Genomic DNA, 72089 nt, shown 5'->3' with positions numbered 1-72089 from the left:
GGTCGATGGTATCGAAAGCCGCTGAGAGGTCAAGGAGGACCAGGATGGAGGGATGTCCTTCATCTCTGGCTCTCCAGAGATCATCCATCAATGCGACCAAGGCGGTTTCAGTGCTGTAACCGGGTCTGAAGCCTGACTGGAAGGGGTCTAGATAGTCTGCTTCCTCCAAGGACCGTTGGAGCTGGAAGGCCACCACCTTCTCAACAACCTTCCCCAGAAAGGGGAGGTTGGAGACCGGGCGGTAGTTATTAAGGACAGCTGGATCAAGGGATGACTTCTTCAGGAGGGGTCAATTGCAAACCTGTACCGATGTTCAGGCTTCCCTTACTTTCTGCTAGAGTTAAGGTTCTTGAAAGCCACCCTTATAGCAAATCACATAAAACAATGCACTAAAGCAGAGGGGGGAAATGGAATTGCATGGTATGATGTTAGAGCCAGTTTGGTGTAGTGGTGAAGGCATCTGGCTAAACTATGAGAAAGTGAGTTCTAGTCCTGCCTTAGACACAATGTCAACTAGGTGTTCCTGAGCCAGTTGTTCTGTCTCAGCTCTAGGAATCAGATAAGGACAAACTTGCCAAGAAAACTGGCAAGGAGTCAAGTTTGACTCAAAGATACACACATACAAACTTGATAGCCTGAATGCATTGGCAAATATGCTCATAAATGTTGAGAGCATTATTCTTAAGCATGATGATATTCAAATATATGTTCTTCCTTGACCCATTTTTCATGTATGTAAAACCATTTTTTTCCTCACAGTTGGATTTTTAACACAGATTGTTACTGGTAGAACACAAACAGGCATAATACAACATGGCACTTTGAATCTTTGTTACATTGCACACAACAAACTCCTGGGTTAAAAGCTCATCCTAGAGCTGAGGAACCTTCAGCAGCCTTAGTGCAATAATGTATAATTGTTTCTAGTTTTAGAAAAGTTTTTTTCCTTTTTGGGTAAAAGGTTTGGACAAGATGTCAATGCTATTTTGATCCCATGGTAATATATTGTATGTATGAAATTAAAGTGGAGACATGATGCACAACTAAAGCAACTACACAACATAATGTGTAAATGTGTGAATGAGGGCAGAAAAAGGCTTTTGGCAGGAAAATAGTCAAGTGGTTCGGCAGGAAAAAAAATCTTGGTGTGTTTCCAAGTAACTGGTATATATTGACCTTGTTGGCACAAATTGCATAGGAGCTGTTTTCTTTTTCACATCAAATGAATTCTTGGTTGAAAATGCTCAACCACATAATATCACATTTCAGGGGTCTTTGGTGCTCTAAGTGCTAGCACTGATGATGTTACCTAGTTTGTGTAATAAAACGTCTGCAAGAAAACAAGCAAGCTCAGAGAGCACCAAAGAACCCTCATATGAAACCTGAGCTACAAATATTCTCCTTTAAATTAATAAAGCTGTACTTGGAACTATTTCCCACAAACTGTTCATAAACAATGACAGGACTGGATGAAATGGTTTGCCGTTGCCTTTTTCCAAGATTTTTTTCCTTCAAAAATCCCTGTCAAATCTTCCCCTGTGGAATTTCTTGATGGTCTTTAATCCACCACAATCCTATTTAGCTCACAATCCTAGACAATGTTTGACCTGAAGTCTCCCCAAAAGCCCAGTGCTACTTACTAATTATAATTAGGCTCTTAGGCAGAAGATATTAATATGTTATAATTCACTGTGATTAAGTTTTTGATTGGTCAATAGAAAATTAAAAGCTTGTTAATAAATGAAGATTAGAAGCCTGAATTGCAACCTGAACCTAAGGGTTTTTTAAGAACGGCCCAACTGCATAAATAAAGCAACACTTTTAAAGGGCTTTCTATCTGGAAAAAAACAAAACCCTTTCCAATTCTAAAATTATCTCCGGTTGTTTCTATCTCAGATAGGGACAAAGAACTTTAAAGATGGATTCTTCTTTTTTCTGTGACTGAGCTTAACATGCATTTTTCTGCTTTACTTTCTAAGCAAAAAGCTATTAAAACTATGCTGTCCACACATTAGCAAGCTGAATGGATTACAGATAATTCTCGATTTATAACCTCACTTAAGCCCAAAATTTATGTTGCTAAATTAAACATTTGTTAAGTGAATTTTGCTCCATTTTATGATCTTTCTTTCCACAATTGTTACGTGAATCATTACAATTGTTAAGCTAGTAATGTTGTTAAGTGAATCAGGCTTCTCCATTGACTTTGCTTGTCAGAATGTGGCAAAAGCTGATCACATGACTCTGGGACACTGCAACTATCATAAATATAAACCAGTTGCCAAGCATTCAAATTTAGTGAGGTAAAATTAACTACATTCTAAAAGTAATTTTTCTGCCCATTTAATTACAGATTCATTAGTTTTCTAAAAACTCATTTTTAAATTCACAGAAAATGACATCTTATTTAACTTCCTATTATAGGTCAATGAATGTCTATACTAGAAGTAACACATTGAAAAGCAGAACATTAAAGTGTTTTATTAGTCAGCATTTTTGTTCCCATTGCCCACAGCTGTGGAGAACAAGGAGGTGTGATATATTTCACTAACTTAGATTTAAGTCGTAGTTCAAGGAAGAAGCGCCCAGCAATCCTTAGACTGTGTCTAGTCTAAAAGAAAAATCCTATAAACACACATGTATCTTGCAATACAGCTGCTGCTGATAAATGGGCAGCTGGTGAATAAAATTCACCACAAAAGGGGCAACTTGAATATTATCCCAGTAATAGGTTGCATAGCAACAGTAGAACACAAAGAGCTATTAGGAGACACCACAAATGTGGTAAGAAGGTCAGGTTGGAGTTTGAGGTTTGATTTCTTTTTTCTGTAGATGCTATAACACAGAGGCTAACATACATCTAAACTACTATTAAATATATATTAACAGTATGGGAATACATATATATGTTTATCCTTCCGCAGCATCTCATTCAAATCCTCCCTCAGGCACGAGACATGGAATGTCTCCTGTTTACTTACTGTCTGGGATATTCAAATGGAAGTAAACTGCATTGAATCAACTCGTTTTTCCAAGTTGCCGTCTCTATACCAATTGTGAATGCATACGCTTTTGTAGCCATAGCAGCGCTATTGGTGTCTAAAAGGAAAACTTGGAGGTTCCCCAAGTACACAAAAAAAATCTTTGGAGGTGGTGAAACTTAAAGATGAAAGAAGGCAGAACAGAATAAAAATAGTCCAATGAAGGCTGATTATATTCAGCGGGCATGGAATATTGACATTTCGATGGTGGAAAGCAATAAAATAGGAAGCAGATGGAAATCAAGTATCTGGAACAAGAGCTAACCACAGTGCAACATTCTGTTGAAGGCTGCATTTGATATAAAGGCGAATTCTTCATCTTTGCAAGAACTGCTGTCATAATGTTAGTTGCAGAATAGATTTTACAAATGTCCATAATTATAGTAATGCAATCTACACAGGGGCTACCTTGAAAATAATTCAAAAAGTATTGTTTCAGCCTATGGTAGATAAATGCACACAGAAATAAAACATCCAAATCTTATACCAATTCTGTCTTAGTTCTCCTAGCTATCTGTTGGTTTCGGAATTTGATTTAAATAGTTTTTGTTATTCAACCTCTGCGTATGAATATCTTCTGACGTTGCTTACTGCTCCACCAGTAAGAGATATCAACTGGATATCAGAATAGTAATTTTTCTGCATTGACTCAATTAATCTGAGACTCCATTTCTAGGGAGATACATCCAGTTTCATTACTGTTAGTTTTTTGAAGCTACTTAACATGTGAAATAGTTTTTAGCTGCTGATAGTTCTAACTAATAGTTTTGATATTTATTTTTTGTTTTGTGTTTACAATGTCCCTGTGTTTCTTTTCCATCCTTTATAATCAACTATCTTATGGGAAAAATATCTTCTCATAGGATGAATTAGAAGTTCTTTTTAATAATAAATACAAACATAATTGCAATATTACAGCTATCATAGCTATGAGAAAACAAAATGCTATTTTGGATCTATCTTTCAAAAATTTTCTATATGATAGCATTTGTAGTATATTGTATCTGGAAGTACCAATCTGGGGAAAATTGAGCAATATATAATGAAGAAAATGTGCAAATGAAATATTTTTCATCCAAAATATTATACGTACACAGGAGGAAGGTGCTTATTTCTTTATCCTTTGAGAATTTAAATGCTACATTGACCAACTTTGGCTATAATGGATTAAACTATATATTCCTAGCGGAACTTAATGTCAGGCACAAGTAACCAGGAATAGGAGCTGAGTTCCAAGCAATAAGTTTGTTGCATGTTATCTATTCACAAGATACTGGCTTACTAATGGTCAAGGCAAATTGGTGCTAGATAAGGGTCAATGGAATTCACGTGGAGGGGGTACTGACTGTGCAATGATTACCACCTAAGGATGTGTTTAGGCTCAATCAATTCATCCCCTACATTTAAACCTCAAATGCTAAAAGTAAGCTTAATAATTGAGATAGTTTCAGCAAATATCTGCATCCAATGTCATTTTGCACTTTCTACAATATGGAAATAATATGCAAAGAATCTCACATCAGGCATCTGTGGAATCTGACAGTTGGGTCAAAGGAACAAAACCCCGTTGTGATGAGATGTCATACATTTTGTCCCTTCCAATCACATATGCAACCTCAAGGTGCAGTTCAAAACTTCATGAAATGCTTGTTTTCTAATGTCCCCCCCCCCCAATCATGGACACCACTGGCTCAGTCTTTATCAGCATAATAACTTCCCCAGAATGGAACTGGACAAATTTAGTGAGGTGAAAATTGCTGGCAAAAGAAAAATCAATTCAAAACCATGCTGGGTGAAATTAGTGGATTCTTTCAGAAAATAATTTCCCCGGTGAGAGAGAGAGAGAGATAGTTGGGTAGCTGTCCACAATACTGCCAACTGTTCTATTCTTCAAAAGTCCCCTTTTCTTCAGAGAGTATGCACACAGCCTCTCTATGCTTCCTAGTAGACACAAGGGGAGAGCAGAAACATGCAAACCGAAAGTGATGCAACAAATGCCTCCTAGGGCCATTGCTGACAAAGATGTAGGAAAAGCAATATAGAAGCCACACACGGTGTACTTTTCCTCCTTTGTTATTTTTTCTTTTTCAAACCAGAGTATATTGAAAAGAAACTGTGCGAAGGGGCAGGGAAGACTCTCCACCAGCAGGATAACTCTGAAAACTTAACAGATGAGACTACACTGGATGTCAAGGGAGAAGCTGATAAAGAATGATCAAACAATAAAGAATGATAACATTTGATCAATTGCCATGGGGGCTATGAAGAACATGAAAATCAGAAAAATTCTCTCGGTACAGAAAGACGAATTAGCAGTCTGAAATGCTGTGGGAACTCCTTTATTGTAAGCCATTTTCTCTCTTGACCATGGAATTCAGAACTCCTCAGTAAGTGGAGAGCAGAATCACAAGAGAATTCTGTTACTCCGCATTCCTCTGCTTGGTAAAGGCGTTGAAGCCATAATATGCCTTATTTCTTGCGTTTTAGGCTACATCAGAACAAAATATCTGAAGCTTAGTTTGTCTCATCCAGAGATAGGTCTGATGCCCATAAAATTAACAATACAATAATAAAACAACAGTAATGACAAGAGGTTAAAAGAATAAAGAAATTTTATCATGAGATAAGTACCATTTAAACATAATACTGTATCTCTTCTCTGAATTATTTTAGTTATGAAAGCAGCCATATAAAAAGAATTGCTAATAATTTTCAATACTGTAATTTGACAGAGGAATTTTCCTTTTTCTGGAAATAAAACAATAGATTTCTATCAGTTCTGGAGTATTAAACAAAGACGTGTGTAAAACAGAAGAGTTAACAGATAATGAACGTAGCAAGCATCAAAAATGTCCCAAATATGCTTTTTCAAGAGGCAACTGGACTTTCTGGGTTTTCTTTGAAGACATTTCACTTCTCATCCAAGAAGCTTCTCCAGTTCTTCAATGTCTTCAAAGAAAAACCAGAAAGTCCAGTTGCCTCTTGAAAAAGCACCGTTGAGACACCCATGACCTGGATGACTGAGAATCTCCATAGACAAGCATCAAAAAGTATCTCAGCTTTCTTTAAAAAATAATTATAGGAAATTCTTTGAAATTGAAGTTACATATGTAAAGATGATCCGTTTTTATTATCTGACTTTGTTTCATTCCATTTAGAAATCAGGTACATTAATGAATGAGAACTAACTGTCTAAAACCTTTATTGACTTCAAACCAACTTTACACATCATAAATTTTTATTATCCTCTCTGATCTTCTTATATTCCATCTCTCTTAGGAGGATGCCAGATTGTCAGAATCTGAGCATTCCAAAATGGTACAAGATAATTTGGAAGATTCAGCAATCTCAATAGGATTATAGGGGCTCTTTTCTTCTGTTAAAGATGCCAAAACACCCAAAGATTCAAGTGATGCTGTCAATGCAAATAAGTAATTGACAGTATAGGATCTTGTGAATTACAGAGGAAGAATGACTCACAGGAACAGTTTGCTTCCAAGCCTTATAAGGAGGGCAAATTACATAATCCTTTATTTCCCACTCTTAACTGGGTCATAAGGTATCCTTAGCTTGTGTTATGTTCTGAGTAATATTTTGTTTTAATGACTGCTAATATTCTGAACTTTTCGCTTTCTTGATTCCTCATCATTCTCCCACTTTCTTATTTTTTTTAGAAAAGACATATCAGCAATTGGTGTCTCAACATCACAATGTCAGTGTGAAATTAACAAGAGAAATATGCTGCAACTGCATTTATCCACAGAGGCATAGTAATATAATCTAATCAGCAATATAAATACAGCATTATTGTTCCAAATATCCTTCTGTATGTAATCCAGCCTTTCCAAGCAAACAGGCTTCAGATGCAGACATAAACTAGAATTCCCAACCAAGGTAGTCATTGTTGAGAATATTGGGAGTTGATATCCACATATATATGCAGCTTGCCCAAGGTTGTACAATCTGATATAGTCTTACCAATACTATAATTATCTACAAAGCTGGAGGACCATGTTACATTGCAAGAACTATAGTTCCTTTCTGGATCAGTGGGCTTATAAACATAAGCAGTCTAGATAATGAGAGTCTACTACCACACATATGGATTGTGTATGGATGCTGTAAATCTGGAATTTGAGAATGATATCTAGGTGATTGTTTCAAAGAACTAAAGGAACTTTGTTTGTTCTAGAGGTTGCAAAATATTTGAAACTTGAACAGCCCCGACTCCAAAATGGGCTGCTCTGGCCTCAGCAGAAATTTTTTAAACCCCACTGAGTGTTTTAAGTGCAAAGTAAGATATTTTAAGCTTGGAGGAGCTTTGGAACACTTCCAATGAGGTCAAAACGGCTCTTTTCAAATTCACAACTATTCCATTTTAAAAATATTTTGCACATATCTTGGGCCTTTCCACTATCAATCATCACCTCTAGCATCGCATACCACAAGATCCTATATTTTCCAGAGTTTTGGGGCTATTCAAAAAAACAATTTTCCAGGAGAAGCAATTAGCTGCAAAAGGCAATGATTGCTTATGCAAACATAACTGCTCTTTGTTCCGAATCATGCTGTGTCAAGCTGTATAGGCTTGTGGCGATATTTTGTTTCAGCACATAATTTTCTTTACAACCCCTGCAGTTGAAAAGACAACCAAGTATATATATATATAAAAACTAAACTGAATGAAAAGATCATCTGGCATCAGTATCAGCTACCCTTGGAGTGCTAAGGGCCCATTTTTGACATCAACTGTGAATTCAGTTGGCCTGAGACTTGGAATTGTGTATAGTCGCCATTTTGATTTCCACAAAAAACACTCCCACCTGTCCAATGTAATGAAATAACATGATAGGAGAAGGCAATTTACTCCTGGAGTTAGACTGAAGAAAAGCCAGCTTCCATTCAAACAAATTTAAAATACTGGGGATCAACCATGAAACAATAGCAATAGCACTTAGACTTATATACTGCTTCACAGTGCTTTACTGCCCCTCTCTAAGCATTTTACAGAGTCAGCATAGTGCCCCAATAATCTGGGCCCTCATTTTACTGACCTCGGAAGAATGGAAGGCTGAGTCAACCTTGAGCGAGTCAGGATCGAACTGCTGGCAGCAGTAGTCAGCAGAAGTAGCCTGCAGTACTGCATTCTACCCATTGCACCACCACGATACAAAACACAACTAATAACAACTAAACAATTTGTTAAACAAGTTTATTTGCACAAGCCTGTGCAAATAAGTTAGAGACAAGATATCCTAAAGTAATGGATTGCACAGTTAATACCAGAGGTTGCTTGAAAAATATTGTACAGAAATATTCAAAATGTAATTTGTTGCAGAAATGATTAAATCTGAGCTTGAACAAATAACCACAATAAGAGCATTTTTCTAGATTAAATCTTCAGAATGCATTTCACTGATCCCATCTTTCTGTAGTAGAATCCCTTTTTCTTCCACCACTTAAAATGCAATTTCAAAGTAAATTTAATTCAGTGTCATGAGGAGTTAAGCTTTCTACATAAGTTTATTACAAAAGCAAACAAAACCACTTCCTGATTATGTGTAACATTTTTGAGAAATTATGGGTTATATTCCAGCATTACATGATTAACAATACCTTTTATAAAAACACAACCTACTAAACATGGTGCTAGAGGCCACGCTTGGGATACTGTGTGCAGTTTTGGTTGCCACAATGCTCAAAAGATGCTGAGACCTTAAAGGTAAGAGGTTTGGAGGTTAAATCATATAAGGATGTCTAGTTCAATGAATAGGGGTGGCATGACAATTACCTTCTAGTATTTAAGGTCAGTCACAGATATTGCTTATTCTTCAAAGCAACTGAGGGCAAAACAAGAAGCAATAGATGGACACTCAATAAAGCGAGATCCAACCTGGAACTAAGGAGAAACTTCCTGACATTAAGATCAATTAATCAGAGGAGGAGCCAACGTCACGACGATACGGACGTGCGGTCTCGATGCTGCGAGACCGCAGCCGATACTTTTGCCACTGGGTGGTCCAATCGGACCTAAACCGTCCCGCAGAGATGATGAACAGGAAGAATACGTCTTGCTGATCTCAGGGACATCGCAAAGGCCCTGATCGATCCAAGAGAAGTTCTTCAAGCCGGCGACAAAAAATCCAGCCATTAGGCTGATGAAGTTGGGGCGGCTCCAAAACGGAAGGATACGGAAAGAGAAAGTGTTTCCAGCTGGTGAGGAATTTTTACCGTTTTAAAAGAGACTGCCTATAAAAAACTTAAAATTAATTTAAATTAGAGAACAGAAGAAATAAGTGGCGGAATTGTTTGGAATGGTTTTGGACAGTGGGTTATCTTACTTTTTAAATGCTATGTTCATGGATGGAATTTATGCAAGCCTTTTAAAACGAATTGATTAAGTTTTCTTCTTCTATTTTTTTTCTTTTATTACTCTTTGTAACCTATGGACCAAAATTCTCCTCTTTCATTACTGTGGGTGTTCTTCTAACTCATTCAAGAATCGGACTTTTTTTTAAAACTTGAAATACAAACAAGATACAAAAAGAAACAAATAAAATTGAAACAATAACACTGCTACTCGGAGGCTGGAAGTTTTTGTATTGGAAATTAAACACTCTTACTTTTCTCACTGATTATCCTGGCTTGGCACTTCAAGGTCTCACTGCTTGTTTATAGAGTGATAAGAAGAAAAGCATACAGATGTCCCTTTGAAGTATATCTTTAACCAGAGAAAAGTGAAAATAAAACTTTATTGTGGAATCTATGCTTAATCTTGTTTAAACCTTCCAAGCTAGAGCAGCAGTGTTTGTTAGCTGGAGATAATGGCATAATTTCAACAGCAGAAAGAAACTTTAAGTCTGCAAAAGATATTCTTAGAAATACAGAAATTATCAAACACATTTGAGAGGATAGAGGAGAAGTTGGAAGACTTAGAGCATCTAACAGTAAAATATGATGAAGTTGGAACTGTTTATCAAGTGGAAAAAGTGGCGGTTAGAATCCTAAAAATCGAAGAGGAAAATGACTATAAAGAAATTAAATTTGCTGATATTTATGGTGATTGGTTTATCTCTGAAGAGTGGAATATTGAAAGAGGAATTAAATGGAGGGGACCTCTACCCCAAATGGCAAGACACAGAAGAAAAAGCAAAAGAATTTATGGATTTAAAGAGAGAAATTTCATTAGCAACATCATTGATAACACTACCGACAATCAAAGATAAGCTGATTAAGGAAACAGAAGAAGGGCATCGAAATTACATAAGAGGCTTTATAAGCAAGGAGTTGCTAAGAGGAGTCCATACAAATTTGATTAAGGAGATGATTAGAGGACTGACACCACAAATGGCAGAAGATATGAGACTGTTTTGCTATTGGAAAGATACAGGTTGATAGATGGAAGAGTATAATTTAAAAATAGTTAAACTTAGTGAAATTTAGTGACAATAGGTATAGTTAAATAATTGATAATAATGTATACAATGTGTAGTGTTATGATAAGTAATAATTGGATGTGAATATTGAATGGTACCCATGAAAGGAAGATTAGAAATCCTTTTGGATTATATATTAAGGTTAATAAAAGAGAATTAAGTTAGATTCAGTTAAGTCTTGATTATGAGGGGGGAAATGTAATTATACAGGATATAGTCAAATAAAGGAGGGATAATGATAACAACGTATATTTATTTATATATATGTGTGTGTGTGTGTGTGTGTGTGTGTGTGTGTGTGTGTGTGTGTGTGTGTGTGTGTGTGTGTATGGGTACAACATGAGAAAACTGGATGTAAATTGTAAACAGTGATTTGGAACGGAGGATTAGAAAATTTTCTTATTAAATATTATGGATATTTAGCTAGAATAGGACATAAGGATTCAGTGTTATTGGAGGATTTTAGAAATAGTAAATGAAATGCCAGTATGTGGTTATGTATTAAATCTTGGTATATTTTATGATGGATGTTTAAACAATTATAATCAAATGAAAATGGAGGTATGATGATGGTAACATGTATAAATATTTTGAGTTAAAATACTTGAGTTAATATGAATTATGCTTGATGACGGTGGAAGAGATGCACAAAAGCAACTCTACCAACTGATACACTTTCTACAGTATGTAAAGAAGGAAGATTTTATGTGTTATGTTTGTTTTGAAAATTAAAAATACAAAAAATTATTAAAAAAAGATCAATTAATCAATGGAATAGTTTGCCTCCTGGATTTGGAGGTGCTCCATTGCTTCAAAAAATGATTGGATATCTACCGTATTTTTCAGAGTATAAGACGCACCCTTTTCCCTCAAAAAGAGGGTGAAAATCTGGTGCATCTTATACACTGAATACAGCAGTTTTGGCCTACCGAAATCCCACCTCCTTTGCAAAAATGGACGTGCAGAGGATTTGGGAGGCTTGCAAAGTGCTCCTGAGGGCTAGGGAGGGCAAAAAAGAACAAAAAACAGCCTGTTTTTGCACCACCCCCCCCCCAGCTTCCAGGAGCACTTTATAAGCCTCCCAAAGTCTCTGTATGCCCTCCCCCCCCCAAAACAGCCCGGTTTTTGCTCATCCCCCCCCAGCCCCCAGGAGCACTCTACAAACCTCCCAAAGCTCTGCATGCCCCTCCCCTTTTGTGCAAAAACTGAGGTGGGCAGAGGGTTAGGAGGGTTAGAATGCAAAAACTTTTTTAAAATTTACCTCTTCAAAATCATAGTGTGTCTTATACTCTGGTGCGTCTTATAGTCCGAAAAATATGGTACTCATCCTAGATGATATAAGATCTCCTGGCTTGGTGAGGGTTGGACTAGGAGACCTCCAAGGTCCCTTCCTGCCCTATGATTCTATGTATCCTTTTGCTTTCCTCTTTGTACCCATTCTGCATGTCTCCCCAATCTAATCAGCAATAGCTATGAAGGGCTTGTATAAAATTTGGGGGGAGGATAATTCCAACACTGGTTCCCATTAAATTGGTTAAGGGGCAGCACTGATTAAATCGGTTAAGGGGCAGCAAAGGAAGTATTACATTTCTAGGCACTTTTATTTTCTTGAAAACCATGTCAGCACAAAAGTAATAAGGCAGGGGGCCCCCAGCTTCCAGTCCTCGGTATGCCAGAAACTGGTCCACGAAGCTCCATCCATGGGATGCAAGCAGCATGCGAAACCATGCCCGCTCTGATCCGCAGAAAAACCTCTTTCCACCAAACCGGTCCCTGGTGCCCAAAAGGTTGGGAGTCGCTGTAATAAGGGATATTTAAAACTCTTGCAACTTTAATAAGGGGTGGGGCATGGCAAAAGGAAATATGAAAATATTTGGACTCCATAGCCTTTGAAATCACAAGGCTATTTAAGAATGAATCTCTGTAAAGAAAAAAACTGAGACATATGGTGATATAGTTTGGACAATTATCTTGGGCAACATTTCAAATACAAATTTAAGATAGCAAATTATTTCTAAACATAAAGTGAACCTTAATTGAACGCCCACAAAGCAAATTACCAAACAACACTCATTATGAACTGTAAAGAATTTCTATTTATTCAGTTAATGTATGTCAAGCAAAGCAAGTATTGTTTACTCTTAATATAAAAATAGGTATATGTCTGCAGTGTAGTTGAAATTCCATTCAAATCAATGGCTAAATACTCACTGATGCAAATGAAAGTCTGGGCCCTAACTATGGAAATATGTTGTTAATTCCTTTGGTAGCATCATTATAATCATGCCTTAACAATAAATATTTTAGTTTAGAAAAGGGAAGAAACATGATCCCTACTGACACCGAAACACTAAATACACCACTTGAACATCAGAATTTATACATATTTACAGCCTGCATAAATGCATTTTAAGATTACACCAATTAACAATAGAGCCAAACGCAGCTATCTATAAAACTTCAGTGATTGGAGAGAATTAGTATATATATATAGTTGTGTATAAAATCTCAGACCAGTGGATATATATACACACATTTATTTATACATTATATATAAAGGAGAAAATGCAGTGAAAAAAAGACTGTTTCAACTCAACATCACAGTCAGATATTGGGTACCGCTTAAAGTAGTATCAAAGATTGTGATCAATATAAATGGACCATCTAATAATGTATCAACGTGGAAGAGCAATGCACTATTCAAAATCCTCGTTTTGTTTATAAAACGTTGGAGCTGAATGAGAAAACCCGGATTTGGTTCTAAATAAAATTTTAAAAAGCAGCCTTTAAAATTAAACATTGTTGAGATTAAAACAAACCCAATACCAAAAAGGAAAAGCCAAGTGTTCTTGTTGATAGAAAGAGATGAACAACAGCTATGTTTTTCTGAAACCGCCCTCTCAAAGACATCATTGTCCGGATCACTATATTACCAGAAATCTAAATAGCTTACTTAGCACCAATATTGGAAGTGAAAAATGGGTCTCATTTGATGATAGATACAACGGGCACCAGATACTGCAGAATAATTCTTCAGAGCATAGTATAAAATGCCAATGGTTTCTTTGCACTGACTTTCTACTTTTCTGCTTATTTTAATAATGTGTCCATTCCCATTTTCAACTATAGTGTATGCAAGATCTATTTTTCCTCCCTCAGAATAATCCTGTTATTAATAGGATAACATCCATGAGCAGCAAGAAATGAACAAGTATCCAGAACAGAAAATGTTTCTTTTTAAAAACCTGGTCAGGAATTCTTTTTGACCTCTCAACAATAGAAAAATACATTGCCATATCCTTTTCCGCTCTCCCTTAATCTTAACTGGTATTTTACCAGTTAAGATTAAAACAAAAGCAGCCCATAAATCCTACAGTACAGCATAATTATCAGCTTCTCCTTCATGTTCAGTAATGCCAGGGAATGAGAACAGAGAGAAAAGACTGATCTAGATGTGATCAGGTCCATTTGCGTTAGGAATTTATGAAGTTAAAAATGTACTCTTTAAACTCTCCGTCTTCGGATAGAGAATATTACTCCACTACTTTTTGAGAAAAGCAAGTAAGAAATCCATTCTGGCAGAAACCATAAAATCCATTAACTTCTCTGACATTCAAAGTGTGTGTGTGTGTGTGTGTAAGTTTTCCTCTCAGGTTGGTAAAGACTTTATTGTATAATCTCAAAAGACAATCTTGTTAAGATTATGATCTCAAAAGGGTGTAAATCAAAATCCAAACTAACCAATTAAACTGAGTTTCAAAGAAAGCACTTCAAATGTTAAGGCTTCCATTAAAAAACAATTACTATGTTCCCAAAGTCTGGAAAGAACAAACAGGAGTTGCATATATCAGCTTCGTTTTCAAGCTTGTCTTATGAGGGGAAAAGTGAAGTGGCATTTTTATAAATAGCGAGGAGACATAGAATATTACAGAAGTCAGGATTGGAAAGCTTTTTTAAAAAAACACAACCGCAGCTCACCTAGTTTAAACAGCTATGCAGAAAAACAGTTAAGCCTGAATTAACATTTACTTTGAAATTGCTTAGTTGTCTGTTCCCTTCAGCAGAAGTATCCTTTTAAATCAATGGAAGGACAATTTAAAAGATTACGGGTCAGCAACATCTAAAACGCTTCCCAGGCTCCGACTCTGCATTTTCACAGGAGAGGCTGCTGGTGATAATTTGTTTGCTGCTGTGGAAGTGAATGAGTGGGAACTGCTGGATAGCACGGACCTTGAGGCAAACTGGATGCAGTGTTCTGGTAGGCTAGCATATCCATGGTCATCGGCTGGGCATAAGAAACGGGACCAGCAGGCGGGAGGCAAGAATTCTGGTTCATGTAAGTAGAACTGGGCACAGAATCTAGACCAGGGCTGAAATACAATGAAGACATTAGCCTAAGCAAACCCCACAAGCATAATGGAGAGATGGGGATAAAGCTGATTCGCTAAAACTTGCTCATGGGTTACCTCATGTAGGTTGGAGCAGGCTGAGATGTTACTGATGAATTCATGGTTGGAGGTAAAGACCTCAGTGGACCAATCTGATCACTTCCTGGATTGTAGCTTTGAGGCATACCATGGACCACATAATTCCCACTGTGAGGATGGATGGGATATGACTGCAAAAGAAACAGAACAGAACTGATCTTCTGAAGCACAAGGGATATTTCTAAAAAGGAAGGAGCAGTAACTCTTCTATTTGTCATTAATACAAGAACCAAATAGCGCACCAATATCATGCGGACGGAACCAATTTTTTTTATTACCAAAATAATCTTTCAAATCTGCTAGGTACAGACAGATGAGGACTCTCTGAAACTGCTCTGAACATGGAAGAGATGGGAAGAGGAGGGAAAGAGCTTTCCCTACATGAGAAGTGAAATAGTGTTATCACTGAATGAATCCATGAATCTTCAAAGTTTGCAAGAATCATTTGTAGGAGTTTAAGAAAGCGGTTTTTCAGAACGGATGCTGGGGGGGGGGCACCAAGGGTCATACTTGTGGCACAGTTGGTGCACTGTAAAGGACCCATATGCTGTAAAGGATCCATTGACCTATGTGATATGAAGCAATTTGCAGATCACTGCATCCTGCTTTCACTATTTTAAGGTCACTACAGTTTTTGTATTCTTATTTAATAGAACTGAAGCTTTGTTGCAGTTCTTCTGTGGCTACTATCTTTATCAAGGGCTTATCTGATTTATCTAGTTATAGCATGTATATACCCACACCCACTTTGGAAATTAGTAATGAAGAAGGTAGCTCAGTTGAGAAAATTAAGTGATGTTAGTTTCTTCTTGCTCCAACTCTGCATTTTTAATGCAACCTTCAATATGCCAGACTGAATGATTTTAGCTCAAGAAGAAATGCCATTGTCCATTATGACAGATTTCATGCAGCCTGCTTTATATTTCTGCTACACTGAAGTAATAAGTTACATCAGGACATTATTAAAGCTACCAAGCTTATAAAATAAGCATAGGGCAATTTTAGTCTCTCAGACTAATGTCATAGGATTATCAGAATAATGTAGATGGCAATAAAACTATTTTTTTCTAAAATCTGTTAGAATGAGATAAATATGTTATAGAGTACTTAAATATCTTTTTATCAGTTCAGAATTTATAACAGAGTTAAATAAATGCTTGATTTATTAGCAATAAATGTATTTTAATAAAATGTTATTTATATCACAGCTGTGACTTTAAATGCTATGTTCTGCTTTAAGAGATTTTTTTCTAAACATAGTTTTAAAACCATTTAAATGAACAAATAAATATAGACAGAAGAAAATATTGAAGAAATATAGCAAGCATTTTTACAGAAAATGATTGCTTCAGGATTCAACAGTGTGTTAGAGATTAAATAATATTATAAAAATATTTGCTCTTTTAAATATAGATGTTCCCTTATTGTTCTGTACTCTTCAACTGAATACAATATTACCTTGAAATGAGAGGAATATTAGTTCATCTAATGCTCACTATTTTCCCTCACATCCCCAAATACTGTCAATCATTTCAAAGAGCTCATGGAAAATATAACAGATGAATGTACTGTGGCAGTTACCATAGTAACTATTCTTTTCATACTGTATTATGTAAAATCGATCTAAAATACGCAACATTTTTTTCATTTAATTGCGCTTCTAACTTTTCCTCAAACTCCATCCCCCAGCAATTCCTTTAGGAAAAACACAAACTAAATAAACCAAAGGGGATGTAGATTCAGTGTAGAGGTGTATGTCAAAAGCTACACAAGATGCACTGATATATACGTAAAAATGTCATCTATGAAGCAGCTTACGTGTTTGGGAGGAGAGTCATGCATAATGCCCAAGATTTTGCCTACTATCCCAGCAAGTCTTACATGCGCCATCTGAGTCATATTGGAGAAAGCAACTCTGTTTACTCACTTATTAAGTTTTGATGGAGACATGTTTAATTTAATCCTGAGACTCGTAACATTCCCACTGCATACAAAGTTTTGCAATATCTTATGAGAGCTGTTTTGAAGGGTTCTGAAGACAGAACTGACAAATACCATGAAACTAAAAGAATTATTTGGATTGAGGGTTAATGGAAAACCTGCAATTAAGAGGCAAGATCTACATCTGCTTAAGCATATGCCAACATGTTCTACAGCAGAACTTTAAAGTCTTTGTGGACATTCAAGTCCTTCATATTGCAGTGATCTGTTCTTGTGTGCATGGCAGCAGCCATTATATGTGAAGGGAATCCTTCTAGAAAGTAGAAGTAAAAATAAGGCACTGACCTGCACTGGAACACTGGCTGACGTGGGTGCATACTGTGCCGTTGAGTGCATCTTTGAATATGCAGAATACATAGGGGTTTCATTCATTAGTTTATTGTAGAGTTCCAAAGCTTCCATCACTTTCACATTTAGTTCAGACAATTCTGAATGTTTCCTAATTCGAGCAAATGAAGTAGTTTCAGTTATCACTGATCAATTTGGTTTTGTTTAATTTGAGTATAGTAAATTTTCGTAAGGAAGAATATTTGTGGCTCAGGGTTCAAATGAGGAATTCTTAGTACACTCTGAGCTTGGCTGTTTTCTTGCTGACATTTCACTACCCAAGTGATGATGAAATGAATGAAACACCAGCAAGAAAATAAACAAACTCAAAGAGCATCAAACACCCTCAGTAAACTTCAGCCTAGAAATTAAAGCCTCAAAAATTAAAGCCTAGAAATCAAAGATTCTTGGAAATAAATTATTAATTTCTAAATATGTGTCATATGCCAGTTTGCATAATATGTCACGTACCATACTCAGTCCTTTGGGCTTAGTTTTCACAATTATTACACTATGTAGGTAATCTGAATTTTTGAAGCTGTTTGATGACCCATCTTATTTTTTGCTCATCTACTCTACTACATAAATATAAATTGCATTTTTTTTATTTATAAGCATTACACAATTGCCTTACCTATCAATTTCTTCTAGCTTTTCATCTATCATGGGACCCATCTGTTGACAGACATCTATGAACAGTAAAATACAAACATCCGATCAGTTAATTGCTCATAAATAAAAGCACTGAGGTGAATGCAATGCATAGATGCTTTGCCTAGCATGCAAAATGAAAGGAGAATTTCACCTGCCTTTCAGACTTGGTTTAACAAATGAAAAACATAAAAAGGACAATAAGTCTGGATTAGGATTTCTTTTTTAAATTATATGTAGCAGTAGTGATACCTTCTAAATCCAGAAGATCAGGAGAATCAGATTTAGGATCTTGTGGATCTATGCTCTGAAGTAACTGCAGTGTCTTATCCATCTTATTCTGGAAGACGGAGAAAATATATTTAGAAGGATATTCAAATTGAGAATTCAAATTCTCAAAACCCACTACAAAATTTATTTTATGATAAGGGGGCATAGTAGCTTCTTCAAAGAAAAAGCTGCCTAGAGTGTATTATGCCAGTGGAAAGCCAAGACATACCTCATCTATATACACTGGCTCTGGCTCAGGTTTTGTAATTTCAGTAGTGTCTTCAGAAGCATCCTTGTCCATAGGCACTGCGTAAAGACAATGACGACGTTAGCCTTCCTCCAAATCTAGTTTCTTGGCATACAATATTTTTTTGTTAATATAACCCATGTTTAGATTCGGAGACAGACCTAAGAATTCCGATTACTAAAAAGCAAACAGCAGAAGGGCAAACTTTGGAAGTTGAACTTTTTAGCTAAGACAGCTAATATGGAAGAGATAATGCTCAGGACTTGTTTAAATATTTGGGAATGTTTCAGTGGTGGGTTCCGGATCCCGGTGCAACTAGTACGGTTGCAACGGGGCCCAGAGTCCTCAACATGAATGCACAAGGTGTGCGCGCAAACATGCGGCGTGCACGCATGCGTCTTACCATCCAGCGACACCTCCGCAAGCCTCAGTGATGCTCTAGCTACTCGGCGGAGCATCACGCAGGCACTGTATGTGCCATGCCCGTGCGCGGAAGCGCTAAAGGGTTTAAAGACAAGTAAGGAGCGTGGGAGTGGGCCCTCTGCAACACCATACTGGAACAGTAGCTGGTGCTCCGGGCAGGCTCCGGTACGGGCGTACCGGGGCGTACCAACTGCAACCCACCACTGGTATGTTTATAAAGTAGTGTTTGGCAAGAAACCCTAATGGATGGAGAAGCAAAAAAACACTTTTGCATGGCAAACATTATACATTATATAACACAGGTTAAGTTACAGATAAAAATAAATATCAGGATAAAGGTAATATAAAAGACTGGAAGGCATTTAATAGTTTAGTAACATAGGTACTATTGTTGTAAACCCTGATGCTTGAGATGTTTGGCTTAATAACCTAATCAATCCATGGATATTCAATATATGTTTTGGTAGTTTGGGATATTTTTCATTAACCCCAATGGCTGGAAAGCCCTGGTGAAGAATATATAAACACAGATAAAATAAATTTTAAATTGCATTTGTGTGATTTCAAACTGTATCTTCTAAAATATAAAAGCACTTTGTACCTAAATGCATAATTCAGAGCAAATTACTCTTCCAATCATGATTATAGCAGTGTCTGACTCATGACATTATAATACTTTTGTCTGGCAACAGTAAAAACACTAGATCATGAACATGACATTTAACAATAAACTTTCTTCGTGAATACAATTCGTATCATCTCCATATGTACCTCCAGAACAATGCGCCATTAACAGGCACAAAACAAATTACTTCTCAGCAAGTGCAAGACCTTCTGATTATTGAACATTAAGTAACAGTGAGTTAACAATTAGAACAGGAGTGGGCATTACAAGGCAGAAGACTAACACCCTTCCAGCATACTTAGCAGTTTTGGACAAATCATTCAGTTTCTTAGTAGTTTCCTGAAGAATGGGATGATATTATATATATATATGACTCCTGAAATGTTCTGAAAATCAAATTTCTATTCAGTTTACCTGTTTCAGGCTCATCATTTAAGTTAGGGGTCACAAAGTTAGAAGGGAACAATCCCATTCCTCTGTGATTTTCTCCTTTCCACCAATTGGCATCACTGCACAATAAAAAAGAGGATATTTTAACACACATATGAAAATAGAACCATGTTCTATCTGATGTTAAGATTCTTGTTCTTCTTCCACCCTCAGCATAGAATCATCAGTTAATACTATTTAAACCTGCATTATGTTGCCTTCCTCTGTACTTAGTTCATTTAAGGAAAAGTCAAGCACGCAATCCTAAACTGTAGTCCAAGGTCACTCAGCTGCCTTTGTGCTTAAGGTGGAACTAGAACTCACAGTCTACTGGTTTCTAGCTTGGTGCCTTCATTACTTCACCAAAATGGCTGTCATTTTATTTTTACAAGATTAAATAAATGATGCATGTCACCTTCCCAATCTAATGTATTCAATATATGCTGGGACGGTAACTCCAAGGATTCTGAGAGCTATAATTTCAATTCATCTAGAAGACACAAGGGTGGGGAAAGCTATGGCTATAAAAACGTTCGTGAGATCCTATCCATTAGGAAATGCAAACTAATGAGAAACAGCTCTTAGCAACGCCTATGTTTTTCTCTTTGATCTAGCTCAGAAAGACCCAATTTATCCAAAACAATTAAAGGCAATAATTTTTCTAAATAGACTTTGTAAGTGGGGTAGAGTTATAGCAATTAGAATAGTTTTTAACACTGGGACTTTATCTTTATTACAAGGTGTACCGTATTTTTCGGAGTACAAGATGCACTGGAGTATAAGACCCACCAAGAGGCAAATTTAAAAAAAAAAGTTTTTGCACTCTGTAGACCTCCCAAAAATGGCCTGTTTTTTTGTGAAAATGGGTCCGTTTTTTGCCACAAAAAGGGCATGCATAGCCTTTAGGAGGCATATGGAGTGCTCCTGGGGGCTGGGAGGGAGCAATGGCTCATTTTTGCCATCCCCAGTCACCAGGAGCACTCCATAAGCCTCCTAAATGCTATGCATGGCCATTTTGGTAAAGGGGTCAGGGTTTTGGGAGGCCAAAAATGCTGTATTCATTGTATAAGACGCACCCAGATTTTCACCCTCGTTTTTGAGTGAAAAAGATGCGTCTTATACTCCAAAAAATATGGTAGGTCATGATTTGAATACACAAACAGTACCAGCTATACATGAACAATCCCTTTTTTTAAAAAAAATGACAACTTTTTACAGACAAGGCAGATAAAAAAATAATCATTTTTAAAGACTAAAATTTAACCTGGATTTTCATACTTTAAAAACGTTTCATAAAAATAATGCTCAAGCATACACTGATCAGCATACTTTCTATTCTATTTGCTAATAGTTAAAGTAAGTTAAAAATCAGGATACTAACCTCTCTCTAAAAGTTCAAAGGCAAAAAGTTCAATTAATAGGGAATGTGAGCTAAGGGAGTAATATAATTGCAAAAGCTGGTGAAGACTGTTCTTTCAGAACCTCCTGGCAAAAATATCCTCCAAGCAGCCATAAGCAATAATTAAATTGGAATTATCAGGATGGCTCTAAGATCATTATTCTATTTTTCAGTAAAAGTTATTCTGAAAAAAAGGCCTAACAAAATAAATTTATATGGTATAGATATCCTAAATAACAATGAAACCATATCTCTCTTGAGATGCTGAAGAATCTGCACTGAATTTATGCTCAAATAAGGACAGTTCATTTTTACTGAAAACGATGGCTATGGAAATTTTCTGAATAGTAAATAAATTGTAGTTTATTGAACTGAATCAACCTTGTCCATAGAAGAGTTTGGAAATAAGTCTGGAAGCAGTTGTTCAAAGTGCAAGTGGCATATTAAAAGACACATTTAAGTTCAATAATTCCCTATCTGAATACAAATAATAAAATACCGACATACCTGTCATCCAAAACAACAATAATATCGCCACTCTTAAAGGTAAGTTCATTATCCTCGACTGCCTCAAAGTCATACAAGGCTCGCACTTTTCTTGAGAGCTTTTGATGGCTATGCTGAGTGTCTACAGATGGGTATAAAGATTTTGTCTCGGTTTGCTGCTGCTGCTGCTTCTGTTCTTGCAAAGATAATTCAATAGCTACAATTTGAAGAACAGAAGCACATTTTATGCCAGTTAAAATTATGTGAATTACTTGCATGTCCTGATATGTAGCACAAAGCTCTCTAAAATGTTCCAAATGTGTCTTTTCATTTGATTTTAGCTTTGGGCATCAAAACTATACAAAGAACTATACATTCAGAACTCTTTACTGGTAGTCCTTGGCTTACAACAGTTGATTTAGTGACATTCAAAGTGACATGACTGTTTTTCACACTTACGACCATTGCAGAATCCCCATGGTCACGTGATCAAAATTCAGATGCTTGGCAGCTGACTCATATTTATGATGGTTGCAGTGTCTCAGGGTCATGTGATCGACCTTGTGACAAGCAAAGTCAATGGGGAAGCCAGATTCACTTAACCGGAGTACTAACTTAACAACAATAATGATTCACTTAACAACTGTGGCAAGGAAGGTTGTAAAATGGGGGGAAACTCACTTAACAAATGTTTCACTTAGCAACATAAATTTGGGGCTCAATTGTGGTCGCAACTCGAGGACTACCTGTACATATAGCTAATTCTGGATGAGATGATCTGTGAATGTAATTGAACATTCCAAAAACTGTACTTGTAAACCTGCTCCGGAAAACCTAAGAAAGCTGTCATGCAGAATTCAGCCATGTCTTACTCAATAAACCACAGTTAAGCTTATCAAGATGACTGAATCTAGCCACTCTATACATCCAAGCTCTGCTGATTGTGGGAAACAAGGTGCTAACTGCTCTAAATGTTATCACATTTAGATTGAAAATTGAGGTTGTCAAGGGAGGAAGTTAGTTGTTGTTACAGTATAACTAGGAGGAGGAAGACAAAATAGGTTGCAGCCTTCCATACAAGTAGTTATGATTATGTACAAATTCATCACCTTAAAGTACTGTAGTAAAATTAATATAGATGTTTATATTTATTAAATAAGGCATAAATTAACCATAGCCTAAACTGCTTAGAGATGGACTGAACCTGAACCCAAATATACGTATATGGAGTTTCTTCAGAAGGCAGGATTTGAACAGAATTACCACGGCAGTCTGAGTGATTATTGAGTGCCATCATTTTGGTGTGAATTCTCAGGGACCAGAAAATCACATACAGCTATTAAAAGCATTTTTAAGTCAGGCATTGTTCTTAGAGCATTAATGTCTCTAATATGGTCAATATGAGTAAAATTTTCTTTGACAAAAGTTTCTAGCGTATGAATTGAACAAAGCAAAAAGATGAAAATATTCAAAACCAGCAAGCAACAAGAAACTCAATACACAAAGCATAAGCCAAGAATTCTTTAAAAACTGTTTTGAGGAAATCCATACACAATTTATATTATGTAAATAAAATTAAATCCACCTCAAAGAATTATACTTATTATTTTATTTGTTAGCTAGAGTTATGAACATCTAATAACTCAAAACTAAATATGTGTAAAATATTTAAAAATAGCTGTGCCAGTTGTAATATAAAATGGTAATATTTTTGGAAAATTGTTTTAAGAGATGGCAAACATCCTTAGAATTCCAAGGAGATTAAAAGCATTTTTAAAAACGCATTTGCTGATATATACATCTGTTTCCTTTATAGCTTCCTTGCTTCCTTCACAAAGTTTTAAAAAATATAATTGTTCAAACTTTCCTTTGCTATTACTGGCTATATAGCAAGGATTTGAATTAGTGTTCAATGGAGAATGTCACATATTTTAACCATCAAGCATGTTCACAAGTACAAACTTAGAATCATGTAAAATATTGTATCACTCAAGAGTTGGTGACTAAAGTTTTACCTTTAGCTATATCTTCTTCTTCTTTGTTTTTGCCTGATGATGCACCATTCTTGGCAACAGCTGAGGGACTCTGTAAATATACTTGCAATATAAACATGCTACTTCAAGTGGGAAAAGTTCTATATTTGCCTGCACTTTGAAAACAATACTGGTGTTGTTTTAGCTTACCTTGTGGTAAGTATTTTTTAATTGTTTAAAGTCAGAAAACATGGGAATCATACCCAACAGGTGCTCAGAGCAGTTACCATTTTTTGGGAATGAACCAAAGTCACATATCGACTATTAATAATAATAGCAATGGCGCTTAAGACTTATATACCACTCCACAATACTTAACACAGCACTCTCTGACCAGTTTACAATGTCAGCTTATTGCCCACATATGCTGCCAATTAGATTTAAGTCATTTTTTCACAACAAATGGCTGTTGATACTTGCCAGGTCTATTCAAACAGCCCAATATGGCTAAACCATATGTCCTTGTTTTTAAAACTGCGGTATATCTGTTCTTATACATTTGGATTTGGTACAGAACAGTTCCTAATCTAAACAACATAAATATTATAAGATGATGCCATTTTCCTGCTTCATTTAATACAACTGCATTTTAGATCTGAAAACTATTTCTGCACATTTTCAAAAGCAGAATTAACAGTCTACAGTATAGCTGGGATGGTGGCACTTCTGGTGTTCTCATAGTGTTCTCATAGGGTCGTTTTTTGCCCTCTGGAGGCTTCAGGGAAGCCTCCTGAAGGTCCCTGAAGCCTCCGGAGGGCCTCCGAGGGGGCAAGAGAAGCTGTTTTCGCCCTCCCCAGGCTCCTACAAAGCCTCTGGAGCCTGGGGAGGGTGAAAAAAGCATGCAAAAAATGGGGGGGAGCGCCTGTCATGTGCCCATGCGCACTGGGGTGGTCACACATTGCATTATGGGTGTGGCACGCCCACACACGACCCCCTGCGCTCCCCCCACTTATGGCACGCGAGCCAAAAAAGGTTTGCCATCGCTGGTCTATAGTAATCATTTTCACTTCAACACACAGAGTAATCCAACTCTGCAAAGTCTCCAATCAATGTTAACAGTGTTTATGAGCAAATAATCTTACATACATATTGTGCATATTAGATAATAGGTTTAATAATATATTATGACCTTCTACTCATCCCAAGGCCCATTTGCCCTGTGCACCACAGAGCATCTCCCAGCTCTGTAGCCCCAGTGTGGAGAGTGCTTGTGGGGAAGAAATTATTGGTATATGCCATTAAAATGTGGATAGAGCTCACATTCAAAATTTAAATTCAGTCATTCTCCTGTTAGCACCAAATCCCCAAACTTTTATAGGCATAAATGAATTCTAACCTCTTACCTGTGTCCCAGCTGTAGGAAATACAGTCCCTTCTTCCTTAAGAGATTTAATGGTGGCTGATATTAAGCTGAACTGGGGATCTTTCTGAAATTCTTCTGACCATTCTACCATTAAAGCTTTTAATTTGTCACATACTTTAGGGTGTGCCTAAGCAAGAAAGCACAATAGGAGAAGCAAAATTAGCTTTAAATAGTTGACAAAACAAACTGCCAAAGAAGTTGGTTGTCCAAAGAAAACCTACAATCTGACATGTTTAACAGAAAATTTTAAAAAATGATATTAGAGATGGCTGACCATTGTATGATGACATGTATTTTAATACAGAGATTAAAAGACTTAGCTTCACAATTTAAAAACCAATGAGCGCTGATGTGATGTAGTGAATAAAGAGTTGAACTGGCATTAGAGAGGCCCATATTCAAGTCCATCCTCAGCCACGAAAAAATTGATTTAACCCTGTTGCTCCCTTTTCGCCCAGCTTGCCCCATAAAGTTAATGTGAGGATATATTGGAAGACGCTCCTATGTATGCTGCCCAGAGCTCCTGAAGAAAAGGCAGGACATAAATACGAACGCAGAAATAAATAAAGTTCTTGGTAGGCCTATATAAAGGAACTGCCCAACCAACTAGGCAGCCAGTTCCTAGGCTCCAAATATAGCCTATCTCAGGTTGGCTCCAGGAAGAGACCATTTCTACCAGTTCTCAGTTCAGATAAATGAACTGGGTAACCTAACACTTCAGCACAAAGTTGTTTTTTTTAATTCTCCTTCCTCTTTTCAGCAATCTGGACCCAAACAATTGGCATTTCTCTAGCAAAGTCTTTTTTACAGATAGATACAATTCAGCTGTCAATATAAGCTACATCCCTCACATAGCCATACTGACTTATAAGCAGTAAATCTCTAGAAAGAACTGGGGAGGAAGGAATTGAGAGGCTGATGGTTTCTGGGAAGCCCCTTAAGTGACAGAAACTCCACAATCTCCCAAGTTGTCCCACGAGGCACCTCATGAGATATTTGGGGACAAGGAATGATGTCAGTAGCTCTGGATCTAACCAATTGTATAGTTCCAATACCTGTGTAATATTCCAACAAACCTCAGTGGGTACAAATTGAGACCCTACATTACCCTGCTTATTCCTTATCTTTTTGGCTGACCTTCTGCAGTCTAAATGTTGTCAAAACAATACTGCCTCTATACAGTCCACAATCTCCCCCCCACTAAGTGACACTGGGTTCTGTTTTTATTTATAGGTAGTCCCTGACTTACAACAAAATTTCTATTGCTAAGCAAGGCAGTTAAATGAGCCATGCCCAATTTTACGACCTTTGTCACCATGGTGTGAAGCAAATCACTACAATTAAATGAACTTTGTGCCCATTAAGCAAATCTTGAGAGACCGCCTGCTGCCAATCACCTCCACTAGACCGATTAGATCCCACAGATTAGGCCTCCTCCTAATTCCATCCACCTGCCAGTGTCGACTGGCGACTACCCGGAGGAGAGCCTTCTCTGTGGCTGCTCCGACCCTTTGGAACGAACTCCCCGTGGAGATTCGAACCCTCACCACCCTCCAGGCCTTCCGCAAAGCCGTTAAAACCTGGCTGTTCCGACAGGCCTGGGGCTAAAGAGCTGTTGCCCCCGTCTCGAATGGTATGACTGTTGTGTGTTTTTAAATTATGTATTGTTATGTTTCGTTTTTTTATTTTTTGTCTGTACCCCCCCCTTCCCTGATTTGATTTGTTAGCCGCCCTGAGTCCCCTTCGGGGGAAAAGGGCGGCATATAAATATAATAAAAATGAAATGAAATGAAATGAAATCTGGCTTCCCCCATTGACAGTACTATTCTAAACACTGATGATGTATCTCCGCCAGTTTCATAATTCACTGTTCAAATGATTATGAAATGTTCCTGTATTTTTTAACTCTAACACAGCATAGGAGAATATTCAACCTTTCTTTACAATCTGTTGTTCCTCTGAGGAAGCTGTCAGTTCAGAAATTGCAAAAATTCAATGTTCTTTGTAATATTCATGATTAAAGCAAATCTCCCAAGTATAACACCATAATTTTGTAGTTTTACCTTCTCTATTTATATCACAGATCATATTGGGTTTTTTATTTCATTTATATATTCTAAGTTAATACTAGAAATGCAAAACATAAGCGTGGTGACACAATCAATGTACTTTTCTATTAATTTTCTCTAAACATGATACATCTAAAAACCTCACCTTGTTTATTATGACACGCACTTCACTGGCAAAATCACGCGAGCAGATTTCTAAGTGGAAAATCTTTCCACAGTTTGATACACAGGCTCCCAACAGCTAACAAAATGAAGACAGAATTGAATAAATGAGACCATTCACAATGAATAGCAAAAAGCTGCACATATGTTATAAAGATATTGATCCTAATCAATCCCTGCCCTCCCACTCCCTACCTAGCACTGGCTAGGAAGAAAACAGGCCAGTAATATTGAGAAATAAATAAATAAGATAAATATTATTTTAGTCATCAATATCAACAAGTTTAATTTATTTTAAAAAGTTTACAAGAATTGTTTTATGAACCTAAGAATTTTCACCCCTGAATAAAGTATGCGCATACTTACAGTTAGTGCCTGCAGTGCAACATGGGGTACTTTATGATTTACTCTCTTTAAAATGGCTTTGAGGCAGTCTTTTGCTCTAGATAAAATAATATCTGTGTCAGATATTTTAATAACTTAAAAGGGAACAAAAAGTCCTAGAAAGAAGACATTGAAGAAAGAGCTTTGGGGATCATTTTATTATTAGTGACACAAGAGGAAGATCCACTTCTAATACTTCAACCGTGAAACCCAATCATATTCTGCAAAGCAAGCCACAATCAGTTCAATAATTCTCTAAGAGCAAACATCCAGGATAAAATAGGTAGCTTTCAATCATTTAAGTATTTCAACACTTCAGTTTGAATCATGGTTTGTTATATCAATCCAATGCTATTTTCCAGTTTTCTGATTTTTTCAGGGTTTCCACATTAGTTCAATAAACAAACTAAATTGTAACTGAATTCGCATATAAACCAAGGCATAAAACATTAGTTTAAAAAACACAACAGCTGCTATAACATGGCAATTGGTGTGACTCCAATGTCTACTGTAGAGAGCCATGGAAATGGTTGTGGTGAAGGAGTGTAGCAGTTAGCAAAACATGAGCTCAGTCTGGGGAAATAAGACAGTGTGAAAAAGAAAATTAACGTTGCCACTCTAGAAGGGGCGGAGAAAGAGGGAGGAGTAACACTGCTACCAGTAGCTGTCAAGAAGGACAATAAATATGTGCCGTCCCTCTCCTTAACTAGCCTATCTGATTGAATGCATGTGTACAGAGTATACTAACTTAGGTTCTATATGCCTGGGGATTCATGAATGGCTAAGTTCCAATTTTTTACAGGGCCCATATGAGCACAGACATTGTAGCAGCAATCAACAAGAGGCAAACCTGTTACCTTTCTATATGTTGATACAAAAGATAATGTGAAAGGGTCAGTCTGGAAATGTTTAATGTGTCTAGTTTAGACAGCAGTAACCTATAGAACAACACACAAACACAATTACAAGCCAAACAGTCTGGCATGCTAATTACTACTTGAAATCCTTGTTTTATTATTCAAATAGAAGCAGACACTGATGCCTTTCAACTATCCACATTTTACTTTTTTAGTTCAGTCTAACCAAAAGCATTTCATGTGATTTTTTTTAAAAAAAAACCTTAACAATGGAAATTAGTAACAACCAGTTTCTGACCATAGAACTAATGATTAGCAGACTGTTTTTATTTATGTTCCCCTTAGGACTGACTGGTTGTCCTTCTTCATAACACTTACGAAATCTACTTTCTCTTCTGGACATAGTTTTAAAGTATACGTTTTGATTTGGTATAAAATGGATCTACTTCTCCCCACAACCTTTTAAACAAGATAATATAGCATAATCACTCTGTGTCTGGGAGTATGTGTGTTGGTGGGTATGCATATGTATGTTTATGAATAAGTGTGTGTACACACACACACACACACACACACACACACACACACACACACACACACACACTTTCCCTGAAAATAAGACCTCCCTGGATAATAAGCCCAATTGGGCTTTTGAACATGTGCATTAAAATAAGCTGCCCCCCAAAAATAAGCCCTCCCAAAAAATATTGCAAAGCAGCAGCAGCCATAAGGTGACCACACTCGCCACATCCTGCACCTCATAAATAATAAGATGTCCCCCCCCCAAAAAAGGCCAAATGCTTATTTTAGGGGGTCAAAAGAAAATAAAACCCTGTCTTATTTTTGGAGAAACACGGTATAAATATGCATATATGCTTAAAATGTCAGATCTGGGCAGAAGGCACAAATTAATCAGAGCATTTACAAAATAACATTCAAGGTATGTTGGTGGGTCTTACCCATTAGGAGTGCTTCCAACCTTGTCACAAATATCCATAATAACTGCCCAATCTTCAACAGTGTTGTACTCATTTGTAGCCTTTTCTGTGGACAAAATAACATACAAAAATCAACAGCCTTTCAGGCAGGACACAAGCATCTTCTGTCCGAAATGGTTGCTAGCTCCAAAAGTACTTTCGCTATCCTGTTAGAACCTTAAATTCACAAACAAGGTTGTTTTGCATTCTGACTATAATATATGTCTAAAATTGGACGGATTTACTTCAGTGCAGTGGGAAAATAATTCCAACGTTACAATTTCAAATGAATAGTAAGCTATAACAGATGGGAGTCTGAAAGAAAATATGAATGTTTTCTTCATATTGAAGAAATATGAATGTTCATATTTTATCTCTTAGAAGTCTACAAATGTTTAATAACTGTTTTATTTTCTTCTCAATCCAGACAGTTGATTTATGTGGCATTGACAGATCAAAGTATGAACATATACCAGCATTCATTCTCATATAGGAAATAAAAGATAAGCACAACTATTTCCACTTTATGAACCAAGTACACTATCAAGTGAAAAAGCAAGTTATTCATATTATCAACGTGAATTGTATGGGGGGGTGTATTACCATCAAACATTTGAATTCAACTTTTTAGAAGCAACACTACCTACAGAATACAAATGTACTTTTAACAGCTGTTAAGAAAATTGGAAGCTGCTTATTTAGAACTTTCTCTTCTTTCTCTTCTCTTATTTCTTTCTTTCCACTTTTTCCTTACTATTTTTCTTCATACTTTCATAAGTGTATTGTTTTTATTCTTTTAAAAATGTTTTAATAAAAACTATATATTAAAAGTCTCCCTTTTCACCCCTATGGGTGGTATGTCTTCCTCAATCTTGGGTCCTCTACCAGAGATATGGAAGTTTGAAGCTTCTGTGCAGTATCTTAGCTGTTTCCTCACACTGGGTTCTTCCTGGGATTTGTTGGAGCCACTCTCCAGGTTAGGAGTCACAGACCCAAGTGTTCCTACCACCACTGGGACCACTTTGGCCTTTACTTTCCATATCACCTCTAGTTTCCACCCCCATTATGCGCTGGTATATCTCCAGTTTCTTATACTCTTTCTTTCTGATATTGCTATCTCTTGGCACCACTACATTTATCATTACTGCTGTCTTCTGGTCCTTAGTCTACCACCATATGTCCCAGTTGATTGACCAGTACCTGCCTGTCCATCTGGATCTAGAAATTCCACAGAATCTTAGCCCTGTTGTTCTCCACAACCTTCTGTGGAATTTCCCATCTGGATTTAGGAGTATCTAGCCCTTATACTGTGAGGGTGTTCCTGTTTACAATGCCAGCTACTTGGTAGTGTCATTTCAATGTATGGTGTTCCTGCCTATATCTTTACCCTGCAACTATTTCTTGGAATTCTTTGAGGCCTCTTTGCATAGTCTGGGCCACAGGTCTTATTTGGTGTGGTAAACCTTTGCTTCTATGCCTCTGGTGTCTAGTGCCTGTTCTTGTGCAGCTATGATCAGTGGCGGCCCTTTCCAGCCACTGATGGGATGTCCCATTGTTTGCCAATCTATCCAAAGCTATCTTAGCAATAAATCCCAGCCTGAAACATGTCTAGATAATCAATTGCTTAGGTTCTTATCAGCTGTAGGCTGACCACCTTTTCAAAAACCTTCCCTCAAAAGGGAAATTTAAAGCCTGGTCAACTGTTACTGAGAAGGGTTGAGTCTATGGATACAGTAATATTATAGGTAATTTTTAATATATTTACATTTTATTGCGTTTAAAATAACAGAAAAGGAACAAACCATTAAAATAAAGTATATGCAAAAACATAACTCACAAAAAAGAGATAGCATTTTGTTTGAGAAATAATTAGAATAATGCTTCTTTAAAACACATGTTTTTACAATGTCCAATATTTACTATATTTTGGGAGAAAATTGTGGACTATATAAATATGATTGGGCAACAACAACTAAGATTTTTAAAGGATAATATTCTGTTGCATTACATATCTCTTACATGGAATTTGATAACTGGACAACACAAATAGATTTTCAATGCCCTTACTATTGCCAAAAAAAAAACCTGATATTGGAAAGATACTTTGTTCCATGTTTCCTTTTTTCTGTTGCATTTTTAAACTTTTTTTAAAAAAACATGCATTTTTTGGAGAATATTATAGGTAAAATGTTATATTTGGTTTGAGAGAGGGTAATTAACCAGCAGAGTAATAGTACAGGTACAGTATGTCAGATGAATAACCACCAGCATGTCAAAATTCAGTGTGAACACAAAATGAATACGTGAATCTATGCTAATCAGGATTCCCAGAAATAGAACCAAATGTGGGATAGTACTCAAGTGATAAACTGTTTAAACTGTTTATGAGTTATGCAAGTTCAACCCAAAATGGCTGAACTCCTATGTATAATAGCTAAGTTTTCTATTTCCTGTATATTTTCCATATGTTAACTCTCATTCCCCCCCTCCCCTCAAACTGGCTTTTAGATCATACTTCAGGAATTCCTGTCTATTATTAACAAATGTGTTATCTAAGTCTTCAAATGATTGTTTTCAATATATTCACAGAAAAATGAAAAAGCATGAGAAGATTAAATTTGTGGCACCTCAAAATCCATGTAGTAGAAGCTCCCAACATCATTATGTCAGTTTAACTAACTAAAGGTCTGAAGTCATTGCAATTTTAATCATTCAAAAGGACATCATGGTCAATGGAATCAAACTCTACAAAGAGAGCCAAGAGAACAATAGCCCTGCATTCCTTGGCAGAAGATACAACTTGAGCAATCATTTGAATGATTGGGTGTAGATTCAAAATAGCAGATGTATTATGCAAGATTACTTGCCCCTCTACCTCGCTGCTATTATATGTTTTTCAAGAAAAAAGCAACTATTTCAATATTAAAGTATTTGTTACATTAGAATTCAGATTAAGGATTTTTACAACAGAATATTCTGTATGAGATTTCTGAGAACAGAAAATACTCTTTTATTGAAAGATGTGTCAGTATTTACTAAGTGCTAAATATGCTTCTTCTTATATCTTCTAAATCTAGAGGATTAATAGCATACAATCCTTCAAACTGCTTGTTTATAACCTTGAGTTCCACACATTGAAAGAAACTCAAAATATATTTATCAGGCTCGGTATAACAACAAAGGAAGATTTATATCAACTCATTTTAAATAGCATTTGGGTAGATTGAGAGCAAGCAAGTCACTGAAACAAATAAGTTAACACATGAGCTTTTTATAATGTTGACTAAAAAAGAGTGGATTATGTAAAAAATCAAATTCCATTTACACTTAACTTCATATATATTAGCTTCACATATATCAGCTTCATCTTAGCAAGCTGAATTTCTAGCAGGACAATCCATTCTCACATTTTCTAAAATAACTTTCCCCAACTCAATGCCCTTCAACTGTGCTGAACCTCATTCGCTCCTTAGTAAAGATCAAGGGAAGATATCTGTTTTAGAAAGGGCGTTGGTACTTACCTGATACGCCTCTTCTCATAGTGGGGGGAGGAGTATCCAGGATGGGTTTGACCTTATCCTCTCGTGATTGGTTTGAGTCAGATAAGCTCTTTGGGCTCCGCCCCCTGGAGGTGAGCCTGCCCAGTTTTATGACGAAAAGCTCTCTCTGACTCATTGCATCATTCACTCCAGGCTCTTGATTCAGGTGTTGTTGTTGTTGTTGTTGTTTTTTTTTTTTTTTTTTTTTTTTTTTTTTGTCTTCAACATCAATAATTAAATAACAATATAACAATGAACATAACACTTAGTTGTACAAACCTAGTCAGGGAGGGACTGGATACTCCTCCCCCCACTATGAGAAGAGGCGTATCAGGTAAGTACCAACGCCCTTTCTCCATAGTGAGGGGGGAGGAGTATCCAGGATGGGACGTACCAAAGCCTGCACGTCCCTAGGGAGGGAGATCCCTGAGACCATATGTCCCCCACTCAGGCCTGTTGAGGCATGGGTCCAGCCCTGTGAACCGCCTGCAACACCCTGCGGCCGAACGAGGCCTCTGCCGAGGCAAAGGAGTCCAACTTATAGTTCCTAACAAAGGGAGAGGGGGAAGCCCACGTGGCTGCCCTGCAGATTTCGGCCAGGGATGCTTGTGTGGCCCAGGCCGTGGATGTGGCTGCACTCCGTGTGGAGTGGGCTGTGATATGATTTGGTGTCCGTAACCCCTGCGATTGGTAAGCAGTGGCAATGCAGGTTCGCAGCCACCTGCCGATGGTGGTGGAAGTTACCTTATTACCCAGGGATCCTGGTTGGAAGGAGACAAACAGGGCTTCGGATTTCCTGTTTGGCCTGGTTCTCCTGAGGAAAATCCTCAGAGCCCTCCTAACGTCCAGAGTGTGCCACTTCCTCTCCAATGGGTGAGAAGGATCTGGACCGAAGTTGGGCAAAATCAGTTCCCGGGCTCGATGGAAGCAGGAGCACACCTTGGGAATGAAGGATGGATCCAGCCGTAACACCGCCCTATCTTGGTGGAAGACACAGAGATCCTCCCTGGTGGACAGCGCCTGCAGTTCGGATATCCGCCTGGCGGAAGTGATGGCCACCAGGAAAGCCACCTTCAGGGTCAGGAACTTAAGGGAAACTGCTTGTAATGGCTCAAATGGGGCACCCGTTAGAGCGTCCAATACCCTGTGTAAATCCCAGGAAGGGTACCTGTGTACCGTAGGTGGTCTGAGGTTGGAGGCCCCCTTAAGGAATTGCCTGACCATGGGATGGTGTGTCAGGCACTGATTTCTGCCACACGGGAGAACTGATGAGATGGCTGAGACCTGTCTCCTAATTGTGTTAGGAGCTACCCCTCTATCCAGGCCCGCCTGGAGGAAGTCCAGAGCCTGAGGCACCGTAGCCTGGATGGGGTTGGACCCCCGGGAGTTGCACCAAGAGTCAAAGGCCCGTCACGTGGAGCCATAGAAGCGCTCTGTGGAGGGCCTGCGGGCGGCCTGGATAGTCCTTATCACCCTGGGGGGGAAGAGGTCTTTCCTCAGGATGCTCCGCTCCACCGCCAAGCGGTCAACTGGCTGCAGCTTCCGCTCCAAGTTGTCCCCTTGGTCCGGTTGAGCCAGCCGGCTCTGATGAACCCACCCCTGCTGTATGTTCTGCCCTCAGCGAATGTTGTCTAAATTCATAGGCTATCTGAGGTGCTTCTGCGATCTCTCATAGTCGGGCATCCCATTCTGAGTTTGTGGTGGGTTCTGGCATGGGGACCAGCCTGTCTGACCCTTTTTCTCCCCCCCCCCCCAGCCATAAGGGTGCTATGATTCTATGGCTAGGATTAGCGCAGAGATATTCAGAATGTAAACACAGACGGAGTTTAATGGGTGGCCACTAGAGTGTAAAGATGGAGTGAGGGGAGCTAAGGCTCACAATAAAGGCCTGCCACAAAGGTAAATTAATAATAATAACAACAAGAACCACAACCACAATAATAATAATGAAATAGAATAAAATACAAAAGGGGGCATCTTCCCGCCTGATAAAACCAAAAAAGATTAAGGAAACGATTGGTCCCTTGCTGGGAGAAGGGGCCCGAAGGTGACAAGCAGCAGGGGTAAGCCGAACTATTTAACTCGTGCTTGGCATCTGTCTTTACCCGAAGGGATAAACAATCCAACCTATCAAAAACAGCATCCCAAATTCAGATTAGGAACCCAAGATGAGATAGGGAAGAATGGCAGCCTGTCTATCTTAGGCAAGGTCCAATTCCCAGGACCGGGTGGGTTACACCCAGGGGTCTGAAGGAGCTGGCGGACAAATTCTCCAAACAACTGAAACTATATCTATCAGAGATCCTGGAGTGCTGGAGAACCACTATAGAATTGCTGATGTGATTTCCCCCCCCCCTTCAGAAAGGAAGAAAAAACCGTCTCGAGAGCCCAAGGCCCACATGGGTTTGTCAAAAACACATCATACCAGACTGGCCATATTAGATTACGGTGGCAACCCTAGTGGACCATAGGAATGCCATTGATATAGTTAACTTGGACTTCAGCAAGTCCTGATAAGGTAGACCATAACCTACTATTAGGTAAGTAGAAGAATGTGGGTTAGACCTAGTCACCCCAGGTGCCTTGGTAACTGGTGTACCCACCTGTACTCCTCAGTGGAACTGCCTCTTCATGGAGGGAAGAGTGCAGGGAGTCTCCCAAGGTCCAGTGTTGAGCCCAGTACTCTTCAACATCTTCATCAGTGATTTGAATGAGGGTGTTAGGTGTGTAAGCTAACATTTGGGATAGCAAAATATATGCCATGATAGTAGTACTGTTCCTTTAAGAACTGCTGTTATCTCAAGCGGTCATAAGAAGGAGCCGGAATGACTGTTAGCTCTTTGTTTGTTAACGGCTGATGAGGGGGGGGGGGGGTCATCAGGTTAGCAGATGAACCCCCGGCTGGCCGGAATAGCCAACACTTCAGAATACAGGCTAAAGCTACAGAAGGATCTTGGTACCCTTGAACATTGGGCACTACCTAGGAAAATGGGATTCAAGGAAGTAATGTTCTACCTTTAGGCAATGAAGGTGAAGTGCACAGGTACAGGATACCTTGCTCCACAGTAGTAACTGTGAAAGGGATCTTGGGAGTCCTAGTGGACAACCCCTTTAATGTGGGTCAGCAGTGTGCAACCGCTGCCAGGAGAGCAACACAGTTTTTGGCTTCATAAACAGAGGACTAGAATCAATCTCCCGTGAAGTGTTAATCCCACTTTTTAAGGTCTTGGGAGGCCACACTTGGAATTCTGCACTCAGTTTGGTCCCCATGATGTAGAAGAGATGTGGAGACTCTTAAGGAGAGTGCAGAGAAGGCAACAGGGGATCAGGGTACTGGAGACTAAAGCCTATGAAGAACGGTTGCAGGAACTGGGTAGGTCTAGTCTACTGGAAGGAAGGACTAGGGGAGACGTGATAGCAGTGTTCCAATATCTCTGGGGTTGCCACAGAGAGGAGGCTGCCTGACTATCCTCTAAGGCACTTGAGTGCAGAACAAGAAGCAATGGGTGGAAACTAAACAAGGAGAGAAGCAACCTAGAGCTGAGGAGAAATTTCATGACAGTTAGAACAATTAATCAGTGGAACAGCCTGCCTCCAGACATTGTGAGAGCCCCAACAGTTTTTAAGAGGCTGTTGGGTGGCAATGACAATAGCAATAGCAGTTAGATTTATATACCGCTTCATAGGGCTTTCAGCCCTCTCTAGGTGGTTTACAGAGTCAGCCTAATCAACCATAGGAAGCCATTTGTCTGAGATGGTATAGGATATCCTGCCTGGGCAGGGGATTGAGCTAGAAAGCCTGCAGGTTCCTTCCCATTCTGCTATTGTATTGCATAGTATTGTATTGTATTGCATTAGCCGTTTGCCTAGTCACCCCCACCCTTGGAAGGTCTTCAGTAACCTGATTGGGGGCTCCATTGGGAGCTGCACTTTAGCAGCTGGGCTGAATATTCTCCCCCCCCCCCTGCGTTTTTCCAGGCTGCAGCGGGCTGCCGGCTTGGGATTAACAAAACAAAACACAGTTTTTGCTACTGGGGCCAGTAAGCCTCTCGCCTCTCCCGTTCTGTCTCCTAATTAAGGGAGAGTTTTCTTAAGGGGGAATCAAGAAATAGCCATGACAAACAGAGCTTGCTGGATGCCGGTCAGCCTCTCGCCCCCCCCCTCTGTCTCCTAATTAAAGGAGAGTTTCCTTAAGGGGGAATCAAGAAATAGCCATGACAAACAGAGCTTGCTGGATGCCGGTCAGCCTCTCGCCCCCCCCCCTCTGTCTCCTAATTAAAGGAGAGTTTTCTTAAGGGGGAATCAAGAAATAGCCATGACAAACAGAGCTTGCTGGATGCCGGTCAGCCTCTCGCCCCCCCCCCCTCTGTCTCCTAATTAAAGGGGAGTTTTCTTAAGGGGGAATCAAGAAATAGCCGTGACAAACCCAGCTTGCTAGGGATGTCGATCAGCCTCCTAATTAAAGGAGAATGTTCTTATGGAGGAAGCCTTCTCCTGTTACTTGGCAGCCAGAAAGGTAGGGGGGGGGGTGGTTCTTCCGGCTTGGGGGGGGTGTTGATCCACCACCTGCCTCTTTAACTCCTTTTTGCCCTTTGCTGCCTCCCTCGCTCTTGGCTAATGCCTCTGCGATCGGCTCTCACCTTTGTAGGTCTCCTCAAGTGGTGGTTGTTGTCCTGCCGGCCTCCTGAGCTGCTGGGGGCCGCCATCTTGGCCACGTGGCTTCAAGATGGCCCCCGGCTCCAAATTCAAAAGGCTCCTCTTTGCTGGAGCACATGGGAATGGCTTTTGCCTTTTCAAGCTTGCCATGCGGTTGCCGCTCATCTCCCGCAGCTGTTTTAGAGCCTTTCCGGCTCTCACCTTGTCCACTGGTGATAGCTGCCAGCACAGGTTTTCCTTTTTTAAAAAAAAAAAAAACCTCGTGGCTGAGGGGAGCGGAGGAGCGCTTCTGCTCCTGAGAAGCCTCTCATCAAGGGCTGCCTCTAGGAGGCATGTGTGCCCGGTTCTCCTGCTTGCCCGGCAACGGTCCTCACAGAGTGACTCCACCTCACTCAATGGCCAGGGCAGCGTGCCGCCCCAGAGGGCTTGTGGCAATCCGGTCGTTGCAGGAGGAGGCTGCGATGAAGGGAGGCAGGGTTCGCCGGGTCCAAGTTTATTTTCTTTAATCCTTTGAAAATTACTGGAGGTCTGGAGAGGTGCAACCTTTCCCTTGATTGGGGTGAGTCAAATCTCCAGCTCTTACAAGCCTCAGCTGTTGGGGCTGCCTGCTAGAGGCTTTTGCCCGTCCTCCTGGTTAGGGCTACCTGCTAGAGGCTTTTGCCCTTCCTTCTGCTGCCTGGCCAAGCTCCTCACTGAGAGTCTTCGGATGTCCTCAGTGTCCAGGGCAGCCTGCCGCCCCAGGGGGCTAGTGGCAGACCCAATCCTGCAGGAGGAGTGAAGCAGGGAGGCAAAACTCGACGGGTCCAAATGAATTTTCCTTTAGATCCTAGTAAATTCCTGGAGCTCTCGAATGAGCAACATCTCACGATCGTTTTGAGTCAGAAAACTGGGCAGGCTCACCTCCAGGGGGCGGAGCCCAAAGAGCTTATCTGACTCAAACCAATCACGAGAGGATAAGGTCAAACCCATCCTGGATACTCCTCCCCCCTCACTATGGAGAAATAACAAAATTACTGAGTGAGCAAATAGGGAAAACAAACAAAAATTTGGTGACAAAGTTCACTGACGGTTCCTCTCAAAAGCCAATGACAGGGAGAATTCATTGGGTGTTTTGTATGGCTGTTTTGTAGAATATAACTGAGGATCTTAACCAGATTTGTTTTCCTTCCCTCCCTTCTGTTTATCTGAGGCATAGACAAAGAGAACTGGTCTCATGACTTGTTGGGGACATGTGTTCTTTCTTCTCTGGAGAAGACAAGAACTACACATGTAGCAGGTATAGGTTGACTGCTTTCCTGGAAGTAAAGAAGTGAGACGTGAACCTGTCCATCCCCCAATTTATCGGGGAAGATGAGGAATTCTTGGATCAAATACAATAGTGCTTATGGAGAGACAATAGTACCAAGAAGCCTATAGAAAACAAAACAAAGCCAGGCTGAAAAAATGGAAGAATTATGTATGAAAAACAAAAGCTTGCCAAGAAAGCTCTTTTTCTTTGGAGCTTCTGAATATATTTCAGAGCTTTTCAATTTATATTGGAGTTACCACAAGCTTCAAGGCATTGTATACACAATGTGAGCTTCTTTCTGGGATTCACATTCAAGTTGTAATGAAAGAGAGATGGAATCCAACAGGACAGTACCAGTAGAAGTGACTGGGGCTTTTGTCTTGTGATCTGGGATCATTTTGAGCCTGTGAATCATGAAGGCTTTCTTTAGAGTCACTTCCATCATTTCCTGCTTAGATGATTGGTAGAAGCCTCTGATGAGATGGCAGGAAGTTGTAGTCAAGTAATAATCAATGCTTCTTTCTGTGATGGGGCTGTTCTGTCACTCCTGTTTTATTTGTTCTGGAACATTTCAGATTTGTCTACAATTCAGATCTCTCTGGGAGCGTGTATAGAGAGAATGGTGGGCCCACAGCTCCACTGAGACCTAAAGGAAGGGAATTATTTGGACTTACAGAGCCAAGTTTAAGGGCAAGGTACAGCAGCCATGCTTGCATTAGTCATGCTTATGGACAACCTACTGAGAAATTGGGATTTGGGGAGTACAATATGATCCTTCTTGATCTGTCATTGGATGTCAGTACTACTGCAGGGGCCATTATCTTGCAGTAGTTGTCTTCCTTCCTGAAGGCCAGTTTCAAATGTGATGGAAGGACAACCTTACTCTATGAAGTGGCTAAAGGCTCTGCTTTCTTCTGCTTCTCTTTAACATATGTTGAAACTCATTTCATTTCATTTCATTCATTTATTAAGTTTGTATGCCGCCCTATTCCCGAGAGACTCAGGGCAGCTAACAATAAAAAGGGAGGGGATACAAAACTCCTGGGGGAACGGGGAAGGTAGTCTGCAAGGAGTTCATTAAGAACAAGTGTGTTATTTGTCTCAGATGTTTTGCAACCTTGGTATCTTCCTGTGAGAACTTCTGAACTTTTATTGAGTTTGGTGTAGTGTAGCGGCCTAGAAACCAAGAGGCTGTGAGTTTTAGGCATCCTTAGGCATCAAAGCAAGCTGAGTGATTTTGGACCAGTTACTCTCTCAATCTAACCCACCTCACAAAGTTGTTGTTGTTGTGGAGAAATAGGAGGCATGAGTATTAGATATGTTCACTGCCTTGAGTTAACCTATATATAGCTGACCTATATAAAGGGCAAGTGTAATGGAATGGGTAAATAATCTTGAGGAATGTGGACAGGGGAAGAAATGCTGTCCAGGAAACAAAAGAGGCAGGAGATCTCAGTGGTTTAATAGTCAGAGAAAGAAACTTAGAAAGAACCCGGCCTAATGGAGCAAGCCATTAAAACTGGGATGGGATTTTTGTACTTTCAGACTTGCAAAATTGTGTTAATGTAGCCTTAACAATAAATTAGATTTATCTCAACTAGTCATGTTTCCTGGTTTATCTGCCTGGTTTATATGTATGGTATATCCAGGAGGGCTGACAGCGGATTACAAATATAATAACAATAACTACAATTACTTCTTTGTGCCAATTGTAGACATTCCTGGACCAAGAGATCTTGCTCATAGTCATTTGTGTTCTAGTGACCTTCTGTTGAATTATTGTAATATACTCTTCATGGGCCTCTCTTTAAAGAATATTCAGAATCTACAGCTGGTATAGGATACTGGAAGCAAACAGGTGGCATGCAGATGGTACCATAGGGAATGGTTTGATCATGGAACATATTTCCAAGATGAAGGACTCTTGGCAAGTAATAGATTACAACCCAGAAGAACTAAGAAAAATATATTTAGGAAGTGCCTTGCAAATCTGCAAATTCAGGAAGACAAGCAATAATTACAAGGAAGATTTGAGGTGGACATCGGGAAGATGTTCTGGAAGATAAATGCTATTCAGTAATGGAACAGATTATCTTAAGAAGTAGCAGACCCTCCTTTTGCTGTGTTTAAACAGTCTAGATTGTCATTTGCGGAAACTGCTATAATAGTAGATTTCTGCACTGGGCTAGATGATCTCTAAGATCCTTTGTAAATTTTATCTTTGATTTTCTGATTAAAATGTCTATTTTTAACACACTTATTTCAACAAAAAGAGCATTAAATTAAATATATTATGAACATTTACAGATATAAAAAAGCTTAAGATTTGATTCTATTTTTTCTCTCTCTTGGTAAAATATTTAAAAATGTGATTAGTACATCTTGGAATTAAAAACATCCTGTCACCAGATATTAAAACAGCAGTTAAATAATTTACATCAATAAAATCTGAGGCAGCATGAACAGGATTGCAACTTTCATCAGCAAAACACTACCATTTTCAGAATTTAAGTTCTCAAGAGAAAAATATTGGTTCTGATAGTAAATGTCTTGTCATTAATAAAAGGTTAGTCATATTATATAAATCTGAGAAGAGGTTTGTGATAAGTTTCTGGAAACTTCAGCTAACATAAAATGTAATTGGTTCTGACAGGAATTTAATATAAAGCCCATAAATTTTTATTAAATTGCAGATAATTTCCCATCTAACCAATTTAAAATCTCTTTTGAATGCTTATATAATCTAACATCTGCACACACTGAACAATACTCTTCCAATATTCTAGGCTCTAAGCCAGTTTTTCTCAACTACAGTTCCGCAAGAGGTCGCTAGAGGTTCCATGAGAAATTGTGATTGAAAAATATGATCATTTTTATAATGTTATATACTGTGTAATGCTAGTATCCGCACTAGTGGAAATTTTTACATGTCAGGATTTAGTGGCACCATGCTATTTGTTGAAAAACATGAATTAGATAGGCCAGAAATGAATTTCATTGCATTTTATTTTTGCGATTTTGAACGCATAATTTTTATGCAGGAACCTGAACATTATTTTAAGGGCTCTTCACACTGCATTTTGTAACAATAGCTCCATCTTGGGTGCTTTTGCAGTGAGTCTCAACCAAAGACAACATTAAACCACATTACAAAAATGTTTTATGTCTGTTAGGTGTCTCTGTTCTTTGCCCATGAAGAACATTTACCTCCAGAGGGAAACACTGGCAAGTCAACTTTCCCAGGTATAATACTAAAACATCAAACTACCTTATGAAGAAAAACATTTTCTTGGTTGTGTCTTTGTTGGAAAACTCAGAGGACTTTTGAAAAAAATTGAAAGTACTTTCTTTGATTTTTTTTCAATGTTCTTGTGCAATTTTGTAAAGGCTTCATTTTAGTGATATTTTTTTAAATAACTTTGATCAATTACTTTTAGTTAGTATGAATGTATTTCTTGAAAAATAATTCATGACAATAGCATACAGTACAAATGTGACTCAAATCTGCAAGCACATAATTTACTAAGCATTATACTTATACATACATACATATAAAAATATTGTAAACTGAACTGAGTTTTAATGGGACATTTCCTTCAGCTTGTAAAGATACCTATTCTCTAATTTTAACATATCCACCCATCAAAAATGTCATCCTGCAACATGTAGATAACTTATAGCTGTACTATTATAAATGAGAAAGAAGTGTCTTGTCATCTCTACTGATATATGATTTCTTGCCTCATCTCCTTCAGTAACAGATCAGCTTTAAATAATTTGTACATGAATTATTTCACTTTTAGATCCAATTCTCATGAATTCAACTAAGCAAGAAAAGCTAAAATAAAGGTATAAAGCAGCAAAGAAGGCAAACAAATCTAATAAGTTCAACTACAGTACCTGGAAATCTTACATCATTAGGCTTTGGAATAAAGATCTGTTTTTGAGGTTTAACCAAGCAACAGCTCTATATAGTTAAACCAAGACAGCAACCAATTATTTAAAACCTTTTAAGAATTTAACTTCTATTCCTACCAAATCCAAACTGGTCTTTGAATTATCAAAGTAATCGTCATAACTGGTCACCTCTCCTAATTCCAGTTGTATAGTTATATTTTAAAGACGATTTCCTGCCTTGTAAACCTGTGCTGACCAAAAAAAAATCACCAAAGGGTGTTTAGTTGTTGGGAATGCAAAATAAATTCCTTTCTATGAAACCATCATTTAATGAAATGGGGCAATTCCTTCTCTATTAGCATTTTTTTTAAAATCTCACTTTACTTAGCTGTAAACATTTTTTCTCTCAACCGAAACTTAAAATTATGATCTCTTTTGATATTAAGTCATTTGGCTTTAGTTTCTGAATTACCTCCCCCACTCACTTTAAAAAATGTCCATAGTTCTGGCAATATGATTGTTTGAATAATACAGATTAGAGGTGGGCCTGTGTATCCCGCCCCCCCCGAAATGGATTGTTTTAATTTAATTTTAATTTTATTTATTTATTTTGTCAAGCATGTATAAGGTAACAAATATAAATATAAACATGATTATGAATACAGGAAATGGATATGAATGAGTGGGGACAGAAGGACAGGGATAGTAGGCACGCTGGTGCACTTATGCATGCTCCTTACAGACCTCTTAGGAATGGGGTGAGGTCAACAATAGACTATCTTAGGTTAAAGTTTTGGGGGTTTGAAAATGTAACAAAAGAGTCAGGTAGAGCATTCCAGGCATTCACTACTCTGATGCTGAAGTCGTATTTTCTGCAATTGAGTTTGGACTGGTTTACCTTAAGTTTGTATCTATTGTGTGCTCGTGTATTGTGGCCGTTGAAGCTGAAGTAGTCATTGACAGGTAGGACATTGTAGCAGATAATTTTGTGTACTATGTTCAGGTCAGACCAAAGGCTGTGTAGTTCTAAATTGTCTAAACCCAAAATGTGTCTAAGGCCAAAATTGTCTTTAAAATATATTTATAGACTACCAGATTAGGATCCCCCTCCCACCTTAAATTTAATCTTGGGCAAATCGTTCGCTCTCAAGTCTGAAGAGGACGAGAATCAGGTTTGGCCAGCCAGGGAGTATTTCGCAAAATCACGTGAGCATCTTAATAGGGGCGGGGGTGGGGAGACCCACATTATTCCCTCCAGGTAAATCAGGGGCCTCTCGCTCCACTTCCTCCCCCGCACAGGTGGCTCAACTCAGATCCTCGCAAGACGACCGACCTCCTTGCCTCGAGAGGACAGTGTTGGGACGGGACTGGGCAGCAGAGCCTCCCTCCTGAGTCCGTCCTGGGGTGGGGGAGGCTTGGCTACGCAGATGGAGCTGATCCCCCCCCCCCCCGGGAGAGGGGAGAACCGACCCAAGGCCGTGCCCGGAGCCTTTTAGGGCGGCTGCTCTTCTTCTGGCGGGTAGACAAAAACCCCGTTACACTCACCCACATCCTGCTCGAACGGGTTGGGGGCGAAGAGCGGCATGACAACGTTGGACAGCGGCGGCAGCACGAACGTTTAACGGCAACACCCCGAGGCGGCGGGGTGGGGAGTTGGGGTCAACCTGGCGCGGTCCGGTTCGGCAGACACCCCAGAGAAGGACTCGACTCACTTCGCACCAGTCCCTGCCCTCAGCGCGGCCACGCCCCTCCTCTCCTCCACTTCCTGTTCCGCCATCGCGAAGGACCCCGACGCAAGCTCTCTGCCCCTGTCCTTCTGCAGTCGCCTGACTTTATCGCCGGATTCGAAAAGTCCGAAATGCGGGCATTCCCGATGACAAGAGACCGCGAACAGTTTCCTTTTATAGTTTCTTATTTCAGCAGCCAGCACCGACGGTGTGTGTATGTGTGTCGACCTCACAGGATAGAGAAAGACATTTCGGCGTAAGGAATAGGCAACGGTGTAGCCAAAAATTTGGGGTCCTCGGGGAGAAAAACGTGCATAGAGTTAGAAACCGAAGAAAACAAAGCGGTGTCAAAACTGTTTTCTTATACCGAAACAAGGAGACGAGCCGCTGGATAGATAGTAATCATGTATGGCCCCGATAAAAAAAATAATGGGGAACAGTACCTGGAAGTGTTTGTGAATAATTGTCGTGACAAATTCTGTTCTAACTTTTCCAAATCTACTAATGACTCGTCTGAAGAGCAGGTTCTGCCTGCGTCATTTTCCTGTCTCTTTCTCGCGAGTCAAATGGGATTTCAAGTAGGCGCGGGAAGGGGGGGCTGAGAGAAGGGGGGGGGAGGAAGGAATGGATGGGATGCGCATGCGCGCTTGTTCTAGGCACAGTCTCAATGTGTCCCTGCTGGAATTGTGATTAACATTTGGACAGAGCGTTCACATTTTGTTTAATCCTAAAGCAGCAGACATTTATTTATTCCTAAATGAATGATTATGTGCCATCAAGTTCTTTCGACTCCCTGTAGACAGACGTCCTCCCTGACGATCTGCCCCTAACCTGGTCCTTTCACGTCTTCTAATGGTGCAGTCATCCCCAATAATCTGTAGAGATTCTCAGTCATCATGGGTCATGGTTGTCCCAAAGATTTTTTTTTTCAGGAGGCAGCTGGACTTTCTTGTTTTTCCTTTCGAAGACACTTCTCATCCAAGAAGCTGCTTCAGCTCTGACAGGATAATGAGCTGTCTGCAAGGATCATAAATCCTTCCATTCCCCAATATTCTGTCAGAACTGAAGAAGTTTCTTGGATGAGAAGCAGAACGTCTTCAAAAGGAAAAACAAGAAAGTCCAATTGCCTCTTGAAAAAGCACCTCTGGAATATTAGCAAATAGGTTAATGTTGGTCATTCAACAATTGATACATACGGACCAAACAGGTTTTATACAAGGGAGACAGATGAAAAGTAATGTTAGATTAATTATTAATGCATTAGAATATTTGGGAAAGAACAACCAGATCCCTGCTGCGTTTATATTTTTGGACGCTGAGAAGGCCTTTGATCGAGTTAACTGGCAATTTCTGCTGAAGATACTGCAAAAAATGCAGATAGGAGATAATTTTTTACAGTCAATTAAAGCAATATGCCAACAGCAAACAGCACAAATCATAGTCAATGGAAGTTTAACAGACTCTTTTCAAATTGGAAAAGGTACAAGACAGGGCTGTCCTTTGTCCCCATTATTGTTTATTATAACTTTGGAAGTATTGTTGAATAAAATACGGGGCTTGGATGGTTTAAAAGGGATCAAGATTAGGCAGCAAGAATATAGAGTCCGCGCTTTTGCGGATGATTTGGTCATAATATTAGAACAACCGCAGGAATCCAGTATGGTTTTAATGAATACGATTAATCAATATGGTCAAGTGTCGGGCTTTAAAATAAACTTAGGAAAAACCAAAATATTAGCTATAAATATGAATATTAAACAAAAGGAAGAATTAGGAGTGATGCTAGGATGTGAGGTAGTTAAAAAAGTCAAATATCTTGGAGTTAACATTTTAACTTCAAATGGGAAATTATATAAGCATAATTATGAACCACTTTGGCATAGCATACAGACAGAGATGAAAAAATGGGAGAAATTGCACTTATCTTTGCTGGGTAGGATAGCGGCAGTGAAAATGAACATTTTACCAAAATTTTTATTTCTTTTCCAAATGTTACCTATACTTAAAAAAGATGCGAACCTTTTAGAATGGCAGAAGGGTATCAACAAATTTGTGTGGGCAGGAAAGAAGCCGAGGGTAAAGATGAAAATAATGCAAGATGTACGTGAGAGAGGAGGATTGAAACTACCTAATTTAAAACTATATTATGATGCAGTGGCATTATCTGTAATTAGTGATTGGACTCATTTAACCAATGATAGAATATTGAATATTGAGGGATACGATCTGGTATTTGGTTGGCATGCTTACCTGTTATTCAACAAAAAATTGGATAAGAATTTTAAAAGTCATATTTTAAGAAATGCTTTATTGCGGGTTTGGAAGAAATACCAATATAAATTAAATGACAAGATACCCATGTGGGCAATTCCTAGACACGCAATTGAAAATATGAATACAGCACAAAAACAGGACAGAATTACTTACAGACAGCTTCTTACCTCGGAAAGGGGGGTATTACAATTAAAATCTTTAGAGGTATTAAAAGAGGAGAAGGTAGTTCAAACATGGTTCCAGTATGGGCAATTACAGGCTAGGTGGAAAATAGATCAAAAAATTGGTTTTATCCAAGTTGAGGATAATCTGTTTAAACAAATAAGAGATCAAAGCTTAATGCATATAAAGAGGATATATAATGTATTAATACAGATGGATTCGGAAACAGAATTAGTTAAAGATTGTATGATAAAATGGGCTCAAAATATTGAGGAACCAATAATGTTGGATACATGGGAAAGAATCTGGGTAAGAAATGTGAAATTTACACAAGCTCAAAATCTGAGAGAAAATTTTTACAAGATGTTCTATAGATGGCATTTAGATCCTAAAAAGTTGGCTTCTATGTATCCGGATGTACAGCCTAAATGTTGGAGGTGTGGTTCTCTCGATGCTACATATTATCATATATGGTGGACCTGCCAAAAGGTTAAGGCATTTTGGATAAAAATATGGTGGGTCATGCAAAATGTTTTTAAAAGAAGGATAAAGTTTATTCCTCAGTTATTTTTACTAGGTATATGTACTGACTTTACAGTGGTAGAGACCAATTTGATTCTGCACCTGATAACTGCAGCAAGACTGTTGGTGGCGCAATATTGGAAGAAGGAAGACTTGCCTACAATCCAAGAATGGACATTGAAAGTAACAAACTTAGCCAAGATGGCTAAAATATCGGCATATCTCAAAGATCATTCAAATGAGATATATAAACGAGACTGGAATAAATGGATTGACTATATACAAAATAAATACGGGACTAAGAAATTCCAGTTAGCCTATGCTTAAGATCAGAAATGATTTAAACTGTTAAAAGTCAGTTCAGTAAGAAGAAGCTAAGGTCAATCTAGAATGTCGTTAATTCTTTATTTCTTTTTTCTCAATAGATTTTAGACTGTGTTAGTTAAAAATCCATACCGTGTACGGGTTCTGGGAAGTCGGGGGGGGGAAGGAGGAGGGGGGTGGGGGGGTGGAGGGAGGGAGGGGCACACACAACAAAAAAAATTGTACTTCAATGTCTTAATGATTGACAAATGATGACATATTTGTGTGTTGTTTTTTTAAAGAAAAATAAAAAAGTTCTGTTTAAAAAAAAAAAAAGCACCTCTGGGACAGTCATCACCAGTATTAATGAGTCCGTCACCCTTGATACTGCCCGCCCTCTTCTTCTCTTTCCTTCCCCCTTTCCTACACTGGAGCCTTTTTTCAGATTGTTGGATCTTTGCTTGTGGACGCGCTATCATTGGAGCTTTTTAAGCAGGAAATGTCTGCAGCAGGGTTACATTTCACACAACAAACGTCTCACTTAGCAAGAAAAATGTTGGATTCTATCTTGGTTGTAAGTTGAGGACTACCTGTATAGGGTCTCCTGCTTGAAAGGGGGGTTGGATTAAAAGACCTCCAAGGTCCCTTCCAACTCTATTATTCTGTGTCTAAAGTAGGGTGATTGGAGCCTGGTCATTGGAGCCGTAAATATGGGTGATCATATTAAACATACAAATAGCCCCCACTTAATACAACTACAGTTGGGACTGGCAACTTCATTGCTGCACAAAGCTGTAATTAAGATATGACTCAAAGAGTTATGACCTCCTGATGCTGCTGTTGTTTAATGAATCACTGTGGTCATTAAGCAACACATCACATCACTGACTTGCAATTTTACTGCTGGCTTCTCCATTGATTCTGCTTGTTGCTAGCCTGCTGGGAAGCACATGAATGGCAATCATGAGTGTGGGACACAGTGATGGTCTTAAATGCCTATTGGTTGCAAAGGTCCAAATATCTTTCACAAATATATAAAAAGTTAGAAGTGGTATCTGGATGTAAGATATATATATAAAAACTGGATATATATATATATATATATATATATATATGTATGTATGTATGTATGTATGTATGTATGTATGTATGTATGTATGTATGTATGTATATATATATATATATATATATATATATATATATATATATATATATATATATATATATATATATATATATATATATATATATATATATATATATATAAACTGGAACGCCTGAAGCAATTTCAACCAAACTTGCTACACAGATGACTTACACTCTGAAAACAAATATTGTGGGCGTAAGACACTCCTGTGTGTGTGTGTGTGTGTGTGTGTATGTGTGTGTGTGTTCTGTTAAGATACAGCCTGTTGTGCCTTAAAATATTGTGGGCGTAAGACACTCCTGTGTGTGTGTGTGTGTATGTGTGTGTGTGTTCTGTTAAGATACAGCCTGTTGTGCCTTAAAATGGCTTCTACTGTACAGTGCAGTGGAGTTGCCATTGTAATGGTTTCACAGTACTCCACAAGGGGGCTTCCTCTGGTAAGGGGAAAAATTCAACATTAGAACTTACGTTTGGTCTGGACATTTTCCCCCTATAAATAAATACCTGGGCAATGCCGGGTTTTCGGCTGGTCCTTTATAAGAGACACTTGTACTTTATAAGAAAGAAGAACTAAAGAAAAGTGACATTCTGCTCCTGATATGAAATTATTAAAGAATGCAACAAAAATAAAATGATTTTTAGATGTCATAATAAAAGGGAAATAGCATATCACCTGCTCAGTCAAGGTGGTTACCAAGTAAAGGCAAAGCTATAGGGCTGAGCAGTGGTTTAGAATAGAAGGATAAACTAGGATTTAGAGCTCATAAGGATGTGCACATAGCTTATATCATCTTAAAGCAAACAGATATTTTCCTGGGATTATCTATAAACTCCCAAGGGCAACCATTGTTTTAAGGTGGTTCTGACAATATGCTACATGCACATTGACAAAATAAATACATTTTTGCCTGAAATTCAAATTAAGAATGTATTGCTTTATAATTGCCATGACGTATCCTTGCAAAATCTCCTACAGCATGTGCACTTTTTCATTCAATTGTTTCAGTCATGAAACTAACAGTTTGCCAGGTTTTAGAGCCTGTTCCACAGGTGCACCTGTGTATAAGACGCACCAAAATTTCGAAGAGGTAAATAAGAAAAAAAAAGTTGTTGTCCTCCCTGGCTCCCAGGAGCACTCTGCAGGCTTCAGCAGGGCTGGGGGAAGGCAAAAATGCCAATTTTTGCAAAAAACGTGTGGAAAATGAGCCATTTTTTTGCAAAAATGGGGGCATTTTTGCCTTCCCCCAGGCCTGTTGAAGCCTGGAGAGTGCTTCTGGGGGCTGGAAGAAGGCAAAAATGCCTTTGTTTTTGCCTTCCCCCAGCCTCTGCAAACAACGGCCTGTTTTCCCCCCCGCAAAATGGGATGCGGGGGCAGGGCATAGGGAAGCCAAAAATGTCTGTATTCGGTGTATAAGACACACCAACATTTTCACGTACTTTTTTTGGGGGGGGGGAGTTGCATCTCATACTCCAAAAAATACAGTAATATTTTAATTAATGTACCTGGTGCATATAATTGGTCAAATACCCCTTTTTACGGATCTAAAATCATAGTAGGATTCCAATGTATGATATAACATAAATATTTTCCTTTACATCCTTTTACAAATTTCTACAATATATTTCTTTCATTTCCCCCTAAGAGACAGAAGATATTATCTTATCATTTTACAACTTTAACAGCATCTCAGATAATCCTCACATTTGTTGACTGTTTACTTTTTGTAAATATGAATATTTTTCTTCTGTTAACAAACAGAAGGTTATCTAGCAAGATCTTAAGTACTATTTCCCACTAATTTGTGTGTTCTGTAAACTACTAACATTTATTTAAATTTATTACAGCTTCCCAACTCCAATGGGCTCTTAGTAAAAAATCATAAAAAATCATAAAAACAGACTGATCAGTGTATGGCAACAATACTTTGAATAAGTTTAAATTTCCAACAGTAGCCATACTGCATTCTAGGGGTATGAAGAAATTGCTGCTGATTGGGCCAAACCTTTATTATCTTTTTAACAATATTGGAGAATGAGCAGAAGACTGAAGGAAGGCAACTGTTCCTGTCTTCAGAAAAACAAAGATGATTACAGACAATCTATAATCAATATTTTAAAAGATTCAAGAGAACATTGTAACAATCTCTAAGCATTTTGAAGACGGTGTTGTAATTAACAGGAGACATCGTGGATTTATCAAGAACAAGGCTTGCCAAATCCTTATGTCATTTTTTAAATTAAACAACTTTCCAATGTTTTGACTGAGGAAATTGTGAGAAAGTTGTATGCTATAAATTCACACTGTTGGAAGATGACATTCGGTCCATAAATTCCACCACCATCCCCACCCTTCCCCACCATTAGTGCAGATATACAGATTTAAGTATCTCAGTCAAGTGTTGTCCAGGCTCCCAGGCATGCCAGCAACTGGGCGGCGCAAACAAGCAAAACCTCATCCGCGGGATGCAGGCAGCAACAGAACCATGCCCCCCCCCCCGGTCCGCAGAAAAACCTTTCTCCAAGGAACTGGTCCCTGATGCCCAAAAGGTTGAGGGATGCTGGTCTAGCCTCCATTTGAACCCAGCCAATGAACCAAAGTTCAGTACCTTTTTGGATAATGAGCTCCACTGAGAAATTCCTCTGGCTGCTCTGAAGGTTTAGAAGTTTATATACCGTATTTTTCGGAGTATAAGACGCACCAGAGTATAAGACACACCAAGATTTTGAAGAGGTAAATTTAAAAAAAAATTGGGGTGTGAAAAATGAGGCATGCAGAGTGTTTGAGAGGCCTGCAAAGTGCTCATGGGGGCTAGGAGGGAGCAAAAACGAGCAAAATGCAGCCTGTTTTCTGTGAAAACGGAACCGTTTTTTGCCAAAAAAAAAAGGGGGGCATGCATAGCCTTTAGAAGGCTTGTAGAGTGCTCCTGGGGGCAGGGGGGAACAAGCAAAAAATGGCCAGTTTTTCACTTGCTTTTGCCCTCCCCAGCCTCCAGGAACACTTTGAAAGCCTCCCTAATCCTCTGCACGTCCATTTTTGTTTCGGGAGGCCAAAAATGCTGGATTCGGTGTATAAGATGCACCCAGATTTTCACCCTCTTTTGGGGGGGGGAAGGTACGTCTTATACTCCGAAAAATACAGTGTGTGTGTGTGTGTGCGCGCGCACACACACATACACACACACACATATATTGAAGTTTAAATTTGAGTAGTACAATATATCTAGACTTCAAGAAAGCATACACTATGTCTAGTAAATAATAGTTACTGTGTCTCCAAGTAGCTCATGTTATTTTGATTATCAAGCTAGTTATGTGTGAATCGGGTAGTGCAACAGTTGTGGATACAGAGGTGGCAAAATTCTTATTCAGTGCTGCTCAATGGTTGCACATCACTGCCTCATTGCAGATAGGAATCAAGTGGAGTGCCACAGGGTTCACCCCTTGTTTTTGTATTATTCAATATTTTTATTAATGACTTAGGTGGGCACTCTGATAAGAGGATATTTATCAGATCTGTTGCTGATAAAACATTGTATGGAATGGTTAAGAGTAAAAAAAAAGATAAAATTCAAAATTGTAGAGTAGAGAAATGGACTGAAATTATTGGAATAAAATATAGATGAGATAAGAAGCAAATTTGAGTATAGGATAGGGAATACCTGGCTTGAGACTTAATACTTGTGTGGGGGAAATGTGGTATAGTAATTCAGTGCAATCTGAAAATGAACCAGCATTGTTATGAAAATGCCAAAAATAAAAATGTGATTTAAAGCTAAGTAAAAAAATAATAATAATAGAAAGTTTGCTTTGTTCTAAGTTGGTCAGACCCCATCTCAAATATTGTGTCCTTTTCTGGGTTCCGCACTTTTAGCAGTTTTCAGGAAAAATCAGAGCAGCTTCAGAGAAGGGAGCCACTAGAAACTAAGACCTATGAGATAAAATTGAAAAGAAAAAAAATTGAAGGAGGAAGGTGATAACATTCTCCAAATCCCTGAAAGTCTGACAAACAAGAGAAAATCATGTCCAGCACCTTAACTACTATATCACACTAGCTCTCATATAGATTCCTGTGATACCATACTGAACTGGGTGAGGTTCAATAACTGTAATACAAATGAAATTGAGATACATTTATATTAAGAATAAAAAACCAGAAGAATGGACAGCATTATGCAATAAGAAATGGCTACTCAGTTTTTCTGATTACTTTATTAATGCCTTGAATCAAGTTATTATTAACTTGTTGGAGCTGTAATCCCTCCCTGTTAGATTTCCCTAGATTTTCCAGGAACCATACTTTGACCCACTATATGCCTTTGATAAAGTGAGGTATAAAAACAAAGGTCCCAATAAAGTTGCTTAGTCATGAAGGTGCTACTAACGTGCAGAAAAAAACAATTGCTACCAACCTGCCTTCCATTGAGGACCTCTATACTGCACGAGTCAAAAAGAGGCCTGTGAAAGGATCTACAGATCCCTCACATCCTGGACATAAATTGTTTCAACTTCTACCCTCAAAACGAAGCTATAGCACACCAGAACAACTAGACACAAGGACAGTTTTCCCCCGAATGCCATCACTCTGCTTAACAACTAATTCACACAACTCTGTCAATAATTTACCAAGGATGTTTTACTATTAGTTCTTCTCTTTCTTCCTAGTATCTATCTCTTCCCACTTATGACTATAACCATGTTGCTTGTATCCTACACTTTATATTGCTTTTACTGTTTCCTAGTACGATTTGATAGCTTATTAGTAACCTTGACTATAACTAAGTGTTGTACCATTTTATTCTTGATGAATGTATTTTTATTCTCCTTATTTACACTGAGAGCATATGCACCAAAGACAAATTCCTTGTATGTCCAACCATACTTAGCCAATAAAGAATTCTATTCTATTCTATTCTATTCCATTCTATTCTAAATTTACAGTACAGTATCGCATAATGTGTGACCGTATTTTGAATAGCCATGTCCTATAGGTGGCAGCATTGTTCCAAAAAGGTCCCATGAAAGGTCTTAAGGCTTAAGCTACTGTATTGGTACAGTGCTCAGTTGCTTGTGAAATCTATTTCACCTAAAAGCAGACCGGTGAATTACTTTATCAAAACCCTTGAAGGAAAGATCACCTAGGATTTCAGGAGCAGGTAACCTGACCCAGAAAGGACATCACAGAAGCACTTTGGGAGGATCACGAGGTTCCTGCTCCACCAGCAGGAACCTAGCTAGCTGTCCAGAGCCACTTTGGATGGTGCGATGGGTGGCATATAAATGAAATAAACAAATACCAGCATAGTCAAGGCACCCAAAGCAAATGGGTTCAAGTCCATCAGTGTGCTTGAAAGTGGGAGTCAGCAGCACACAAGGCCAAGATTCAGTCTCTCCTGAATGGCATTTTTGCAGTTGTATAATTACCATATTTTTCGAAGTATAGCACGCACCGGAGTATAAGACACACCAAGATTTTGAAGAGGTAAATTTTTAAAAACGTTTTTCCACTCTGCAGGCCTCTAAAACCCTCTGCACGCCTCATTTTTCATGAAAAACCGGTCATGCAGAGTGTTTGAGAGACTTGTAAAGTGCTCCTGGGGGATGGGGGGGGGCATAAATGAGCAAAATATGGGCTGTTTTTCACTCATTTTGCTCTCCCCAGCCCCCACGAGCACTTTGCAGGCCTCCCTAACCCTCTGCACGTCCATTTTTGTGAAGGGGCAGGGTTTTGGGAGGCCAAAAATACTGTATTCAGTGTATATGCACCCAGATTTTCACCCTCTTTTTGGGGGGGAAAGGGTGCATCTTATATTCTGAAAAATATGGTACACAATGCCATTCCACCATCTCAGTAATCAGTGAATCTGATCAGTTAATCAGTTAGGCACATAACATATTCCTGATTGTCAGACTAGATGAAGAAAAGGGTCACCTTCCTTATAGATAATTAGAAGAGTGGAACAATATTATTTCCCAGCTGTGTGCAGGTAAAGTCCCACTAATGACCACTCTTGTGGAAGTCGAAACAATGTTACCAAATACAAATTTAAGACATATGTTGTGCTATAAGAAGCTTTATTCATTAAGCCCATTAAGTAGCAGGGCATCTGACCCAAATGTATCAGCCTACAGATCCTTTCCTAGATCTCCAGCTTTAGCTATGTCCTTGGGTATCTGGCTACAGCTGTTACCCCAAGTGGTATTTTTTTTTTTTTTTTTTTTAGTATTTTATTTAACATTTATAGGCCGCCCTTTTCCCTGAGGGGACTCAGGGCGGCTTACAATAATGAGGGGAGGGGAGTGAAAGACAAAATACGACAAAAAGAAAAGTGAAATAACAAAAAGTGCTAAAAACACAACATTCACTCAGCATTCAGGAGGGGCAAGAAAATTTATCCCCAGGCCTGACGGGCTAGCCAGGTCTTGAGGGCTGTGCGGAAGGCCTGGACTGTGGTCAGGGTACGGATCTCCACGGGGAGATTGTTCCATAGCGTCGGAGCAGCAACTGAGAAGGCTCTCCTCCGGGTGGTCGCCAGTCGGCACTGACTGGTGGATGGAATACGGAGGAGGCCCGCTCTATGCGATCTGATGGGACGCAGGGAGGTTATTGGCAGGAGGCGGTCTCTCAGATAGTCAGATCCACTACCATGGAGCGCTTTATGGGTGGTAAGTAAGACCTTGAATTGGTAAGACCTTGGTAACATTCCTGATGCAGGTTGTTATGCTCCTTCTCCTTCCTTTTTCCTAGAATTTGGATGGGGAAAGCAGGAGATCCCTTCTCCTCATTTCACAAGCTTTCAGCTTCTCTTTAGTCAGAGTGACAAGACAATTGGAGAATGCATGGTGTTAGTACAGTACTCCATTATTTCAATCATAGTGAACGAAAAACTTGCAGCAAACACAACAAAGGGAGGTTCCTGAGGAATATGTTAAGTGAAAGATAGATAGTCCTTGACTTAGTAACTGTTCAAAGTTACAATGGACCCCCCAAAAAGGGACTTATGCCCCAGATTCAAAGTTACAACATCCTCCCATGATCACATGACTGCATTTTGAGCGCTCAACAAATGGCCCAAATTTACCTCAATTTCCAGAATCCCACAGTCACATACAATATTTTTTCCTCAGAAACTAGCATTTACTTCCACTTTGGTGTCTCTTAGGATCTACCCAACTCTGGAAAAGAAGTACCGTATTTTTCAGAGTATAAGACACACTTCTCCCCCCCAAAAAAGTGGGTGGAAATGTATGTGCATCTTATAGACCGAATACCGCCCTGTTTTGGCCTCCCAAAACCCCACTGCATTCAATTTTTGGAAAAAGTGGGCCTGTTTTTAGCAAAAATGGGACATTCAGAGGGTTTGGGAGGCCTGCACTCTGGGGGCCCAGTACTATTGGGGGCCAGAGAGGGTAAAACGAGACATGTGGGGGGGTCAGGAGCCCCCAAATGGGCCCATTTTTCACAAAAGCAGGACATGCAGAGTGCTCCTGGGGGCCGGGGAGGGGAAAAAACAGATGCACGGATGCCAAAAACTAATTTTTTTTGTTTTCCTCTTCAAAATCTAGATGCATCTTATACTCCAGTGTGTCTTATAGTTTGAAAAATATGGTAATTTGCAACTGTCTTTTATAACTGGAATCGCCACCCCGCCCTCCTTAATATATTTCTCCTTGGAAAAGAACAGAAACTTTCTAGAACTATAGATTATGTAGAGTTCTCATGCAGCCTCTAAATCTGTATGTAAGTTGGGGTACATATTGAGGAATATATTGCCTTTGACAGGGCCAAAGTTCAACAAAATGATGGGAGCATGGCAAACATTCAATTACATCAAATTAAACTTTCCTTTTAAATCAGTTCAATGCAATTGATATATTCTCTGCAGATTTGATTCCCTCGGCTACCACATTACAAATTATAATTCAGCAACATTTGAAGAGATTCTAAGGGCCACACTGAAGACTGAGCACCTTTTTTGCTGCTTTATGAAAAGCAACGAGCACAATGTGCAGGTGTTTGATGACCAGGTACACCTGGTTTTGCCAAGGAAGGTACAAGCCATGATGGTTCCTTGTCTTAGTTTGTTTCTTCTGTACCGAAAATCCACAGAACAAAGTTCCCATGGAATAGGTTTATAGAAAACCAGTAAAAAGAAATCCACAGAAGGATTGTGTGCATTTTAAGCCTTTAGCACAAGCTCTAACAAGGAGGTTCTGCATTGCTACATGCATTTCTCCTTGGGGAACAGCTGCATGAATTCAGCCAGGGCTGAGATTCACAGCACCGTTTTTTTCAGAGGAAGGGTGGCAAGGAACAATGCTGTCAGAACCTGCCTGGGACTTGTCAACCCTATTGCATTCCAACTACAAATTAAGTTTTGGCTCCATTCCCCCAAGTGAATGACAGCTCTGACTCTGTGAGTCTTGTCCTCAAGCCCAAGGCATCTACTTAGGCTGGAATGTTTTCAATATGCACAGATAGTCGAGGCTTTTAACATGACAGCATTTCTTGATCCTGTAAGATACACGAATCAATAAAACCATCCAGGCTGGACATCCTTTGGCAGATCAAAGCGGGCCGCACCCCTCCTTTCTAAGATAGGACCTTTGGAGAAGAGCCAAGGAGGAGGGGTGGGTTGAAATCAAATATGGTTTTACATTTCTTTAGATAATCACTTTTTTGTATGTCAACGGGGAAAGATGCATTTTGACAAATATTTGAAATAGATGTCATGTTTCCCTCTCCTTACTATTTCTGTGCAGGCATGGCCATTCTTCCTTGTCAAAATTATCACATTTTGGAATTGTACAAAACTCCTACCTCCCTACTTACGGGGTGGCGGTGGGGTGTTCAAACTCTCCACGTCACATTACCGTCACGTGATGTATCGCAATGTTTTTTCCCTTCACGGGGGTGGGTAGGCATGGCCTGTGTGTGAGACGCATCTGTCCACGGGCCACCAGTTTGACACCCCTGCCCTACATGATCACTATGGACATTCACACATTAATTAACTTCTCTGGATTATATGCTGACCTTTGATCAAAATAAAGGTTTGGTTTGGTTTGATATGTTCTACATTGTGTCACTCTTGGGAAATAAAATCCCCCCTCCTGGTCAAATCACTATTGTCAAGATAACAACAACAGCAAAAGAATCTTTGATGGGGGACCTAGTCAAAAAAAACTTTTAAATACAAGTATACAAGCATTAACAGTGTTCATCTATTAGCTTAGTAAAGCAGGATTTGCTTCTAAGGAATCTCTCATGATTTTCCTTCAACCGGTCTTTGTTGTTGTTGTTGTTGTTATTGTTAATTACCATTTCTATCAAAGGGCTCTTTGGTTTATAATTTCCCTGATCTTCTCTGGTCTCTTCTTAGAATTTGGGACCATAGTGACTAGCTTCCGGTTCTGTGACAATGAGCCTAATTTGAAGGACAAATTATATATTTTGATGGAAAGTTCAACCATTTAACATTTGAGTTCTTGCAGATAACTTGACAGTATACACTGTAGTCTCTCCATAAGTCCCTTGGTATCTTTCTTTGAGTTTTAGTTCTTCCACTTCCTTCCTGGAGAAAATCAATAGGCTGAGATATCTATCTTGTATCTTCTGTTATAAAGACAAATACAAAGAATTTATTCTGTTCCTTTGCAGTCTCTTCACACCGTTGTTGTTTAACAGACCAACCATTCTCCAGCTGGTTTTCTACTTCAAACCTTTGAAGAAACTGATGTTGCTTCTCTTAAAAATCACTATCGGCCAATTGCAAAAGGGAGCTTTACTCGGAACAGCTTACATTCTATGACAATATCTTTAACACCATCAAACATCAACATCTGCCTATCCCAAGTCCTTAGGAAGGGCTTGATAGATAGATAAAAATGTCAAAGTCAATGTAGATATCTGGCTAACTGTGTGACAAACCATAGTAATAGTAATGCACCCATTGTTTATATTCATCCTAAAATTTATTTACCAAATAATTTCCATTCGAGTATGTATACTCTCACATTTGTTGACTTCCATTGCAATAGTTATTGTTTAATGATGATTTATTTCCCCTTGACTTGATAACATCCGGCGACTTCAGCTAGTCCAGAATGCGGCCGCGCGAGTGATCGTGGGCGCACCACGGTTCGCCCACATAACACCGATCCTCCGTGAGCTGCGCTGGCTTCCTGTTGGTCTCCGGGTGCACTTCAAGGTCCTACTTACCACTCACAAAGCGCTCCATGGTAGTGGATCTGGCTATTTGAGAGACCGCCTTCTGCCAATTACCTCCCTGCGTCCCATCAGATCGCACAGGGTAGGCCTCCTCCGAATCCCATCCGCCAGTCAGTGCCGACTGGCGACTACGCGGAGGAGAGCCTTCTCAGTTGCAGCTCCGACGCTATGGAACAATCTCCCCGTGGAGATCCGCACCCTCACCACCGCCCAGGCCTTCCGCACGGCCCTTAAGATCTGGCTATCCCGTCAGGCCTGGGGATAAAAATTTTAGTTCGTCCCCTCCCGAATGATGAATGAATGTTGTGCTCTATTTTTTAATATTATGTATTGTCTTATGCTTTTTGTCTTTGTACCCCCTTCCCCGTGTTTTTGTAAGCCGCCCTGAGTCCCCTCAGGGAAAAGGGCGGCCTATAAATTATAATAAATCTACCAAATCTACCAAATAACTGATATTTTGTCTGAATTATTTTTTTTCTTTATTATTTCCTGCTTTGGGTTTCCTTCCTTTTAAAAGAGCATAGAATGAAATACATTCTCTCTGTTTGGTGTGTGTGTGCGTGTGTGTAGGGATGTGGTGGCTCAGGGGCTAAGACGCTGAGCTTGTTGATCAGAAAGGTCAGCAGTTTGGCAGTTCGACTCCCTAGTACCGCGTAATGGATTGAGCTCCCATTGCTTGTCTCAGCTTCTGCCAACCCAGTTCGAAAGCACGTAAAAATGCAAGTAGAAAAATAGGGACCACCTTTGGTGGGAAGGTAACAGCGTTCCATGCACCTTTGGCGTTTAGTCATGCTGGCCCCATGACCATGGAGACGTCTTCGGAGAATGTTGATTCTTTGGCTTTGAAACGGAGATAAACTCTGCCCCCTATAGTCAGGAATGACTAACACACACACACACACACACACACACACACACACACACACACACACACACACACACAGACACATACCACTCCATGTTTTTACATAATCAGGATCTGGCTTAATTTTCAACAAGTAGTTACCTTAAATTAAATCAACTGTAGGAATGGAAATCACTTGTGCAAAAACCCATATATTTAGCCAAGCCACTGTTTGATTTTGGGGCACTATTAATAATAACATCTTGAAAAAATGATGATAGCATCTGGCCCAGAGTGATATGAGAAGCATAGGGAATGTTCAGTTTGTTATAGTCAAGTCAATGTTTATTACAGTCAAAGACCAGAGACCAGAGCAAAACACTCAAGGAATATCCAGTTAAACATTCTAGAATAAAATAACAAATAACAGATAAAAATCTATATTAAAATCGCAATTTGGCATCCAGTCTGTCACAGCTTGGCCTAACTATAATATAATATCAATCCTTAAACTGTGAGGCCCATAGTCTTTAACGCAAGACAGTGATAATGCAAAAGAGTTTGCTACATTAATTGTGTAAAATAGCTCTGATGGATAAATCACCTGTTTCCAACGAACCCCCAGTGCTGCTGGGCAGAATCTAGCCACGTGTGCTGTAATCATCGTTTGTTCACCCTAAAGCAATCGCTGGTCAGTTTATTATAAAACATTATGGGCCTAGATCAGGACTGTCAAATTCCTGGCCCGTGGGTCAGATGCGTCACGCACTGGCAACACCCATGCCTGGTTTAATAGGTCATGTGACATGATGATGTGAGTTTGACACCCCTGGCCTAGATGGATATTTCAGATTGCTTGAACAAGGACAACACTACATCTACTGTAGTTGCAGTTATGATCCTGAGGTGGATCATCAGATCCTCACCCAACAGTTTTTTTCTCTAGTAATAAGATTAAAAGTTTCAGTTTCTCAATACGTGTTACAATGTGTTAAGTATACACTTTGATGGCCCTTTATATAAATATAAATACTACTGTGTATTAAATGACAGGATTAATTTCAGTGGTGGGTTTCAAAAAAATTTAGTACCTCTTCTGTAGCTGTGGCCTGCTTTGTGGGAGTGGCTTGCTGGCCATGTGACCAAGTGGGAGTGGCTTGCCATCCATGTGACTGGGTGGGCGTGGCCAACTTGTAAAATGTGGTGAAACTCACTTAACAACGCTCTTGCTTAGCAACCAAGAAACTCTGGCTCAGAAACTCTGGCATTTGAAGCACGGAAGTCTTAAAGCTGTCAAGTTACAAGACCTTGCATCCCTAACCCTTTAGAAAAAAAACCCAGGGGTGTTTAAACTTGACAGCTTTAAGACTTGTGGACTTCAACTCCCAGAATTCCTCCTCTTGCTCTTCATCTTGATGATGGGTGGATGGGTGGAGGGAGGAAGCTGGCATTGGTTCTAAATGGCACTGTAGGTTTGTGGAACCTCTTCTATAGAAGAGATTAGAACTGGCAGGAACCCACCCCTAGTTTATTTCCATTGAAAGTAGTACTTTGGATGTGGAAAGGAACTACATGTGCTGGGAAGACCATCTCGGAAACAGGGGAACGGGCATGCCTTCTTCCAATTGTTGAAAATTATGGATGTTTTCGAAAAACCAACTGGAGATCAGCAGTTGCTAGAGAACAACTGTTGTCTACGCAGCATCCAGTAATGTCTTGGTCTCCTTTCACTTTCCTTTTCCCCTTTTGGCCCATTTTTGTCTTTGGAGATAGGATAGTTTAAACCAGGGGTGAAATCCAGCAAGTTCTGACAGGTTCTGGAGAACCGGTAGCGGAGATTTTGAGTAATTCGGAGAACCAGCAAATGCCACCTCTGGCTGGCCCCAGAGTGGAGTGAGAATGGAGATTTTGCAGTATCCTTCCCCTGCCACGCCCACCAAGCCACACCCACAGAACCGGTAGTAAAAAAATGGCATTTCACCACTGGTTTAAACATATTTTTAGGCCAACCCAATGTTGATGGGCACTAATTTAGAAGTACGGATAGGGATTCCTGCTACAACAAATGTGTGAGAGAGTTTGTTTGCAATGACATGTATGAAGCAACACGTTTCAACACTTCCCATCCTGATACAGTAAAATTGTTGGGTTTTTTAACAAAAATTTTTATTAAGTCTTTGGGATCAAAGCATTTGAAGTCTTATAATCTCCAAATGAATTTTTGCTGTCAACACAGCTTAGGGGAGAAAGATTATACGCACTGATAGCTCCAAGACATGGAGTCCCCAGTTAAAAACAAAAATCTTGAATCAACATTGCCTGCCCCTTTGGTTCTGAGAAGGGATTGAATGTGTACATGTTTCCAAGGTGGTTTCTTAACAGTCGGCTGGAATCACAGTGACATGCCTTTGTTTGTTCAACTGTATTCAGAGGGAACAAGGTTGCCTCCTGATGATTAGATGGACCTATCTTTGGGGAGAGCCTTGTTTTGTTGCCTGAAGCTCCTGGCATATTCCTGTCCCTCCTTGATCTTTATCTGCTTTGCACCATCTTAATTTCATCATTTCCTGTTGATAGCCTTTGAAGTCAGATTTGCGATGTAACTGCAAAAAATGCTTTGGAAGGTAATATCTGATAGCTGCTTTACAGTTGTATTGATGGGGTTCCCACACATTGCATGGAACCATGCTCTAGCCACAGTTTGCTGGGGACACCCAAATGAGTAGGGTTACTAAACCAGCATTGCTGGATTCATATTCCAGGTCAAAATATGGTTTAGTCTGTTGTGTGAATTGCAATTGAGAGAACTGAAACAGACATGATGATGATTTAGTCTTTATCATTCACCGGGTTCAGAAAGAATGGTTTGAAAATGTGAGGATACTGCAGAGCTGAAACTGGTCACTGCCTTGAGCAGAAGTAGAAACCAGAAGTGGCATAGAACATCTTGTTACGTATCTCTATCCTTGGTTTGCTTGGCTTGGCTTTGCAAAATAGTATAGGTCTCCTGCGAGAATAGGGAGTTGGACTAGATGACCTCCAAGGTTCCAACTCTGTTACTGTTTTTTTTTTTTAACAGAACTTTTTTGTTTATTTTTTTTTCTTTAAAAAAAACACAAATATGTCATCATTTGTCAATCATTAAAACATTGAAGTACAATTTTTTTTGTGTGTGTACCCCTCCCTCCCTCCACCCCCCACCCCCCCTCCTCCTTCCCCCCCCCCGACTTCCCAGAACCCGTACACGGTATAGAATTTTAACTAACACAGTCTAAAATCTATTGAGAAAAAAGAAATAAAGAAATTAATGACATTCTAGATTGACCTTAGCTTCTTCTTACTGAACTAACTTTAAACAATTTAAATCATTCCTGATCTTAAGCATAGGCTAACTGGAATTTCTTAGTCCCGTATTTATTTTGTATATAGTCAATCCATTTTTTCCAGTCTCGTTTATATCTCTCATTTGAATGATCTTTGAGATATGCCGATATTTTAGCCATTTCAGCTAAGTTTGTTACTTTCAATGTCCATTCTTGAATTGTAGGCAAGTCTTCCTTCTTCCAATATTGCGCCACCAACAGTCTTGCTGCAGTTATCAGGTGAAGAGTCAAGTTGGTCTCTACCACTGTGAAGTCAGTACATATACCTAGTAAAAATAGCTGAGGACTAAACTTTATCCTTCTTTTAAAAACATTTTGCATGACCCACCATATTTTTATCCAAAATGCTTTAACCTTTTGGCAGGTCCACCATATATGATAATATGTAGCATCGAGAGAACCACATCTCCAACATTTAGGCTGTACATTCGGATACATAGAAGCCAACTTTTTAGGATCTAAATGCCATCTATAGAACATCTTGTAAAAATTTTCTCTCAGATTTTGAGCTTGTGTAAATTTCACATTTCTTACCCAGATTCTTTCCCATGTATCCAACATTATTGGTTCCTCAATATTTTGAGCCCATTTTATCATACAATCTTTAACTAATTCTGTTTCCGAATCCATCTGTATTAATACATTATATATCCTCTTTATATGCATTAAGCTTTGATCTCTTATTTGTTTAAACAAGTTATCCTCAACTTGAATAAAACCAATTTTTTGATCTATTTTCCACCTAGCCTGTAATTGCCCATACTGGAACCATGTTTGAACTACCTTCTCCTCTTTTAATACCTCTAAAGATTTTAATTGTAATACCCCCCTTTCCGAGGTAAGAAGCTGTCTGTAGGTAATTCTGTCCTGTTTTTGTGCTGTATTCATATTTTCAATTGCGTGTCTAGGAATTGCCCACATGGGTATCTTGTCATTTAATTTATATTGATATTTCTTCCAGACCCGCAATAAAGCATTTCTTAAAATATGACTTTTAAAGTTCTTATCCAATTTTTTGTTGAATAACAGGTAAGCATGCCAACCAAATACCAGATCGTGTCCCTCAATGTTCAATATTCTATCATTGGTTAAGTGAATCCAGTCACTAATTACAGATAATACCACTGCATCATAATATATTTTTAAATTAGGTAGTTTCAATCCTCCTCTCTCACGTACATCTTGCATTATTTTCATCTTTACCCTCGGCTTCTTTCCTGCCCACACAAATTTGTTGATACCCTTCTGCCATTCTAAAAGGTTCGCATCTTTTTTAAGTATAGGTAACATTTGGAAGAGAAATAAAAATTTTGGTAAAATGTTCATTTTCACTGCCGCTATCCTACCCAGCAAAGATAAGTGCAGTTTCTCCCATTTTTTCATCTCTGTCTGTATGCTATGCCAAAGTGGTTCATAATTATGCTTATATAATTTCCCATTTGAAGTTAAAATGTTAACTCCAAGATATTTAACTTTTTTAACTACCTCACATCCTAGCATCACTCCTAATTCTTCCTTTTGTTTAATATTCATATTTATAGCTAATATTTTGGTTTTTCCTAAGTTTATTTTAAAGCCTGACACTTGACCATATTGATTAATCATATTCATTAAAACCATACTAGATTCCTGCGGTTGTTCCAATATTATGACCAAATCATCCGCAAAAGCGCGGACTCTATATTCTTGCTGCCTAATCTTGATCCCTTTTAAACCATCCAAGCCCCGTATTTTATTCAACAATACTTCCAAAGTTATAATAAACAATAATGGGGACAAAGGACAGCCCTGTCTTGTACCTTTTCCAATTTGAAAAGAGTCTGTTAGACTTCCATTGACTATAATTTGTGCTGTTTGCTGTTGGTATATTGCTTTAATTGACTGTAGAAAATTATCTCCTATCTGCATTTTTTGCAGTATCTTCAACAGAAATTGCCAGTTAACTCGATCAAAGGCCTTCTCAGCATCCAAAAATATAAACGCAGCAGGGATCTGGTTGTTCTTTCCCAAATATTCTAATGCATTAATAATTAATCTAACATTACTTTTCATCTGTCTCCCTTGTATAAAACCTGTTTGGTCCGTATGTATCAATTGTTGAGTGACCAACATTAACCTATTTGCTAATATTTTAGTAAAAATTTTATAATCTACATTCAGTAATGAAATAGGTCTATAATTTTTGGGTTGAGTAGTATCTTGTTCTTCTTTGGGTATCAAAGATATAAACGCTGTCTTCCAAGATGGAGGGACTTTACCTTCCGTTTGAATCATATTAAATAATTCTCTAAGAGGTTCTACCATTTCTAACTGTAAGACTTTATAGTAAACCGCTGTCAAGCCATCTGTACCTGGTGCTTTCCCTAACTTTAATTGCTTAATTACCTGCAGGATTTCCCCCGAGGTTATTGGTTGATTCAATTTTTGCCTGTGTTCTTCTCTAACTGAAGGTATTTTCTCTTTGTCTAAATATTTGTCTATGTCTAAACCATTAATTTTATCCCCTTTATACAGTTCTGTAAAAAATTCCCAGAAAGCCTTTTGAATCTCTTCCTGTTGAAACACCTCCTTCCCTCTGTAAAACAGTTTAGATATATTTCGAGTTTTCCTTTTTTTCCTAATCTGATAAGCTAACCATCTGCCAGGTTTGTTTGCATTACAAAAAGTATTGTGTTTTGCATATAATAGATTAGTAGCCACCTGGTCAGAGATCAACATGTCAAATTGAGATTTTAATATGTTAATAGCTTCCTTAACCTTTGTATCGTCTGGATTCCTTGTTAACTCCAGCTCTTTTCTCTTAATTTCCTCTTCCAGTTCTGTTCGTTTTAACCCTTGCTTATTTCTATGTGTTTTATTTATATTCATCAAAACTCCTCTCATATACGCTTTGCTTGCGTCCCATACAAATTCCATAGATGTACCCTTATTCATATTCAAAACAAAATATTCAGATAGTAATTTTTTACAATCATTAATATACTTTTCATATCTAAATAAATTTTCATTCAATCTCCAAGACCTTCTTGCCTGCACTACCCTTCCCAACTCCATCCAAACTGGATTATGGTCAGAAAGGACCCTAACTGCAATCTTTGTTTTCTTGACCCTAGAAAGCAAATCGTTAGTGGTTAGGATAAAATCAATCCTTGAAAGGGATTGATGCCTGTCCGAGAAGAAAGTGAAGTCATATTCCTCTGCATTTCTTTCTCGCCAAATATCTCTCAATTCAAAATCATCCATAATGTCAAAGAAAGATTTGGGTAACTTTGCTCGCATCTTGGTATTTAGGCGGGAAATCTTCTTATCTCTCTTAGTGTCTATCACTCCATTCCAGTCACCCAATAGTATACAGGAACTATAGTCCCACTGTACTAATTTAGCATGAAGATTTCTATAGAATCTATCTTGCTGTTGATTGGGAGCATAAATTCCCAAAAGTAATGTCTTTTTCCCTTCTAAGATTAAGTCTAAAGCAATATATCTTCCGAAGGGATCTGCTTCTATTAATTCAGCTTTCATATCTTTTCTTAAGTATACAACTATACCATTCTTCTTTTCCATAGCAGAAGCTGCAAAATGTTGACCAAGTTTTGAGTTGATCAAATATTTTTGATCAGTTGACTTGATATGAGTTTCTTGCAAACAAATTACATCGTTCTTAAACTGTTTGAGATAATGAAATATTTTCTTCCTCTTCTGTGGAGAATTCAGTCCATTGACATTCCATGTTAAGATCTTAGTTGTCATTTTTGGTTGGTTGAAGCATTTTTAGAGCTTCCTGCACGGCCTGTTTAACCTTAGGTCTAGCTCCTCCCATTGCTTCCAGATTTGTTGTTGTAGATCCTTGATCGATGGCCGATGATTGTTGATGCTGTTGCTTTTTAGCTTGTTTCTCCATACGTCTAGTAGTCATGCGGCTAGGTCTTGGTTCCATAGCACCTTGCACTTCTAGAGAAGAAAGATGCTCCATCTTGTCTGATGGTTGTGTAGTTTGCTGTCTATCCTGTCTTTCTTGTGGTCTTTCTCTGGGTCCAAATGGTGCAGGGTGTCCGGCCTTCAATATATTATAATAAAAATCTCGGGCTTTCCATACAGAGTTGAGGCGGTACCTTTGCTTATCAAATGTAAATATGATGCCAAATGGTGCATCCCATCTATACTGTATCTGACGATTTCTGAGTTCTTCGACCAAAAAAGCGTAGTCTCTCCTGGCTCTTAACATTGGAGGTGGTATCTCTTTCAAAATAACCAGGTCTTGACCGCCAATTTGAAGCTTAGTGTTGTAAGATGCTTGCAGTACCATATTTCTAAACTCTCTTGTAGTAAAATATATAACGATGTCTCGAGGAAGCTGCTTCTGCTTTGCCAGCCAGGAGTTGACGCGGTAAGCTTTGTCAATTTGCCAGCCTTGATTGGTCCCTGGTCTTCCCATCAGGCGGTCAAAAGCTTCCGATAGGATCTGTTTCAGGTTCTCCTGTTTCTCCTCACGCAGCCCCCTTACTCTTAATGCGAACTCCATTTGTCGGTACTGTATCATAATAATTTCTTTTTCAGCATTTTCCACTTTTTGTTCCACCACCTCTGTTTTCAATGTCAAGTTAGCATTGACATCATTAAGAGCCTCTAGAGTATCTTCCACTCCAGAGATATGTTCTGTTAATACAGTTACAAGACTCAGCATGTCGTCTCTAATTTTATCAACCTTAGCCTCAAATTTCTCATACAGCTCCTGTTTGAGTCCTTTTATTTCACTTTTAATTTCACTTTTAATTTCTTCTTTCATTTCTTTTATTTCCTCTTTTCTCTCCTCTCTATTATCTCTAAATTTATCTTCCATTTTAATTGTCTGTGCATTAAGAGCCTCGCTTAGATTACTCAGAAAAAATTCTTTCGTTAACACATCCCCAGCAGGGGGCGTAGGAAGCGGAGGCTGCAGCTTTGTGCCAGGCACTGAGGATGTGCCCCTGGAAGTAGAGGGTGACGACTTCAAGTTAATATTTGGTTTTGAGGCCATTTCAAAATTTATCTGCCTGCAGTTAATAAAACTCTAATGCCTAAATATGCAGCTTTAAAAAAGGAGGCTTTTATTTTGAAGTTTAAGGCTTGGCAAAACTTTCAGTGAGTAAACATTGTAACAAGACCATTCAGCAGATTCATCACCATTTAACTTCCAAATAAGCAAGGTTACTAAGGGAGTAAAATTCTTCTATTGTGAAACCAAAACAAATGATAAGCAATCTCTCTTGTTTTGAATTCTTTTGAGGATTTGCATTGTCTAGCAAAAAGTGTTCGTTATTACCGGAGAAACCAGGCAGCTCGGCGCCATTTTAGAAGCCTCTGAGTAAATAATTTTTCGGAGGAGAAAAAGAAAAGAAGCTAAAATGTTGATAAGCAATTAATGTCCACAGTGAACGGATCCAGCTCGTGATAAGAATAAATCAAACAAAACTTTGATCAGAGTGGGAGAGACCTACTTTGTCCTGCACAAGGCAGTTTGAAGTTCCCAGCACGGACAGCCGTTCTGCCTTGGGCTAGCCCCCCTTTCCTTGCAAGCACAAAAGCTGCAAAAATCGAAGAGCATTTGCCAGCAAAACAGTTTCTTCTTTCCTTCTTGCCTGAAGGATAAGGAAACCTGATAAGACGTCAGATGGAAGATCCTCTAAACAGGTACGTAGCCAGGAATTCGGAGGCAGCTGATTTTTTGCTGCTTCCACCAGTAGGCTCCTCCCAGGAATCACCAACTCTGTTACTGTTATGCTTATTTTATTTTATTTAAATTTAATTTTATTCTTCTGATGGAACTTGGATCGCTGCAGAGAAGCAAAATCAACAAAATGAAGCAATCTTCTATAAAAGAGATTAAATAAAGCAATCCGCAATAAAACAATCGAACACAAAATAGAGGAGCAAAAGCAATTAAGTGCAAAGTATGGTTGAATGACAATAAAAACAGGACCTCTGACCCTGAAGCAGTTGTTACCCTGCAAGTGCCAGGTGACTAAGCATGTCTTAAGTTCACTTTTGAAAGTATACAAAGGGAGGGGGTGGGCAGCCAAAATTTCCTCAGGAGAGAGTGCCATAATTGGAGTGTCACCCTCAAAATGTACAGCTGTGCTGAGGACTGCTTGTGGCTCCAACCTGCAATAACATTATGTTGTAGTGCTTCAGTATTACCTGTAGCTTTAATAGAATTTATTTCCAATTGGACTTATAAAATCACATCTCTTTTAGGGGAACACTAAAAGTTGTTCTTGCAGTTGAGTCCTATGCAGTGGTGGGTTATGACCGGTACACCCCGGTACGGGGGTACCGGTGCCTACGAGGAGCACCGGGTACCGTTCTGTTCCGGTGCTCTGGACGGCCCACCTGCCCGCCCTCCGTCCTTACCTGTATTTGAGCTCTTTGGGGCTTCCGCGCACAGAGTGTACAGCGCCTGCACGATGCTACGTCAAGCAGCTGGAGCATCATGGAGGTGTCACAGATGGTAACTACACATGTACGCGCTGCACGCGTTCATGTGGTGGATGCCAGACCCCATTGCACTGTACCAGTTGCACCAGGATCCGGAACCCACCACTGGTCCTATGAGACATAGCAAGAATGTATGGAAGCGTTTTGAGTAGTATTAGATTGAATTTATAGCTTGTGTCCCCAGTATGACTCTTATAAGTTTTAAAGTTCCTTTGGAGTTCTGCCTTAGCGCCCTGATCTTGATGACCTCACTTTACTTACATACACACAAACACATACAATACATGCACACACACACTGAGAGGAGCTGCAAAGCAAAGTCAAGGATCTTTTTTTCCATGAATGCCTATAGGACATGAGTGTCAAGCTCGATTTCATTGAGGGCGACATCAGGGTTGTGTTTGACCTTGGGGCCCCGTGGTGGGCATGGTCAGAGTGGGCGTAGCCAGCTCAATGTCACTCATGTTGGGGGCGCCTGTGGCGGCCCGAGTGTTCTGCCAGCGAAAACAAGCTCCCGAGCTCTGTTTCAGCTGCGACGGCATCCTGCAACCGTCTGCCAGCGAAAACAGAGCTCGGAACCCATCCAAGCTCTGTTTTTGCTGGCAGAGGCACTGCAGATCGGTCCTTCGCTGTTTCCAGGGTGACTCCATGGGCCAGATCTAAACACCCCACGGCCCGAATCCTACCCACACACCTTGAGTTTGACACCCCTGCTCCAGGGCATTAATTTTTACGTGCTTAATTTTTTTTATTAAGTTAGGTTAAAATACCCAGCAGCACTCTATAAGCCTTCATACAGCTATGTATGCATTTTTTTTGACAAAAATGGCCTGTTTTCATGAAAAACAGGCTGGTTTTTTGCTCGTTTTTGGGCCCCCAACCCCCACTGGAGCACTCTGCAAGTCCCGCCCCAAGGTTATTCATGGCTTTAAAAAAAAAAAAAACGGGCCCATTTTCATGAAAAACAGGCCGTTTTTGGGAGGTTTGCATAGTGCAAAAACTTTTTTCTTTCCTTTTGGAAAGCTCTTTAACTGATTGATGAGAATTACATTGATCTAGTGTTGTGCCAGCAGAAACTAAGTCTTAGGTGCTGCAGATTGTCAGAGATTTCCTTCTCCAGCACATGAATAAATACACCTGGAAACATCTACCTACCTACCTACTCTCTCTTTTTATCCTGAAAAGGAAACAAAGTAAGACAGGAAAGTTGAGAATAATGTACAGAAAGGATAATAATATTGGGGCAAATTTGTATTGTTATGTTTCCCCTGTACCCACTTCAGTGGCCTTTTTCACAATGTGTCCTCAAAAATCCAAATAGGCTCCAGGGCAGGGGTAAAATTCAGCAGGTTCTGACAGTTTCTGCAGAACCAGTAGCAGAAATTTTGAGTAGTTTAGAGAATCAGCAAATGCCACCTCTGGCTGCCCCAGAGTGGGGTGGGAATGGAGATTTTGCAGTATCCTTCCCTGCCATGCCCATGAAGCCACACCCATGAAGCCAGGCACACCAAGCCACGCCCACAGAACCAGTAGTAAAAAAAATTGAATTTCACTACTGCTCCAGGGATCAAGTAATCACAGTTTATGACCTTCCCAGCCAGTTTGCAACAAAGTCAAGGGGGGGGGGCAGATTGGTTTAATAACTACATGATTCGCTTAACAACAGCAGCAAAAAGTCATGAAATTGGGCAAGACTCCCTTAGTAACTATATCACATAGCAATGAAAGTTCCAGTCTCAACTGTGGTCACAGATTGAGGACTACTTCTATAACATAAGAAATTACTTTTTTTCTAAAACAAAAAGTTTTGAAATTTAGTTTTTTTTTTAAAAAAATGAAGTATCACAAAACAACAAAAGAATATATTTTAGCAATTGCTATAGCATTTAGGCTTATATACCACCCCATAGTGCTTTACAGCAGTCTCTGGACAGTTTACAATGTCAGCATTATTTGCCTATTGCCCCCCACAAAATGT

At 39.1% G+C, this 72089-nt stretch overlaps 1 protein-coding gene across 2 annotated transcripts; it reads right to left on the bottom strand.

Moving 5' to 3' along the window:
• Window positions 1-12556: 12556 nt before the first annotated feature.
• STAM2 (signal transducing adaptor molecule 2) lies at window positions 12557-44798 on the bottom strand. Of its 2 annotated transcripts, none has more exons than XM_014068451.2 (14): window positions 44593-44798; window positions 29650-29734; window positions 27816-27891; window positions 27433-27528; window positions 25199-25345; window positions 23838-23907; window positions 21844-21964; window positions 19923-20017; window positions 18443-18519; window positions 18196-18283; window positions 17927-17981; window positions 17251-17404; window positions 14944-15095; window positions 12557-14847 (listed from the first exon to the last, which is right to left on the bottom strand). In XM_014068451.2, the coding sequence occupies exons 1-14, from the start codon at window positions 44630-44632 to the stop codon at window positions 14631-14633; spliced, it is 1473 nt and encodes a 490-aa protein (XP_013923926.2). In that variant the 5' UTR covers window positions 44633-44798; the 3' UTR covers window positions 12557-14630. The 2 variants fall into 2 exon arrangements, with proteins under 2 accessions (XP_013923926.2, XP_013923925.2); XM_014068450.2 differs by having other exon boundaries at window positions 21844-22039; window positions 44593-44797.
• Between the last annotated feature and the right edge of the window lie 27291 nt (window positions 44799-72089).

Source organism: Thamnophis sirtalis, unplaced genomic scaffold (genome assembly GCF_051295495.1).
Source record: "Thamnophis sirtalis isolate CommonGarterSnake01/CBP01778 unplaced genomic scaffold, rThaSir2_p1.2 scaffold_1, whole genome shotgun sequence".
Taxonomy (NCBI): Eukaryota; Metazoa; Chordata; class Lepidosauria; order Squamata; family Natricidae; genus Thamnophis; species Thamnophis sirtalis.
The sequence above is the reverse complement of the archived record's forward strand: the minus strand, read 5'-3'. Positions and strand labels throughout refer to the sequence as shown.

What these genes read in the sequence shown, in the direction of transcription:
- STAM2 (XM_014068450.2), bottom strand. Translation starts at nt 44,632, where the DNA reads ATGCCGCTCTTCGCCCCCAACCCGTTCGAGCAGGATGTGG. An exon ending in GTTGGAAGCACTCCTAATGG is followed by an intron (nt 27,892 to 29,649) that starts GTAAGACCCACC and finishes TATTTTATCTAG; the next exon opens with AGCAAAAGACTGCCTCAAAG. An exon ending in AGCCAGTGTATATAGATGAG is followed by an intron (nt 18,284 to 18,442) that starts GTATGTCTTGGC and finishes TCCGTCTTCCAG; the next exon opens with AATAAGATGGATAAGACACT.